We start from the raw sequence: 72,089 nt of genomic DNA, 5'->3' as shown, positions 1-72,089 counted from the left end.
GGACTTAGTTGACTTGGTCACTCTTGCAGAGCGAGAGATTAATTTGAGTATGGGCTCCCCTCCAGGACAAAAGAGGTGGAGTTTTACTGGCGAAGGAAGTAGTTCTGGTTTGCCTCAGAAGTTTGTTCAGCAGACAGGGACTCGACCACAAACAGCCTCAGGTGTACATATGGGAGGACGGCTGCCAGTTTGCAGAAGCTGTAATAGAGCCCATCTGGGTGAGTGCCCTTCGGGTGGGGCTCGATGCTATAATTGTGGCCAGCAGGAACACTTCACTCGTGAGTTTCCTAGGCCAATTCAAGGAAGCCGTGGAGGTCGACGTGGTGGAAGAGCAAATCAGAGGCAAACAGTGCAAGCTCGGGTATATGCTGTTACACCCGGAGAGGTTGATGATGAGGCACCAGCGACCCATTATGCTGGAGTGATTACAGATATGGATCTAATTTAATTTTGGATTTGTTTTTTGGTGTGATTTGGTTTCTTCTTTGTATTTGGATTTCATTGGTTAATGTTAGGGCTGTTCATACGGGCCGGATTTTATCCAGCCCGGCCCGGAACCCGGATAACCGGATTTTTGGATCCAGTTTTTTGCCCGGATTAAAACTGGGCCGGAACTCAGATTTAGAAAATCGGATGAATCCGGACCGGGTACCGGTTTTAAATCTGAAACCCGGATCTAAAACCCAGTACCCGGGTTTTATTAAATAAAAATTTCTCAGCAGGTCTAGGGTTTGTAACTAGTAAATCAGATTGAATAGCCGCTCCCCCCCTCTCCTGAGATTTCTCCCACAGAGTTCCTTCATCTCTCTCTCTCTCTCTCTCTCTCTCTCTCTCTCTCTCTCTCTCTCTCTCTCTCTCTCTCTCTCTCTCTCTCTCTCTCTCTCTCTCTCTCTCTCTCTCTCTCTCTGTGTGTCTCTGTTCTGCTTTGCTTTGGGAAGTTTTATTTTATAGACGACTGAAGACTGTCACTTGTCCTCTACCGATCGAAGAGTTGTCACTCGCGGCCATCGTCTTCTACTTTTTAGCTCCGTCGTCGACTTCTACAACCCAAGGTTAGATTTTTGCTCCGTTGTCTTCTACTTTTTTGCTCTGTCGTCAAAGATCTGGAGTGTGCTATGTCTGTAACTGCATGTTTTTGGGAATCCGAGTTTGCTATAGTGATGTTTGTATGCAAAAGAGAAACAAAAAATAAAACTTTATAAAATTATGAAACAAGTAAAAAAAAATTGCTCGATCTGCTCTATTTTTAAGTATGGGTTGTTTTTCTTTCTGGGTTCTGTAACATTTGTGCTATTTGTGAGGGAGAGAAACATAGAAATCAATCGTGGATCATGCTGAAGCGTGCTTTCATTTCTTTGTGTTTTATGCCTAGATCTAGGGTTCCCTCATTGCTATCAAGATGGAAGAAAGTATCATGAAATATTATTTGAATGCTACCATGTTCTATAATTTATTTTTTTGATAGGTAAGCAAGAACTTTTATTGATAGCAATAGGCATAGCCCATGTACAAGAGTGCCCTGTTCTATTTAGAAGTTCTTTATTCATCTGATTTCTATTTAGAAGTTTGTTCTATTGGTTAGGGCACGGGAAGGGCATGTGTGTATGTGTGAGGAAACACCACTTGAGTCCTGTGATCACAGCCCATACCTTTTTTAGTTCATTAATATTTATGGTTCGATCTGTTATTGTGTTGTCAAAAGAGTTCAAACCTTAATATTCATAATTTATTTGTTCATTGTAGCCACCATCATGCGATGAAGCTAAAGAGACTAATGAGGACTGTGCCATAGGTCTTGAGCTATCTGAAAGTGACCCTTATTTTGATAAAAAGAAGGTGATAAATGAAATTAAAATTAAAAATATCTTTTACTTTTGTTCTTGGTCAAATTTTTGTGGGTTTACTTCTTTGAACATTAATAGTGTTCAGTTGTCGATGAAGAAATCTAATGCTCCTAATTTAATCTTGAGTTGTTAAGTTTCTATCGTTTTTCTCATTTCTTTTAATACCTCTTTTGGCAGAAGTTACTTCAAAATAAGGGTTTCAATCCCAAGGAGTGGGTTTCTCTCAAGAGCTCTTCATGTCCTAGTTGGATAAGTGTTACATTGAAAATGATGCTTCAGATAGCAAAAATCATATACTTAGATGAGGTAGATTCTAATTATGCTCTTTAAACTACTTGGTTTTTCACCCTAAGGACTTGTTTGAAAGAAAGTCAGAACAATCTTATTCTCTGTTTGGCCTATAGGAAAGTAAAACATTCTATCACATGGGTTTGCTTCCCTTGTTAACTTCCCAAAACTTGTAGTTTCAGTGACTTTCTTGTTTGATCTATTGTTGCTCAAGAGAGAGCGTTTGTAGATATTACATCATTGTTATGCTATTTTGTGTTGGAAATGAAATTCTTATAAAACTTTCTGTTCTAGCGGTTTTGAGAATGGTTTTTCTTGCATCAAGTTCATCCCATTACTGAATGGGATCAAGTTTTCTTATTCTGCTGGATTTGTTCTTTATGTTCAAGAGTAAGTTTGCCATTTCCTTTCCTTTTTCCCTAGAGAAACTGATAGTTTTGAGCTTTCTAATTATTCAAAACTTTTGTTTTTTTGCAGGCTCTCTTTCAATCAAATCACTTGAAGTTGCTACTTGGTGTTGAGATTAAATCATTGATAGAAGACCATACTAATGATTTTGTAATTCAAATATTGTAATTTTGTATTTTGTAATGTAATGTGTAAATAACAAAATAATGTAATATGTAGTTGGTTTGCATTTTATTTTTTCATTTTCATTATTCTGGAAAATGTTAGTGCTTTTTAATGATTTAGAAAAACTTTTCACATAATAGAGGCATTTATTTTTAAAAAAATTACTTTCAATACATTTTTTTAGTTTTAAAAATAAATATAGGAGAATTATGCTTTATAACATTTTTGTATAAATATGGGTTTTTATTAATAGTAGACGAGATGTTTGGAGAAAAAAAAAATTGGATTTTATTTTTTTTTTAAATATGCTTCAAAAACAAACCATTTTTTTAATTAAAAAAATTCGGGTACAACCCGGTACCCGGATTTCTGGGTTTTTGAAACCCGGATTCATCCGGGTTCCAGCCCGTGTTTGAAACCAGGTATAAATGGGCCGAAACCCAGCCTGGATTTGAAATTCGGGTTCCGGGCAGGGTATACTTGGATTCCCGGCCCGGAACCCGAATGAACAGTCTTAGTTAATGTGATTGGTTCAAGGAGAGTCCGTTTATATGAATTTTATGCTTGCACTTTGTTTGATTCAGGTACATCTCAGTCGTTTGTATCTTCCACTTTCGCTCGGACATGCAATTTGGTTACGGGACCCTTGCCAAAATCATTAGAATGACTCTACCGAATGGTGAAGTGGTGTGGTGTTCCAAAGTTGCATTGGGTTGTCCTGTGAATTTTGGTGGAAGGTTTTTAAATGCAGATTTGGTTGTATTTAAGCTGATGGGATTTGATATTACCCTTGAGATGGATTGGCTATATCGATATTCTGCGAGTATTAATTGTAGAAGTCGAGTAATTAGCTTTCAACTCCTAGACGGTGATTACTTGGAATTTGCGGGAAGTAAACTAAAATAAAAGTAGGTAGTTATATTGGCAATTCAAGCGAGAAGAGAGATTCCTTGTGGAGTAGATGCCTTTTTAGTCTAAATGGTGTCTACGCCGTTTGAGAAGAAGTCATTGGTAGATATCCCAGTTGTGGAAGAATTTCCTGACGTGTTTGTGGATGACTTGCCTAGGCTACCCCATGTTCGTGAATTGGAGTTTGTTATTGACTTGGAACCTGGAGCGGCCCCTGTGCGTAAAGCCCCTTACCGTATGGCACCAGCTGAATTAAAAGAGTTGAAGGTTCAGTTGCAAGAATTGGTAGATAAGGGGTTTATTCAACCAAGTACTTCACCATGGGGTGCACCAGTGCTGTTTGTTAAAAAGAAGGATGGTACTCTCAGAATGTGCATTGATTATCGAGAACTAAATAAGGTGACCATCAAGAATAAGTATCCTCTTCCACGGATCAACGATTTGTTTGATCAGCTTCAAGGAGCAGCTCTGTTCTCGAAGATTGATTTGAGATCAGGATACTACCAGTTGCGGATAAGAGACAAGGATATACCCAAAACAGCTTTTAGATCGAGATATGGGCATTATGAATTTAAGGTGATGCCTTTTGGGTTAGCCAATGCCCCTGCAGCTTTTATGGATTTAATGAATCGGGTATTTCGACCTTATTTGCATTCATTTGTGTTAGTTTTCATTGATGATATTTTAATTTATTCCCAAGATTTTGAAGAGCATTTTTATCATCTTCGTCTAGTTCTTGGGAAATTAAGAGAACACCAGTTGTATACAAAGCTCAGCAAATGTGAATTTTGGTTGGAGGAAGTTAAATTTCTTGGGCATGTGATTTCCCAAGACGGGGTGGCTGTTGATCTTAGCAAGGTGGAAGCTATTTTGTCATGGCAGTGTCCTACGACCGTGAGTGAAATTTGGAGTTTCTTGGGACTTGCCAGATATTATCGAAGATTTGTGGAGGGATTTTCTCGCTTATCTGAACCTCTCACTGCTTTGACTAGAAAGAATGCAAAATTTATTTGGTCAAACAAGTGCGAGAGAAGTTTCTAAGAATTGAAGAATAGATTGACAACTGCACCAGTATTGGCACTTCCAGAACCGCACAAGCCATTTGTAGTTTTCATTGATGCGTCTAAATTTGGATTGGGATGTGTTCTTATGCAGGAGGGATGGGTTGTTGCTTATGCATCTCGTCAGCTGAAAGATCATGAGAAGAATTATCCGACGCATGATTTAGAATTGGCTACGATTGTGTTTGCTCTTAAGATCTGGCGGCACAATTTGTATGGGAAAGTTTGCGAAGTATACACAGATCATAAGAGTTTGAAGCACTTGTTTTCTCAGAAGAATCTGAACATGAGGCAGAGGTGATGGCAAGAGTTAATCGGTGATTACCAGTGCGAGATCAAGTATCATCCAGGGAAGGCAAATATAATTGCAGATGCTTTGAGTCGAAAGTCACACTTGGAAGATGAAGCCGAATCGTCAGGATTGGATTCTTTACTTTGCGAGATGAGAGGACTTCTTATTGAAAGTTCACAGCAAGAGGAAGTGTTATCTTCAATTCTTGATATTCGAGTAGTTGATTTTGAGGAATTGAAGACTCTTCAAAGGAAGGACCCGAAGCTATTAAATATCAGAAAAAGAGTCAGAAAATCTAGAGGGCCATTGCATTATAGTATGGATAAGGATGGAATTTTTTGGTTTCGAGATCGTAGAGTACTCCCCAAAGATTCAGAATTCAAGGAGTGAATTATGGCAGAAGCTCATGCGGCCCCTTATTCAGTTCATTCTGGCAGTACGAAGATGTATCGAGACTTGAAGAAAAATTATTGGTGGGAAGGGATGAAGAAAGATATTGCCTTGTATATTGAGAGATGCCACACATGCCGTCAAGTCAAGGCCGAGCATCAAATACTCGCTGGTATGCTCCAACCCCTCCCTATTCCTGAGTGGAAGTGGGACAACATTACGATGGATTTTGTAGTGGGCTTACCGAGAACACCTAGTGGAAAGAACTCGGTCTGGGTGATTGTTGACCGGTTAACTAAGAGTGCTCATTTCTTGCCTGTTAATAACACTGATTCCTTGAGTAAGTTGACTCGCTTGTATGTAAAAGAGATAGTGCGGTTGTATGGCATACCGAAGAGTATTGTATCAAATCGGGACCCAAGGTTCACATCCCAATTTTGGAAAAGTTTGCAGGCAGCATTGGGTACTAAGTTGAAGTTCAATATTGCATATCACCCTCGGACGGACAGCCAATCAGAGCGCACTATTCAGACCCTTGAAGATATGTTGCGAGCATGTGTTATGGAATTTCAAGGAAGTTGGAAAAATCACTTGCCGCTCATAGAATTTGCTTATAATAATAGCTTCCATGCATCCATCCAGATGGCTCCTTATGAAGCTCTTTAGGGGAGGAAGTGTAGATTGCCTTTGTGTTGGGATGAAGTCGGAGAGAATAAAATAATTGGGCCCGAAATAATTCAGGAAATGCAAAATCAAGTTCAGATTATAAGGGATAAAATGGCAGCAGCTCAGAGTCATCAGAAAAGCTACGCAGATACAAGGAGGATAGAGTTATCTTTTGAGGAAGGTGATTGGGTTTATCTCAAAGTCTCTCCCATGAAAGGAGTTAAGCGTTTTGGTAAAAGTAGGAAACTGGATCCGAGATATGTTGGCCCTTTTCAGATTTTGGAGAAGGTAGGATCCGTCGCTTATAGAATTGCAGTGCCAGAACATTTTGGGGAAATTCATGCTGTTTTTCATGTATCATCCTTGAAGAAGAGTTTTGGACAACAAGAGCCGCGCTTTGTCGACCCAGAGTGTATTCAGTTGCAACCTGACCCTACTTATGAGGTTGTTCCTTCACATATTATGGATTGAAAGGAGCAACAGTTGAGATCCGAGAAGATACCTCTGGTAAAGGTGGCATGGGGAGATCCGTTAGCTCAAGATTTCTTTTGGGAGAGAGAAGTAGACTTTAGAGAGCAATATCCCTATTTGTTTGAGTAAATGATGGTACGTTTCTTAAACTTGATCTCAGTGGAATCATGTGGCTTGCTTCAAGTTAGTGTTTGATCTTGCAAATTTTGAGGACAAAATTTGTTTTAAGGAAGGGAGGATGTGATACCCCGTTTTTACGTGTATTTTCACTGAATGAGTATTTTAACTTAATTAAAATATTAGTTCTTTTATTAGGGTTGTACACCGATGGGTTCGGCGTCGGTTTAGGCGCCGAACCAAGACACCACCGACACCTTCAAAGGCTCTTGTAAACCGGCCGAAACCGAGGGTTTGGGGAGAGAAAACAGATCGTATCGGTCTCAATTTGAGTCGGCGCGGTGGTCGGTTTACCGTCAGCTTATTCTGTGAAGGAGGAGCAATTGAGGAAGAAGGTCCAGACGCGTGCCGTCGTCTGCCATCGATGAAGAAAGTACTTGTAGAGGGAGAACGGGCGCGGGGAAGAAGAAGAGGGGTGTTGGGGGGGTATTAATTCATTCTGAAAATGGTGTCGTTTGGCTTTTAAGCTAAACGACGCCGTTCTATTATATTTTTTAAAAACATTCGTGCCCTAAATGACGCTGTTTCACTTTAGTTAAGTAAAACGGCGCCGTTTTATATACGTATATTTGAAAAAAAAAATAGACCGGATCAGTCGGTTCAGCGGTTTCCCAGGGGTCCAAACCGGCGCCGAACCGCCGATGTCGGTTTTGCTTCATTTACTCTCGCCCGCCGACCGGTTCTTTGCCGGTTCCGGCCGTCGGTCTGATCGGTTCACGGCCGGTTTGGTCGGTTCCTGTACACCCCTATCTTTTATTTTAATTTATTATATTTTAGTTTGATGTGGTGTTTAAATTATTTTCTTCGTTTTATAGTTTTTAAAATTGTTTTCGTCGGATCAGTTTTTGGACTCCAGGGGTGAGGAGTGGACCTCATTTCTTTTTCCCATCTTTTCCTTTTCTTTTCTCTTTTTCTTTTTCTCTTTTCCTTTTCTTTTTCCTTTCCTTCTTTTCTTTTTCCTTTCCTTCTTTTCTTTTTTTTCTTCTTTTTCTTTCTTCTTCCCCGTCCGTGCACTGCACGTTCTCTCTCTCTCCTCTATCGCCGTTTGCCTTCTCAGCCCAGACCACCACCGTTCGGCCACCATGGCCTACACCACCCACCCAGTTCTCTTCCCCTCCGGCCGGTGAACCACTCCACCAAGTTTCACCTCCATCCGAGCCGCCATTTGCCGCCAAGAGCCCCTCCAAGCCGCATAGTTTTTGTGCATTTCTGCTGCCGTTGTTCCACTTCCAGCCACCATCTCTTCACCACTTCATCACCTACCTCTTGCCATCCTAAACCACCCATTTCTGGCCTCGATCCGTTGCCAGAGCAGCTCCCACGAGCTCTACTCCATTTTGCCATTTTTTCACTTCCACCGACACCCACGGCCAAATCTCACTTCCATTAGCTTCATAAACATCTCTAGGCCATTCCCTATCAATCCCAAGTCTTGGTTTGTCCCCGTTCGAAAGTTGATATTTTACAACCCACAGCCACAGTGTATTTTATACTGTTACGTTGCTTTTTCTCCACCGTTTGTAGCTCCTTGATCTTTCAAAAATTATCATATTGTGCTGTAAATATTTTTCAAACTCTATTTTAGATTTAAATATATTATTGCTTTTACAATAAATTCATTGTCTAGTTGGTTATTCCGGACTGATTCCGAGGAGTTGGGGGTCGGATGGATTTGAGGACGGAGTTGTTTGGTTGTTGTTGATGTTGTGATTTGTTGATAAATTGTGTCTTGAGGTGTGCATTGCATGGTGCATTCATATTCATTTATTAAATTGAGAAAAACTAGTTTTATTTGGGTAAATAGATTTTCGGATGCGTGTGTATCACGACCCCAAGCCGCGATGGGGTATTATCACGGTGGAGCTCCTCTGGTCACTCGGGAGTGGATAATACTGAGTGACATCCCCTGGGTTGTCGCTGGGCGATGACCGGATCGCACGATACAGTAACGCTGTCATGTCAACTCCATGGTTCCTAGGCTGGCGGGGACTAGAGGATGGCCTGGTCCAGGTACGCGCTGGGCGCGAGACTGGGCATCGCTCGTTTAGGTGTCACAAGCGTTGTCGTTATCTGCGGTGTGGCACAGGAGCCAGAGTGTGCGGATGATCCCTATGGGAGATCATGGTGCATGCGATAATTAGAACGGGTTTTGGATATTAGATACGGGCCATTTTCTGGGAAAATGGCGCGGTTATGTTTGAGGTTTTGTGATCCATTTTTTGGAAAAATTGTGGTTTTCTTGATTTGGGTCATTATCTGGGATATTGGCAAGGATTTGTTTAAGGGATATGTTTTGGGCCAAAATGGGATTTTGGCGTGCGTGGAAAAATGTGGATTTATGGGTTATGTGCATTTAGCATTCTTTCATGCATATTGTTGAGTTCAATATGTTGTTATCTTGTGGCGTTTGGATCTTTACTTACCTGCGGCACCATTTTGGTACCGTAGATTTTGATGCAGATGTCGAGGAGGAGGAGGAGGCTGAGCCTGAGGAGGCCGCTCCGCCAGAGTTTTGATTTAGAGTTTTAAGCCTTGTAGTTTGGTTTTGAAACGATATTTGAGACTTGTAATATTTTATGTATGTTTTAAACGGGTTTGTATCAAACAAAAAATCTGGTACTTAGTTGTAAGACTTTTATTATCCGCTGCGTGTTTTTATTGCACACTTGTTGCATGTACACACACTTGGCACTTGGCGATAGGGTGGTGACCCGTGTTGTCATCATCCCGACGTCTCAATTTCCACATGTCCATACATGGGATTTGGGGGCGTCACAAAGATCCTAATTAGGCCATAGAATACCTCAATGAGCTTGCTGAAAAGCCTCACACTTGGACTGGACCTAGTGCTACTGAGAGCACAAATAGGTCACGACCTGCTAGAAACCTAAATAGTGGTGGAATTTACCATCTTAGCGGGGAAGAGAATAACCTAAAGGCTAAGGTTGAGATGCTCACTAGGGAGCTAGAGGTGTTGAAGAATAAAGACTTAAAGCCAACACACATGGCTAATCATGTAGAGTCTTTTGGACCATGTTTTCTGTGTGGCGAGGTAGATCACCTTGCTCAAGAGTGTCTCACATTTGCTGAGATGAGAGGGATGTATGAGGAACAATGTAATGCCTTAGGTATGTACAAGAAGCCTTTTACACCTTTCTCTGATACCTATAATCTGGGGTGGCGTAATCACTCCAACTTTAGCTAGAAGTCTGAAAACCAGCCACCTACAAAACCCCCTAAATCATATCCTACACCAAATCATGCACCTTCATCTTCTAGGAGTCCTTTAGAAGACACTTTGCATGCTTTTATTAAGGCACAGGGTAAGACTAACCAAAAGTTTGAATCTTTGATTACGCAAGTTGTTGAAGAAAATAAGGAGATAAAGAGCCAAGTGTCCAAATTGATGAGCTCCTTGAGTGTGAATGAGCGAGGTAAGTTCCCTTCTCAAGCTCAATCCGTAGCCCATGGTCAACACATGGCACAAGAGAATTTGAAGGATGTGAATGCCATTGTGACACGAAGTGGTAAGTCATTACACATCCCAACAACAAACAAATAAGAGGATGTGGAAGAGGATCAAAGCAATAGTGGTGCCGAGCTGCCCAAAGAAGCCAAGGTAATAAAGAGCCCAGTTAAGGTACCATTTCCTAAAGCTTTAAAACTAAATAAGCAAACTTTGGGTCCTGACAATGAAATCTTGGAGAATCTCAAGCAAGTAAAAATTAACCTCCCTCTTTTGCATGTTATTAAACAAGTTCCTACTTATGCAAAAGTTATTAAAGATTTGTGTACAGTTAAGAGGAAACACCATGTGAAGAAGACAGTGATAGAGCAAGTTAGTGCTCTAATTAAGCAGCGTATTCCTCCCAAGTACAAGGATCCTGGTTGCCCAACCATTGCATGCAGCATTGGAAATCATGAGTTTGGGTAGGCTTTGCTAGATTTAGGAGCTAGCATGAATCTAATGCCATATTCTATTTATTTGTAGCTAAGGTTGGGGGAAATCAAACCAACCACTGTGGTATTGCAATTGGCTGACCGTTTAGTCAAAGTACCCCAGGGTGTGATAGAGGATGTTCTAATTCAAATTGATAAATTTTATTATCCTGTTGATTTCCTAATCCTTGACACTAGCTCTATTGTTGATACTACTTCTAAAATTCCTGTGATTTTAGGTAGGACTTTCCTTGTCACTGTTAATGCTCTTATTAATTGCAGGAATGGGCTCATGAAGCTTTCTTTTGGAAACATGACTCTCGAGGTGAATATCTTCGATATTGCAAAACAACTAGAAGATGATGACGAGAGCCACCAGACATACATGATTGACTCACTCATAGAAAGGGGAGTTTCTATAGCTCATGATTTTGACCCCCTTGAGTAATTTCTTGTTAATTCTAAGTTAGATTCTATCAATAATCCATCTGATGTAGTTGATATTTGTGCTATCTTTGATAGAACTCAAGATTATGGCACTCAGGCCTGGCAACCAAAGTTTGAGGAGTTGCTTGAGAAAGAGGAAAAACAAATTCCTTCAAGTGTGGAAGCACCCAAAGTTGAACTGAAACATCTGCCTAAGGGTTTAAAGCATGCTTTCCTTGGTCCAGGTGATACTTCTCCTGTTATTATCTCATCTGAATTGTCTGAGTCTCAAGGTGTGATGACCCGCTTTTGCGTGTATTTTCACTAAAGGGTTGTTTTTAATTTAATTAATATCTTGGTTTATTTATTTTAAATTATTACATTTTAAAATTGGTTTTTATTTGTTGGATGTTGTGTTTTATTTAATTAGTCGTTTTACGGTTTTTAATCTCGTTTTCAGCAGATTTGTTTTGCTTTCCGGAGTGAGGATTGGACCTCATTTATTTCCTACATCTTTTCTTTTCCCTTTTTCCTTTTTCTCTTTTTTTTCTCTTTTCTTTCTTTTTTCTTTTTCCTTTTCTTTTTTCTTCTTCTTTTTCCTTTTCTCTCTCCCGTGCGTCGACCCTCTCTCTCTCTCTCCTCTCCCACACCGGATTCAGCCCCAACCCCGACCCACCGCCGTCCAACCACCGTGGTCGACACCACCCCCACTGATCAAACACCCTCCTGTCGGCGCACCACCCCACCGAACCCCAGCCCCATCCGGCCAGCCGTTTGGCCTGAAAACACCCAAGAAGCCCCACGGTTTTTGCCCCGATCTGCCGTCGTCGCTCCACCTCCGGCCACCACCTCTTCACCACTTCATCACCGGTTCCTTGTCGTCCTAACCCACCCATTTCCGGCCTCTAATAGCCACCGGAACAGCTCCCATGAGCTAGCTTTCCATTTTGGGAAATCTGGCCATCAACCACCATTTTCGCCGCCACCCACGGCCAAACTTCACTTCGACTAGCTTCATAATCATCCTTAGACCATTCCCTATCAATCTCAAGCCTTGGTTTGTCCCCGTTCAAAAGTGGGTACTTTACAACCCACGGCCACAGTGAATTTTCACTGTTACGTTGCTTTTTCTCCGCCGTTTGTAACACCGCAAGCTTTCTAAAAATACCATATAGCGCTGTAAGTATTTTTCAAATCCTACTTTCAGATTTAAATATATTTTGCTCTCTCAATAATTAATTGTTGTTGGTTGGCTGATTCCGGACTGAGTCCGAGGAGTTCAGGGGTCGGATGGATTGAGGACGGAGTGTTTGGTTTTGCTTGTTTGGGTTGCTTGATTATTTGTGCTATGTGGCGTGAGTTGCATATTGGGTTTATGTGCATATTGTTTTTAATCGGAAAAATCCCGTTTTATTGGCGTAAGTGGTTTTTGGGGGCGTGTGTCTGACGAGCCCAAGCCGGGATGGGTTATTATCTCGGTGGAGCTCCTCTGGTCACTCGGGAGTGGATAAAACTGAGTGACATCCCCTGGGTTGTCGCAGGGCGACGACCGGATCGCACGATACGGTAACGCTGTCGTGTCGACTCCGTGGTCCCTAGAGTGGCGGGGACTAGAGGATGGCCTGGCCAGGTACGCGCGGGGCGCGAGTCTGGGCATCACTCGTTTAGGTGTCACATGCGTGGTCGTTACCTGCGGTGTGGCATAGAGCCAGGGCGTGCGGATGATCCCTAGGGGAGATCATGGTGCATGCATAACCGGATTGTTTTTATGGTTTTCGAATGTGGGCCATTTTCTGGGAAAATGGCGATGCTTGGTTTCCAAGGTTTTTGATCCATTTTTTGGGAAAATGGTGGTTTGGGCCATTATCTGGGATAATGGCGAGGCTTGGTTTTAAGGATATGTTTTTGTGGGCCAAATGGGTTTTTGGCGTGCGTGTAAAAAATCTTGTTTTATGGCGCATGTGCATTGGTTTTTAGTTCATGCATATTGGTTGAGTTTTATATGTTTTCATCTAGTGGTGTTTGGAGTTTACTTACCTGCGCCACCATTTTTGGTACCGTAGATTTTGGTGCAGAGATCGAGGATGAGGAGGAGGAGGCTGAGCCCGAGGATGCGACTCCGCCACCGCCAGGGTGCTGATGTCATGTTTTGTATTTAGTTTAAAATTATATTTGTGTCTTGTAATATTTATTTATGTATGTTTTGAATAGTTTTGTATTAAACAAGAAAAATTCTGGTACTTAGTTATTGACTTGCTTTTCGCTGCGTATTTCTCGTGCACATTCGTCGCTTTTTCACACACTTGGCACACGTCGATAGGATGATGACCCGTGATGTCATCATCCAGACGTCTCGATTTCCCCGTGTTCGTGCGTGGGGATTTGGGGGCGTCACAGGTGGTATCAAAGCAGTTTGGCTCTGGGTAAAACCACATGTCCCGTAGGTAGTACCAGAATGCTTTTAAAGTTGTGTTTTAAAATTATGTTAAGTAAAGTTATTTAAATTGTTTTATTTGTTTTATTTGTTTGAACTTGTTTTTTGGTTTTTATTTATTTAGTTATGTTTTTGCAAGTTGGTTTCTTTTGTTTTGTGTGATGTGGTGTTGGTCTTTGGTTCTGTTTTTGTTTGTTGTTGGTTTTATTTGTTTTTGTTTTCTGAAAGGGGGTCAAAGGTTGTGGTGACAGGAAAATGGGGAGACCAAAGAAATCTACTCAGGAGCCATGGGACAATACGTCAAGAGATGACTCCATAGCCCAAGCCATACGGCAGATGACAGAGTTTATGCAGCAAAATTTTAGGCCACAACAGACAGGGCCATGGCCACAACCAGGGGGGCCTTGGCCACAACCAGGGGGACCTTGGCCACAACAAGGGGGTCCCTGGCCGCCACAAGGAGGGCCTTGTCCGCAACAAGAAGGACTTTGGCCGCAACCAAGAGGTCCTTGGCCATATCAGGGAGGGCCTTGGCTTTACCTGGGAGGATCTAGCAGCATGGTGCAAGCCGGATGCACCTATGAGCGCTTTCTGGCACATAGGACCCCACACTTCACTGGAGAAGAGGATCCGCTTCAAGCTGGAAAGTGGATCAAAGACCTGGAAAGAACTTTTGAGGTGTGTGGTTGCACTGAGGCGCAACAGGTACTCTACGCCAGCTATCTGTTACAAGGCACCGCTTTTGATTGGTGGGATACCAAGAGGGTGATGTTAGAAGCAGAGTTGGGATCATTCGCCGCTGTAACCTAGCAGCGCTTCAAGAAAGAATTTAACAACCACTTCTTTCCCGCATCGGTAAGGAAGTAAAAGGCAAGAGAGTTCTCAAATTTGGTCCAAGGAGGCATGACAGTGGAATAGTACGCCCGAAGGTTTATAGAACTTGGGCGATTTGCTCCCCACCTTATCGCCACAGAGGAGATGCGAGCTGATCGTTTTCAGGAGGGACTACGCCCTGATATACGCCGTATGGTGGTCAGCCATCGGATATCGACTTTTCAGGAATTAGTGGATGTGGCCACCCTTGTGGAGCGAGAAAATAATCTGAGTATGGGCTCCCCTCCGGGTCATAAGAGGCGGAGTTTTTCTGGTGAAGGAAGCAGCTCGGGTTCGCCTCAGAAATTTGTTCAGCGGACCGGAACTCGACCGCAAGCATCCTCAGGGGTTCGCCTCACGTGTGCCTGTTTGCGGAGTTTGTAATAGAGCCCATGTGGGTGAGTGCCCTTCTGGTGGGGCTCGATGTTATAATTGTGGCCAGCAGGGTCACTTTGCCCAAGAATGTCCAAGAGCAGCTCAAGGAAGCCGTGGAGGTAGACGCGGTGGAAGAACAAATCCAAGGCAAGCAGTGCAAGCCTGGGTTTATGCTGTCACACCCGGAGATGTGGATGATGAGGCGCCAGCGACCCATGATGCTGCAGTAATTACAGGTATGAATTAATTTGATTCTATGTTGGATTTAATTTTGGTGTATTTGGTTTCTTCTTTGTTTTTTTTGGATTTCATGGGTTGTGTGTTTGGTTCAGGGAGAGTCCGTTTGTATGAGTTTTATGCTTGCACTTTGTTTGATTCCGGTGCTTCACAGTCATTTGTATCTTCCACGTTTGCTCGGATGTGTAATTTGGTCACGGAACCTTTGCCAAAGTCATTGGTGGTGGCTTTACCCGATGGTGAAATGGTATGGTGCTCCAAGGTTGCATTGGGATGCCCGTTAAATTTTGATGGAAGGTTCTTGGATGTTGATTTGGTTGTGTTTAAGCTGTTGGGTTTTGATATCATCCTCGGGATGGATTGGCTATACCGATATTCTGCGAGTATTAATTGCAGAAGTTGGGTAATTACCTTTCAGCTTCCAGATGGTGATTGTCTGGAATTTGCAGGGAGTAAGTTAAAAGAAAAACCGGTAATTATATCGGCAATTCAAGCAAGAAGAGAGATTGCATGGGGAGCGGATGCATTCTTAGTTCAGATGGTGTCCACGCCGTCCGAGGAGAAGTCTTTGGTAGACATTCCAGTTGTAGAAGAATTTCCCAATGTGTTTGTGGATGACTTGCCCAGACTACCCACTGTTCGGGAAATGGAGTTTGTTATAGACTTGGAACCTGGAGCGGCTCCTGTACATAAAGCTCCTTATCGCATGGCACCGGCTGAATTAAAAGAGTTGAAGACTCAGTTGCAAGAGCTGGTAGATAAGGGATTTATTCAGCCTAGTACTTCGCCATGGGGTGCGCCAGTGTTGTTCGTTAAAAAGAAAGATGGAACCCTCTGTATGTGCATAGATTATCGGGAATTAAACAAGGTGACCATCAAAAATAAATATCCTCTCCCGCGTGTGATATTTGGCTGAATAGAAATGGAGACATTGACATGGGATGTGAACGTATGAGTGAAAGAATTTTCTATCGGTGGAGAGGTCCCATTAATCGATCGGTTTCATTGATTTTATGGGCTCAGTAACTTCTCGTTTTAAAGGGGTTCAAGACAGAGAACAAGGGTCTTGGGGGCTGGTTTGGAATTTAATTTTACTGCTTTACATTGTTCGTCTACGTTACGGACGCTGGGGAGTTATTTTTCAATTGGATTTTAGATTTTGTTGTTTCTAAATTGTTGCTTAGTATTTCTTATGTTTTATTTTAGTTTCCTAATAAATAATATTTATGTAATTTCTATAGTACTTGTAATAAATATGTTTGGCTAAATTTTCATACTAAGGTGAGAGGTGAAGTTTAATGATTTAAATATTGTTTCCGGATCCACATAAAATCTATTTTGCGAGCTTGATCGATTGAAAGATTTTATTATTGGATATTTTGATTATCTATATACTCGTCTTGATTCATTGTGATTTCCGAATACAGTGAATGCTTGAGGAATCCTTGTGGTATTCAAATAGATTTGTAAATGTTTTAATCATCAATCGTTCACGCTCAATTATAAGCAACTATTTTTCTTGATCTTAAATGCTAAATCTTCTAATTAAACGGAATCATTATTCTAGTTTAATTGAAGTAAATCAATCGGAAACAATATCATAAATTATTAGACGGATCCTCGAAACCTTAGTCTTTCTCCATATCAATTCATTTTATCATTTTAGTTTGATTCAGATATTTTATCAATCTTCATTTGATTGCACGTTTCTTTTAGTAATTTCATTTCATTGTCTGAATTTGTTTCTTTTATCACAAAAGTCAATCCTTGTGGATTCAATCCTGTAAGATACTACAACACCTGTATACTTGCAGGTAAAACTGCACTAAATTTTTGGTTCATTAATTTGAGTCAGAGTTTAGGCGCAACAAGCAGCCATGTTCTCGAAGATTGATTTGAGGTCGGGATACTACCAGCTGAGGATCAGAGACAAGGATGTGCCTAAAACTGCTTTCAGGTCGAGGTACGGGCATTATGAATTTAAGGTGATGCCGTTTGGGTTAGCTAATGCTCCTGCCGCTTTCATGGATTTGATGAATCGAGTATTTCGACCTTATCTGGATTCCTTTGTGGTAGTGTTTATTGACGATATTCTGATTTATTCCCGAGATGTTGAAAAACATGTGTATCATCTTCATCTGGTACTTGGGAAATTGAGAGAACACCAGCTATATGCCAAGCTTAGCAAGTGTGAATTCTGGCTGGAGGAAGTCAGATTTCTTGGGCATGTTATTTCCCGAGACAGAGTGGCTGTTGATCCTAGTAAGGTGGAAGCCATTTTGTCATGGCCGCGTCCGATTACAGTGCGCGAGATCCGGAGTTTCTTGGGGCTTGCTGGTTATTACCGAAGATTTGTGGAGGGATTTGCTTGCCTATCCGGACCTCTCACAGCTCTGACTCGGAAGAATATAGAATTTGTTTCGTCAGATAAGTGTGAGAGAAGCTTCCAAGAATTAAAGAACAGGTTGACGACGACACCAGTATTAGCGCTTCCAGAACCGCATAAGCCATTCGTAGTCTTCAGTGATGCGTCTAAGTTTGGTTTGGGTTGTCTCCTTATGCAGCAATGACGGGTTGTTGCCTATGCATCTCGTCAGCTAAAGGACCATGAGAAGAATTATCCGACACACGATTTAGAGTTGGCTGCGATTGTTTTTGCACTCAAGATCTGGGGGCACTTCTTATATGGGGAAGCTTGCGAGGTATACACTGATCACAAGAGCTTGAAGCATTTGTTTTCCTAGAAAAATCTGAACATGAGGCAGAGGCGATGGCTAGAGCTAATCAGTGACTACCAGTGTGAGATCAAATACCATCCGGGGAAGGCTAATATAGTTGCTGATGCTTTGAGCCAAAAATCGCACTTGGAAGATGAAGCCGAGCCGTCAGAATTGAATTCGTTGCTTTGTGGGATGAGAAGGCTCCTTATGGAAAGTTCGCAGCAAGAAGAGATTTTATCTTCAGTTCTTGATATTCGGGTAACTGATTTTGAGGAATTGAAGACTCTTCAAAGGAAGGATCCAAAGCTGCTGAATATCAGAAAAAGGGTCAGAAAATCTCGAGGGCCGTTGCATTATAGCATGGATAAAGATGGGATACTTCGGTTCCGAGATCGCAGAGTGGTCCCCAAGGATTCAAAATTCAAGGAGCGGATCATGGTAGAAGCTCATGTGGCCCCTTATTCAATTCATCCCGGTAGTACAAAGATGTATCAGGACTTGAAGAAAAATTACTGGTGGGATGGAATGAAGAGGGATATTGCCTTATATGTTGAGAAATGCCACACATGCTGTCAAGTGAAGGCTGAGCATCAAAGACCTGCAGGTATGCTCCAACCCCTCCCTATTCCTGAGTAGAAATGGGATGACATCACGATGGACTTTGTAGTGGGTTTGCCAAGAACGCCTAGTGGGAAAAATTATGTGGTATACCAAAGAGTATAGTGTCGGATCGAGACCCAAGGTTTACAGGCGCAATTCTGGAAAAGTTTGCAGGCAGCTTTGGGTACTAAGTTGAAGTTCAGTACTGCATATCACCCGCAGACAGACAGCCAATCAGAGCACACCATTCAGACCCTTGAAGACATGTTGCGAGCATGTGTCATGGAATTTCAAGGGAGTTGGGAAAACCATTTGCCGCTCATCGAGTTTGCATATAATAACAGCTTCCATGCGACCATTCAGATGGCTCCCTATGAAGCTCTTTACGGGAGGAAGTGTAGATCGCCCTTGTGTTGGGATGAAGTCGGGGAAAGTAAGATTATTGGACCCGAAATAATTCAAGAGATGCAAAGCCAAGTCCGGATCATCAGAGATAAAATGGCGGCAGCTCAGAGTCGCCAGAAAAGCTACGCTGATACCAGGAGGAGAGAGTTGTCTTTTGAAGTTGGTGATTGGGTTTATCTCAAAGTCTCTCCCATGAGAGGTGTTAAGCGTTTTGGTGAGAAGAGGAAACTGGATCCGAGGTATGTCAATCCTTTTTAGATGCTGGAGAAGGTAGGGTCCGTCGCCTATAGAGTTGCTTTGCCAGAGTATTTTGGGGATATTCATGATATCTTCCACGTATCATCCCTGAAGAAGAGCTTTGGACAGCAAGAGCCACGCTTCGTCGACCCAGAGGGTATTCAGTTGCAACCAGATCTCACTTATGAGGTTGTTCCGTCGCAGATCATAGATTGGAAGGAGCAACAGTTGAGGTCCAAGATGATACCTTTGGTTAAGGTGGCGTGGGGAGATCTGTTAGCTCAAGACTTCTCTTGGGAGCGAGTAGCGGACATGAGGGAGCAGTACCCACACTTGTTTGAGTAATGAAGGTACGTATCTTAATCTTGGTCACAGTTGGTTTATGTGATTTTATGTGGCTTGCTTTAAGTTGGTAGTTGATCTTGCAAATTTCGTGGACGAAATTTGTTTTTAAGGGGGGAGGATGTGATGACCCGCTTTTGCGTGTATTTTCACTGAATGTTTGTTTTTAATTTAATTAATATCTTGGTTTATTTATTTTAAATTATTGCGTTTTAAAATTGGTTTTTATTTGTTGGATGTTGTGTTTTATTTAATTAGTCGTTTTAATCTTTTTTAATCTCGTTTTCGGCGGATTTGTTTTGCTTTCCGGAGTAAGGATTGGACCTCATTTATTTCCTACATCTTTTCTTTTCCCTTTTTCCTTTTTCTCTTTTTCTTCTCTTTTCTTTCCTTTTTCTTTTTCCTTTTCTTTTTTCTTCTTCTTTTTCCTTTTCTCTCTCCCGTGCGTCGACCCTCTCTCTCTCTCTCCTCTCCCACGCTGGATTCAGCCCCAGCCCCGACCCACCGCCGTCCGGCCACCGTGGTCGACACCACCCCCGCCAGTCGAACCCCCTCCTGCCGGCGCACCACCCCACCGAACCCCAGCCCCATCCAGCCAGTCGTTTGGCCGGAAAACGCCCAAGAAGCCCCACGGTTTTTGCCCCGATCCGCCGCCGTCGCTCCACCTCCGGCCACCACCTCTTCACCACTTCATCACCGGTTCCTTGTCATCCTAACCCACCCATTTCCGGCCTCTAATAGCCACCGAAACAGCTCCTACGAGCTAGCTTTCCATTTTGGGAAATCCGGCCATCAACCACCATTTTCGCCGCCACCCACGGCCAAACTTCACTTCCACTATCTTCATAATCATCCTTAGACCATTCCCTATCAATTCCAAGCCTTGGTTTGTCCCCGTTCAAAAGTGGGTATTTTACAACCCACGGCCACAGTGAATTTTCACTATTACGTTGCTTTTTCTACGCCATTTGCAACACCGCAAGCTTTCTAAAAATACCATATAGCGCTGTAAGTATTTTCCAAACCCTACTTTTAGATTTAAATATATTTTGCTCTCTTAATAATTAATTGTTGTTGGTTGGCTGATTCCGGACTGAGTCCGAGGAGTTCGGGGGTCGGATGGATTGAGGACGGAGTGTTTGGTTTTGCTTGTTTGGGTTGCTTGATTATTTGTGCTATGTGGCGTGAGTTGCATATTGGGTTTATGTGCATATTGTTTTTAATCGGAAAAATCCCTTTTTATTGGCGTAAGTGGTTTTTGGGGGCGTGTGTCTGACGAGCCCAAGCCGGGATGGGTTATTATCTCGGTGGAGCTCCTCTAGTCACTCGGGAGTGGATAAAACTGAGTGACATCCCCTGGGTTGTCGCAGGGCGACGACCGGATCGCACGCTACGGTAACGCTGTCGTGTCGACTCTGTGGTCCTTAGAGTGGCGGGGACTAGAGGATGGCCTGGCCAGGTACGCGCGGGGCGCGAGTCTGGGCATCACTCGTTTAGGTGTCACATGCGTGGTCGTTACCTGCAGTGTGGCACAGAGCCAGGGCGTGCGGATGATCCCTAGGGGAGATCATGGTGCATGCATAACCGGATTGTTTTTATGGTTTTCGGATGTGGGCCATTTTCTGGGAAAATGGCGATGCTTGGTTTCCGAGGTTTTTGATCCATTTTCTGGGAAAATGGTGGTTTGGGCCATTATCTGGGATAATGGCGAGGCTTGGTTTTAAGGATATGTTTTTGTGGGCCAAATGGGTTTTTGGCGTGCGTGTAAAAAATCTTGTTTTATGGCGCATGTGCATTGATTTTTAGTTCATGCATATTGGTTGAGTTTTATATGTTTTCATCTAGTGGTGTTTGGAGTTTACTTACCTGCGCCACCATTTTTGGTACCGTAGATTTTGGTGCAGAGATCGAGGATGAGGAGGAGGAGGCTGAGCCCGAGGATGCGTCTCCGCCAGGGTGCTGATGTCATATTTTGTATTTAGTTTAAAATTATATTTGTGTCTTGTAATATTATTTATGTATGTTTTGAATAGTTTTGTATTAAACAAGAAAAATTCTGGTACTTAGTTATTGACTTGCTTTTCGCTGCGTATTTCTTGTGCACATTCGTCGCTTTTTCACACACTTGGCACACGTCGATAGGATGATGACCCGTGATGTCATCATCCGGACGTCTCGATTTCTCCGTGTTCGTGCGTGGGGATTTGGGGGCATCACACAAGGTGAGAAATTAATTTGGATCCTAAGTGAGCGTAAGTCAGCCTTAGGTTAGAGCATTGCTTATATAAAAGGTGTTCGTCCCCGGGTCTGTTCTCATAAAATTAATTTGGAGGAAGGAACTAGCCCTCGTAGAGACCCCCAACGTAGGCTTAATCCTACTATGAAAGACATGGTGAAGAATGAAGTGTTGAAACTATTAGATGCAGGAATCATATATCCTATTGCTGATAGTAAATGGATGAGTCCCACACAGGTTGTTCCTAAAAAGTCAGGTGTTACTGTGGTGAGGAATGACATGGGAGAACTAGTCCCTACAAAACTTGTGACTGGGTGGCGGATGTGCATTAATTATAGAAAATTGAATGCTGCCACCTGGAAAGACCATTTTCCTCTCCCTTGTACTGATCAAATTCTTGAGCGTGTGGCTGGTCATCCTTTCTATTGTTTCTTGGATGGTTATTCTAATTATTATCAAATTGAAATTGCATTAGAAGACCAGGATAAAACCATTTTCACTTGTCCTTTCGGTACTTATGCTTTTCGTAGAATGCCATTTGGATTGTGTAATGTAGGGGTGGCAATATGTTACACGACCCGTTAACCCAACACAAATACGACACGATAATAGAGGGTTAGGGTTTAGTATTAACGGGTTCGAGTCAAAACGAGTTGACCCTTTAAGACACGATTACGTAACGGGTTGATAATGGGTCAACCCGTTATAACACGTTAAGAAAATTAAAGTTACAATTATACCCTTATACCTAAAAGTAAAATTGTTAGAATTTTAATTTCAATAGTTTTATTATTTGGATTGTAATTTTAGACTTGTAGTTAGTTTTATTTTTATAGATATTGTGATTTTAATATTTATATAAAATTCTGCTAAACTTAATCAAGTCAAACGAGTTAATTTCGGGCTTATTCAACTCATTTATATAAACAGTTTGAAATGGATCGTATTGTGTTGTATTAACCTATTTCATAATATTTACTAATGGGTCAAAACGGGTTGACACGACCCGTTATATTAATGGGTCGTGTTTGAGTTTGAGATTTTGACACGATCAGCTTAACGTGTCGGGTTAGAGTTGACCTATATAGTAATTACATGCTTTGACACGACCCGTTAACACGATTTAACACCCCTAGTGTAATGCACCTGCTACTTTTCAACGTTGCATGATGAGCATTTTTAGTGACATGGTTGAAAATTGCATGGAAGTTTTTATGGATGACTTGACTGTTTTTTGATCTACTTTGATGCATGCTTATTGAATTTAGAGAAGGTGTTGACTCGTTGTGAGGAGAAGGAATTGGTTTTGAATTGGGAAAAATGCCACTTTATGTTACCTTCAGTTATTGTGTTAGGGCATATCATTTCTTCTAGGGGGATAGAAGTAGATCAATCTAAGATTGAATTAATCTCTAAGTTGCCTACACCTAGGACAGTAAAGGACGTGAGATCCTTTCTTGGTCATGCGGGCTTTTATAGGAGGTTCATACGGAATTTTTTCACCATATCTAGACCACTATGTGACCTCCTAGCTAAAGATGCCCCATTTGAGTGGACACAAGATTGTCAAGAGGCTTTTAAAACGCTAATTGGCAAGCTTACCTCAGCACCCATAATGCAGCCACCTTATTGGACTTTGTCTTTTAAGATTATGTGTGATGCAAGTGATTTTGTTGTAGATGTTGTACTTGGACAGCGAAGAGAGGGAAAGCCTTTTGTCATTTACTATGCTAGTAAAACTCTAAATAGTGCTCAGATGAATTACTTCACCACTGAAAAAGAGTTGCTAGTTGTAGTGTTTGCTTTGGATAAGTTTTGTGCTTACTTGATTGGTTCTCCTATTATTATTTTTACAGATCATGAAACCCTTAAGTACCTTCTCACAAAGAAGGATGCTAAGACACGATTGATACGATGGATTTTACTTTTGCAGGAATTTGACATCACCATCTGACCGGTGAAAAACTGCAAGTGCACAGTATCGTAGTTTTATAATAAAGTGGTAAGAAGAGTATCGTCCTCAGGGATTGGTACCTTACTCTTGCCAAATACCAAAATTATACTAATCTCAATTTTATCTAGAGGAATCGCTAAGGTTTTTGTAGTTGCAAATAAAACTAGATCAACTCAAAGAGAAATAAGCAAAGAAAATAAAACTGACTTTCAAAGATCAAATTCAATAGGGAAGAAAACTTCTAGGAAATCGATTTCACCATAATTCTTCACTATGCTTTTCTCATCCAGCTAATTTAACTTAAACCTCTTTTGTCTATTAGCAAAACTCTAATTCATCCAAAAGCCTCTTTCGATAGTCAATTGGAAGTGATTCTAGTTTATCAATTCACACAAGAGTATGCAAATTAAATAATCAAGAACGCAATAAGACCAATGATTTAATTACTACATAGGTTCATACAAGTCTTTCGATCTCTATACTTACCTATGCTGAAATATCCAAGATCTACCCTATGATTCCCTCTTTCGATAGCAAATCACAAGATTAATAATCATCTAATCAATGGACAGTTAATTAGAAGCATTAAACTCAGAATAAATCAGATAAACAAAGAGAAAATTGCATTAAATTAGCATGGACAAACAAGCATAGTTCGGAAATAGGTTACATCGTTTTCCTAGAATAAAGAAAATTTAGCTCATGCTAGAAATGGAATTCAACATAAACGAATTCACCATAATTGTTCTGAGAAGATGGTAAGAAGAAAATAAACACTGAAAAATCCTCCTTGCAGCCTCAACTCGTCGTCAAAAGCTCAAGGGAACGATTCAACGCTTTTCTCTCGTCCGTGCCCGTGTATGAATCCAACGTACGTGCAATAAATTGGAATTCCGTCTCCAAAACAAATGATTTGAATCCCTCTAGCTATGTTTTTCTCTCCCAAAGAGTGTTCTCCAGTCAAAACTCACGGCTCTAGAGTGAAAAATGGCTTTTATATGGTCCCACGGCGGAAAACCTAAAATCTGTCAAAATACGATGTTCGCTCGAGCGGGGTGTCGAGCGCACGTCGAGCGTTCGACTCTGCCTGATTTCGCTCGAGCGGCCAATGTCTCTGCTCAAGCGATCTTCGTTTTTCAGCAACCCGCTCGAGCTCCCTGTCGAGCGGCAGTCGAGCGTTTGAATCTGCCTGAATTCGCTCGAGCAGCCAAAAGCCTCCGCTCGAGCGAACTTGTAAAATCTGCAATATGAAATTTTGCAAGCCATCACCATCAAAGACAAGGAGTGGAGAACGTAGTGGCTTACCATCTCTCGAGGCTCACATTTGAGGACACCTCTGACCACCTACCAATCAGGGATGATTTTCCTAACGAGCATTTACTATCTATTACTTCTCTATCATGGTTTGCTCATATTGTGAATTATTTGGCTGTAGGTGAGATACCGGTGGATTGGAGCACTCAGGACAAGAGGAAGTTCATAACTGAAGTACGTAATTTCTATTGGGATGATCTTTTTATTTTCAAATACTGCCCTGACCAAATTTTAAGGCATTGCATCCCTAGTGAAGAGATTGCTAGCGTCTTGAAATTTTGTCACTCCAAGCTTGTAGGGGCCACTTTTCAATGAAGAAAACCGCTGCAAAAATTTTGCAGTGTGGATTTTATTGGCCCACCATATTTAAGGATGCAAACATCTATTGTCGCTCATATGAAAAATGTCAAAAGTTAGGAGTTATATTCCGTTGTAATATGATGCCCTTAAACCCAATTTTAGTGATTGAAATTTTTTATTGTTGGGGCATTGATTTTATGGGACCATTTCCTCCTTCTTTTTGGATATCAATATATTATTGTGGCAATAGATTATGTGTCAAAATGAGTAGAGGCAACAGTTTGTAAGAGCAATGATAATAGGACAGTAATTAAATTTCTCAAAGAGAATGTGTTATCTCGATTTGGTACACCACATGCTATCATTAGTGGTACACATTTTTACAACCGTTCTTTTGAGGCTTTGATGAAAAAATATGGGGTGGTACATAAGATCTCTACTGCCTACCAGCCCCAGACAAGTGGAGAGATAGAACTTGCAAACAGGAAAATTAAGCAAATTTTAGAAAGAACAGTCAACCCACATCGCAAAGATTGGTCTTTAAGACTAGTTGATGCACTTTGGGCCTACCGTAGAACTTTCAAAACTCCTTTAGGCATGTCACTTTATAGGCTTGTTTTGGGGAAGTCTTGCCACTTACCTATGGAGCTCGAGCATCAAGCTTATTGGGCCATCAAGCATTTCAATTTTGACATGGGAGAAGCAGGTAAGTTTAGAAAATTTCAGTTGACCAAGTTAGAGGAGTTGAGAAATGATGCTTATGAGAACTCTAGAATCTATAAGGCTAAAATGAAAGCGTTTCATGATAAAAAATATTTTGAGAAAAACGTTTAAGCCTACTAATCGAGTGTTCTTATATGATTCTAGACTCCAAAAGCACCCAGAAAAATTTCGGTCTAGGTGGACTAGCCCTTTTGTAGTAAAGAATGTTTTCGTAAATGGGGCAGTAGAAATAGAAAATCTTAAGTATGGTCGGATCGTTAAAGTAAATGGTCAACACCTTAAAGTATTAATTGATAGGCAAGTTTCAGAAGTGGAAGACATTCCACTTGTGGATCCAGTCTATCAACCTTGACCACATCATCCAGGTATGTTTTTCTTTATTTATTTTGTTTTGCTTTGTTTTTTTTTTTCCTCTTGTTTTCTTTCTTTTCCTTTTTGTTTGCTGTTGTTTTCTTTGTTTTTGTTTGTAGGTTAGTTTTATTCTATCAGTTCAAGTTATCATCTTTGGTGCGTAGCGAGTTACCCACGTCACTCATAAGGTGTATTCTACTATTTTCAGTTACTCCCCATTCAGTTTTGATTCTTAAACATTGAGGATAATGTTTCATTTAAATTGGGCGGTGGTGGTGCAAATTCAGTATTTAAAATGCTTGTTGGAACTCTGTGGCATATTTTAATGTGTCAATTTTTTTTAATTTGCATCACACATGCATCATTTTCACATGTGAATTAACCAAACCCACCATAATCATTTTTGCTAAAGCATTCACAGAACCCTTAATGCATTCATCCAAGCTTTGTGGTAAGATGTTGGTTTGACACATGTAGTTAGAGAACTCTTTTGCTTAAGTATTCATGTGAGTTTTAGAGATGATTGAGAGTCTACAAATGCAGTAAATTGTGATAAGCGTTCATTGATCTGTTGAATTGAGCACTTCTTTTGAGAATATCATTACATGGTTAGTGGTACAATGGTGGATAGACTTGGGATATGACAACTGTCTACTTAGGATTAATATTTGAGCCTTTCAAGCTATCTCTTTCCATCATAGACCCCTAGTAGCCAACTTTGAGCCGATAAATAGATGTAGCTTTTTCTTTTCATATGCCCATATCATCCATGCCTCTCCATATTGGAGTACAACCTATACACTGATTTTCTTACCTTTTTACTTCCAAGTGTATACTAGGTGTGGAATTTGTATTTTTTTCTTCTATTTTATCATTGTCAATTAAAAAAAAAAAGAGAGAGAGAAGAGTAGAAGTTGCAAAGTTTTCAATTGAGTGAGCTTCAAAAAAATCAAGGTTTGGTAGAAATGGAAAGAATACCAAAGTGGCATGTGTTTGTCCATCAAATTGTTGAAAAAAAAAAGAGAAGAGGAAGAAGAATGAAAAGCATTATTATTTGATGATCTGAAAAGTTGGAGAGTACATTAAGTGAGAAGTGTGGTCTATTGAGATATTTAATAAAATTCCCTTTGTATGTACTTGAAAGTTTTTGAATCCCTTTTCATCCTTTCTTTTTTCATATAGCCCCGAACCCAAGTCACGTTACAACCTTTTATATTGACCGTTCTGATCCTAAGTAAGCTGTTGGAAAGACTAGTGGAAGTCTCATTTGTTAGTGTTCCTATCATAAGATTAATGTTTGTTTGTTGCTTATAGATAATTGCCTAATTTTTCATGAGAATGTGTATACACCCATTGTCAACTCTATAGAGAGAGCCCTTACACGAAACACTATTATACCCATGAGTTATAGAGTTGAACCTTTTACTTGAGACGTTCTTGATGTTGCATGTGTCAAGGTTAGTGGTAAGATGATTATGGCTTGGAGAACACACACACACTCTATGAATTGCTATAGGTGGATTGATCTTAATGGGTTATTGGATTCCTTAAATTGTTTTGATATGTGAATATGGAAAGTGTGACTTGGTGGCTTTTGTGTGTGATTTTCTTTGGTCTCTTTTATTGTTTTGACATAAAAATTGCTAAGAACTAGGAATGAGTAAATTGGGGGGTGTGATGAGTGTGTGAAAGTGCACTCTAGATACCCTTTTATTGGATTAAAATACTAAAATGTGAATAGAAATCATATGAATTAATGTGTATTCTTGAATTGAGTTTCTATTTACGTTGCGATACTCCTAAGCTATTTTTTAATGTTTAATTTCAGAGTTTATAAAAGAGCAAGTCAAGCCCAGTCCAATTTAAAGGAGAACTTTCATAGGGTTTGGGAGCAATTTGGAAGAAAAGAAAAAAAAATCACAAAAGGAAACCACAAGAAGTCCAAGTCTGAAATTCGCTAGGAGACGGTCTGGATATACTTTAGTCTTTTGACTGTAACTTTTTACTCACATATGGGATTGATTCAATTCTTAATGCATTAGAAATATATCTTAAAGGGCTATAACTTTGTTTCTAATAAGGATTTTCAAATTCAAACTCCTAAAATGTGTACGTGGCTGCCAAGATAAGTCTTAAACTTTAGGCGATTTTTTTATACAGAAATTAAGAGGACATTATGGTTTCTTTCCTACCCTATATAAGCATATCATTAGCACGAAATAAAGGGAGAGAGGCACAAGAGGTAAATTTGAAGAAAGGAAAAAATCACTACTATAGCCACCGTTCACTTCAGTTTTCTGTGGAGATTTTTTTGTCTACTATATTTATGGGTAACTAAATTCTCAAGTAGGGCTAGGGATGAACTTGCACATTAGATGGTATTTCTAATTTATTTTTAATTTATGTATTTGATTTTCAATTACTAAAACTCTTTTATTTTATCATTCTCAATTCATTGTTGATGGTTTCTTCTCCGAATAATCATATAATTTATTCTATTTATGGATTCAGTCATGCTTTTTCTATTGAATGGATTAGTTCTTTGATTATGTTTGGATCAATTATTTATCTATATGATTTTTTTTTGTTGCAATATCGCTTCCTGAGTATATTGTCGTCGTTGGATTCTCTCAATAGGGATAGTAATTTACGTATTTTAAAAGTAATGAATGATTTTTCAAAGGGTTACATTTGATTTAATTTTAGTTTATAAATCTATACCTTCCGATTAAGAATTTCAGAAATTTAGTTCCTAATGGAATTATCCAATGAATTAAGAATAATTAAAATACCGGATTTGTGCAAGGGATTCCTAACGCTCTACTGTTCGTCAAATTTGAATACTTTTTCCGTTAATCATTTTGCTTCATTTTAATTTACATTTAAAATTAATCTTTGTTCTTCATTACTTATTTAATATTTTTCTTTAGCTTCTTTGTCCCTTTTGCTATTCTTTTAATTTGTCTCATTGAGAAATCGACACCCTAAAATTGTACTACAACTATGCGTTATTATTTGGACATAATCAGAACCTTATTATTTTCTCCATTACATTTTCTTCATTACATGGTAGTAAGGTGAATAGTTCCTCCAAATATCCAATTTTCTACCGCTTTGGGTCCCTCGTCCCTTTCAAAAGTTGGGGGGAGTAAGCGGCTAAATTTTAATTGACTAAATTTTAATACAATACTTTTGTGGTTGTACAGAGACCATGTTTAACTCATGTGATAGGGTTGTGCATCTGCGGATAGTCAAGCAGAACTCAAATCACTCTGTCACTAAAATGGTGTGCACTCAAACAGAAGCCACTACTATAATTTGTAGCAGCACCATAGACCACTATTGTATCCCGTAGAAGAGCCAAAGGCCACTATTATGTCTTTGCCATGGCCAAAGGCAACTATTATATCTCGTGGCAAGACTATAAATCAGAGCAAAACAGAATCAGAATCATCGAATCATACCCAGTAATAGAATCTAATACAAAATCAGAAAATCATGCTAAAGGTTTTTCATATATCACATCAAATCAAAACAAAGTATTGAACAACTCATATTAAAAATAGATTCAAAGCATCTTCAATTAATCATGCAAAGATTTTCAAATTTTATATTTGCTCTTTTTTTTCAAGTTCAGAAACAGAATGCTAAAAATAGCTCATGTATACACCATTATTTATGACAGATAATATTTTTCTCTTTTTATATGGATTTCATGAGTAATGCAGATAAATAACCGAGATTATTTTCAAGTTTTCTTTACATAACAAAACATGCATATTTTTCTTAAAATCTACCTCAGTCCATTCGTTTTGTGCAAATATAGCATCAGAACCCCACTTATCTTGACTTTTTAATTTCTCTTAATTTCCTCAAAATAGTGCCAAGGGAATATCAATAATCACCTATAAAATAGTCACATAACTTGCATAAATTTTCAATTGAATACAAACTTCATAATTAAAACCTGATATATAAAAATCTATATTTCCTTACTCTCTAAAAATCTTCGAAACCTTAAAATATCGACACTCTAAAATATTTTGATTTTCATATAATTTTTCCAAATAATATCATGATTAATTCCTAAAATCATATTAACTCCATAATATTAACATTAAAGTCATAAATCTAATATTCACGTGTCTAACTTTAAGATCTCGAAGTCCTGTCAATTTTCCTAAAATAGTCAAGGAATATTCTTCTTGAAAGCAAGTTTGCGCACCAAATTACGCGTCAAGACTAATCTATAAGACATCCATTTAATGAAATAGTGTGAATTGAAAATGGAAATAATTTTTATGAAATAGATGACATTTTCTTCTCTTAGTTTTATTTTTTTAAAATTCTTTTTCAATAAAAAAAATCAATGATATGCGATTTGATGCGTCAAATTGTTTATAATTAACAAGACTCAATAGTCAAACCTTTCATAAATCAATACTCCTGGTTAAACCCATAAACATAAGTGTAAGCCCATTAACAACACCAACTGAACTTAGAAATAAATCCAACTATGTGCAATCAAAACCGCCGAACTAGAGGAAAAAGCCCAACTTAATTTTGAACGTTCTATACGGTGTGTAACACTAAAGAGAAAAAGAGTGTGATGTTGTATACTAACCGAGATATATATATATATATATAGAGAGAGAGAGAGAGAGAGAGAGAGAGAGAGAGAGAGAGAGAGAGAGGGGGTCGTGCGGCATGGGTTCTCAGCTTGCTATAAGGGACATCTAAGGCTTATAGTGGATTTAAAAAAGCTACCAATTCTTACAAATAAATATACCATCCCAAAATGTTGCATCTTCTGGTGATGCATCCGACAAAACTTACCGATTCTAATTTTTTTTTTTATACTTAATTGTTAAAGAAGTATTTTTAAATGAATTTTTTCTTTTTTTAAAAAAAAAATTTAAATGGATTTAAAAATGTTTAAAAAAATATAAAGTAAATAAGTAGATTGCACTTCTCGATAGGAATTTTCGGGAGTCACCCCCGGTGGCTCTAGTAAACAAGTGCATTGTGCTCCTCTATTTTACATCCATCTATAGCAAACCCGCTACATGTAGAGATACTGTTTATCCTGTAAATATTTTTTTATTATCATATTTCTTTTTACTTTGATTTTCACAACTAAGCAAATTCTTTTTAGTTTTTCATCATTTAAAACACTTCTATTTCATTTTTTTTCCAAACAAATCTTGGAAATATTTTTGATCCAATGTTTTCATATTTGATTTTATTTTTAATTTTTATTTGGATTATATATATTTTTATTGTGTATAGGATTAAATTATATTAGTATATAAAAATATATTGCAAATATAAAAAAAATATATGGATATTGCAAATTTATTGGTAGTTAAAGAAACTGTTTAAAAAGAATAAAAAAAAGATTATTTAAATAATACAATGAAAAAATGAAAAAATAGATAAACTGATATATGATATAATTAAAAAATCGTTATATAAAATTAAAAAAATAAATTTGATGATATATTGTAAATAATAGGATAAAAGAACTTAGTGAACGTTCTAAAGTATTTTTTTCTTTTTCTTTTTTTTTTTTGGGTTTTATTCAAGGCGAGAAGATACCCGAACAAGAAATTTAACTTGACCCACCCAACTTTCTCGGAGAAGCACTCTTGTAATTGGAAAAATATAATTCCAAATACAATTATGCACTAATCTGTACACTAATGTAATGTGATTAATCAAAAAGTAAATTTTATTAAAAATAGTATTAATTTAAATTTTAAGTATAAATAAATCAATATTGATACACAGATTAGTGCACGATTGTACTTGTATGTAACAAAACTCCTTGCAATTACACCAGACTTTGTTCACCCTCCCCTCGTATCTTCACAACTAATATTTGCTACGAAAACGGAAAGTTGTGTTTGGCTAGTTTCCCTTTTTAAGGATTACTGACAGTATAAATGTCCTGGAACGCCAATTATGAAGTAGATGGTGACTAAAGGATTGGACCTATTACTCTAAATGGTAGTGACAATTTAATTTAACTAAGGCTTCCTGGTGCAAGAACTGAATATGCACTCTCAGACGCACAGAGGGAGAAAGCACAGATTAAACTTATTAAAAGCTACAAAGTCTAATCTAATCTGTTACAAGTCTCACAATAACCAATAAGCAAAATCAGCAAACTCAGTGTACATGGTATGTCGGAAACCACCACATCTGAGAAGCAGAGGGGAAATGAAATGAAATTGGAAGACAACCACAAATCAGCAGGTTAAAACCAGACCACCCACCAAATAGAATTCAAGTCTCACATCAAATCAGTCCACTGGTTCATCAACCTCAGCATAAGCAGTCTCTAGCTGAGCTTTCTCGGCTTCCTGAACCTCCTTTTCCGTCTTCCTCCCCTTCTTGGACTTGTAGTACACACTCATAAAGGTCCCCACAGCTCCATACTTCACCCTGCAGTGCTCATAGAGCCCAGCATCAAACATCCTCCAGAAGTTTTTCTCAGTCAGCTCAGATACTGCATACTGTGGCTGGAAACCATGATTTTCGATCAGCCAATTCTCCATTTGACGGACAGCCCCCGCACCATCAAAAACCTCGCCCCTCAAGACAGGGCCTGGTGAATAGTAGACCCCAACATCAGTGTACATCTGAGCATACTGTGTGTCTCCCTGTCTACGATGTAGCTCAAAGCCTGGTTCAGGATAAACCATAGTTTTGATAGGGAGCTTGTACATTCTGTGTGGGCAGAGCCAAATGGGGTATACCTGAGAATTTGATGAACAATAAATCAACTTAGCAAAATGAAAAACAAAAGAAAGTCATTGCATGCATCAACCCTACAATTATCCACAAGCCGATAACATTGCAGACTAGATTAGATTCAGCAATGGGAATGTATTTCCAAATGTCAGAACTGCACCACACAGCTAAAGATGTTCCTACCCTGATTCTTGGGAGTCAACTTCTCAATGCAGTCTCAACTATTTAAACAAGGGAAATAGTTGAGACTGCATAAACAAGGGCCTAGGTTGGGCCATTGCTTTAGATTTAAATGGTCTCAGCTTCCATGATTTCCTTGCAACAGTTTCTAGCTCTTAAATCGGTGTATTCGCATGTATACTTCCAGTGTACCTTAGCTATGCCTATCTTTATATCAATAAAATTTCTTCTTACTTATAAAAAAAAATAAAAATTAAAATAAAAAATAAATAAATAAATAAATAATTTAAACAATAATTTTTGTTTTTTTTGATAGGTAACCATTTAAGCAATAAAATAAGAATTGGGATCTTTGGGAGTCGAAAGATTATGCAAAAAGAATCACAAAAGATTTTGGGGTGTTGTTAGAATACGTTATATGGAATTCTCACCATATGCATACTGGGTTTTTGGAATGTTTTAAATGCCTAGAGTCATGTGAGTCTATTTAATGGGAAATTCTATATGGCAAGCCATCCCCAGTTTTATTTTGACATCAAAATGTCTATTCTTTCTCCCTAATATGTTTACTTCATTTAGTTCTTCTTTATTTCAAACCTTGCATTGAGTTACATCACTTCTTCATCCAAACCTTACAAATTAATGATGTCTATGTTTAATAAAGATGTCTCTCTCAGCTTCCCTCAAAACAAAAACCCCATTTTAACTTATCTTAAAATGAATGCTCTATGCTCCATCTTCACTTATATTAATATCACTTTAGAGGCTGAATATACAACCTTACACAAGTCGTACAGTTGATTTTGTTCTGAAGTTCTCATATTCAAAACTTTCTTCTAACACACTCAACCTAAAACAAAAGGGGTCAAAAAGCAACAGCCTGATATGTCAGCTTATTGCAGTTTGCTATTAGAGCCACATAATACACCAGTTACTTAATCTCCTATTATTGGTGGTGATGGCACCAAAGAAAACCAGCATGATCATCTTAAAGGATAGATATATAAGAATATTTTCTCTTAATCCCTTCCTTTATTTCCTTAAGTCATCCTCATATAGCTACGTCCCATCTTAATCCCTTCCTTTCTCTCCTTAAGTCATCCTAGCTATGATGATACGTGGATATAACTGAGTTCTAACATAAATTTGGCCAGAATTCAACATAATTGAAATATTGGAAATAAATTAAACTATATAGTGGGAAAAAGAACTACCTCCATCTCTTGGTGTACCCACTCTAGAGCATCCCCGACCTTGTAAAGGGGAACAAGCATGTCCTGAATTACATGCATCTCATGGTAATAGTTCCTGATTGCTTCACCTTGAGTAGCTTTGAGCAAAGAAACCTTCGGAGGCATTAACCAGCCAAAGAGAAACCTAAACCAAAATTGATCTGCAAATGGAAGGATAAGCTTTCCCTCCCAGTACAGACATCTAGTGTGCCTATGGTAATAATCCCTGGTTGGAATGTACTCCACAAACTCCCCTCTCTTTAGAGCCATCTGTGCATGCTGGTAAAACCATGGTTTGAACCACCACCCAACACGGTTGATCACATTTCCCTTCTTCTTGGCCTCTTCATTTGATGCATACCTACCAGTCATGCATACAGCTTCAGTCGGAGAATAAATCATGGTCTCAACAAAATCTGGAACCTTCTCGGGATTATCCTGGTCTCCATCTCTGGGAGCAAAGGAATCTATATATGCCTGTGCAACTTCCTTTAGATTACCCACAACAGGCTTGTATGTAAGCCTCATGTATTCCTTAATAGGTATAAGCTTGATCTCAGCAGAGACAAGAAGCCCCAGTGTTCCCTGAGACCATGGAATGGCATAGAAAAGATCGGAGTACTCGTTGTCCTTCGTAGCTCTGACAACACGGCCATCAGCCAGAACAATCTCATAGGCCACAACAGTATCAGAAAACAGGCCATAGATGTGAGAGCTTCCTTCAATACCATAGCCGTTAATGAGGCCACCAACAGTAAGGTCATCAAGTTCGGCAATCACTGCAAGGGCCAGGTTCATTGGGACTGCAACCCTGGAGATTTGCCCCATGTTGACTAGGGGCTCAACTCTAGCAATCATTCTATCTTTGTCAATTTCAAGGATATTGCGAAAGGCAGATAAATCAACCTCAAAATGCCTAGCGCGCTTATAGTCAACATTGCGCATTCCAACAGCAATCCATGGTTTCCTTGCTGTGCAGACAAGACCATCCGTTGAGGCATTCCTCTGTTTGAGTCGTTTTACAACCTTCTTGACATTTTCATCATGCTCCTTCTGACGCTGCTTGAAAGACTTCATCTCAGATTTAACATCCCCAAGATATGTGAGGAAGTAAAGGGTGAAGGAGATGGGGAGAACAACGAAAATAACAATAATCCATCGGAATTGAACAAAATAGTCCACCCAGATCTTCTTCCTCTTTGGACGCAGGGGGGCCTTGAGATCAGACATTGAAGGAGTGAAAGCAACTTTTTCTGTATAATGGAATAAAATGAAATGATTGAGTAATGAATTGAATAAAATACAGATTTGATTTTAAGACCTTCAAAGATACATCCCATCAAAGATACATAAATGATATTTTATACAAAGAACAGATTTGCTTTGAAATATAAAATGAGACAAAAAGGATTTTAAGCAATTTCATAAAAAGACTTCATTTAAAAGCTGAAGAGTGTAAATACACTTAAATTCCAAGTTCCTAGAAGTGTTTTTTTTTTATTAAAAAAAAAAAGAATCTAGAGTAAAAAATAACTGAATACGTAGCCACAGCTCTCAAGTTGTAGCTAACCACAACAACAAAAAGTGATTAGATAATCAACGCTCAGGTAGCTGAACCACAAGATTTCATCTTAAGTGCCACTTATTTCACACTATGAAGATCCTGATGTGCGCCCCACATCCAGTAAAGGTCTGCGAAAGACGTGACCATTCTCTGATTCTTGGACGATTTTGACAAAACGTAAAGCAATAGCAAGATGCAAGCTAATGTCGTGGGGAGTCATTGATATCTTTTTAATTTTTAAAGTAAATAAACTAGAAAGAAGGCAAGATTTTATACAGCTAAAATAAGCTTTTACGCTTTAAGAATGAAATTACATGATACATATAAGATTACCCGATCATTTAATTCTAAAAGATAGGGTAAAGGAATTAGCTTTCTCACATGTATCAATTATAATACTCGCAAACTCACCCATCGAGTAATCTAAAACATGCATTGATCAATCTACACAATTCAAGATGCAAAAGGCTATCAGTGACAATTTTCCATTTGCTTGTATATGTTTTATACTGGCCAAATAAGCAATTAGACAAGGCTGAGTTTTTATAAATTGTGCAGATCTGATCTGACATTCATCTGTTGAAAGACATACCCATACTTAATATAACAAGGTTCTGATGATTTGCAGCAAGACCAAATCTGAAGATAAAAGAAGCATTGACTCTGATAGAGGCCATAATATCACACAATCATAGGCCTTAAAAGTGTAAAAAACCATTTGCAATTGCACCATGGATTCCCCAACTAAATAAAGATGACCATTTTTTCCATCTTCAGCAGCAGAGAATATAGCCATATGGGCCATAAATTCCATGTAAGAATTAAACATCAAATAATTGATAACAAAGACTGTTTTACAAAGAAAAATATAAGATGCTCTGACACATAGCATAATGTAGAGAATTTTTCTTTTTTTTTTTTATAAGTACAATGAAAAATTTAAAAATTGTTCAACAAAGCAGCCATAATAAACAAAGACTAAAATTTTTCTAGTACAACCGATCACAATCAACCTCTATCACGTCCCAATCAAACAATTCGCTCAAGAACTAGTCACAATCAACCACAAAAATACTTCAGCTACAAGTGAAAATGCAACCTGAAAAAGAATTACCATCTAATGACAGTTAAAATTTGCAGTTAGTCAAACACAGGAATCCTGGCTTTTTACCCTTTAATTTTCGCCGAGTGGTAACAAATCAGACCCTCGACAAAACTACAACCCATGACCTACCTGACCCACCACCACGTTCTTATGAAAGTTGAAAATGTGATTTGGCCCAAAGCCCAATGGACAGAGATAATGCGTGGGCCATCACTTCAGCTTTAGCATCAGAAAGCTTGTCTTCTAACTCAGTAAAAGGTGGAAATCCAATTCATGTTTTCACGTTATCAACATCTCAAAAACAAAGGGGACGGCATTATGCCAATTAGATCTGGTCAATAAGAATGGTCACAACTGCATGCATCCGTAGCCGCGATTTAAAAAATTAAAAAAAAATTAAAAATTAAAAAATTAAAAAATTAAAAAAAAAAAAAAAAAAAAAAAAGAGAGAGAAAAAAGACAAGAACTACGAGGAAAAGAAAAGCAATGTGAATGTTAAAGGCAGAATCTGCAGATTCAAAAAAATCTGCATAAAAATAAAAGACAATCACTTTAACCAGAGGAAGGATAACATTCTATACATAAGCATGAATAATTTAAACTCAAAAACAGTGAGACCGAAGTAGCATCCATGCATAATCCATTGTTGGGATACATGGTACAAACCTATAAAATGGGACTGCAAATGCCACTTCTAGCAGAGATCTATTACTACCTAAAGTTAAAAACAACGACATGCTATTTGGGCAAATTATAAAATAAAAACAAAACAAAAGCGCATAAACATGACTTTTTACAGCAAGGTTTTTCCCATACAGACAAAGCAGTAATTAACAACAGGACCCAAAAAAAAAAAAAAAAAAAAGCACATTTGAAAAAGCATATTTGAAAAAAAAAAACCCAAAAATTTTCAGAAACTAGATCTTAGAACTACTGCTTCAAGATGTAAACTACGGTCGGGCTGGATTCCGAGAAAAGGTAGTACTGCAGTAAAAGGAAAGGATATTTTTGTAAGCAGAATGAAACTAGAGGTATGAAACAGCGGCCTATATTGTGTTTGAGAAATTGGAAAGGAAAAGAAAAGACAAGCAGCGGCTTCCTCAACTTGAGACTCTTTCGACTGACTCTGAAACTGAATCAGTTAAAACCATAATACTCGGAACTTCATTTTCCTACTCCCCTTTCCCTCGGGTTTAGCAATGGAAGAAAGCCAACAAAATCACAAAGTAGCACACAGAGAGAGAGAGAACCTGAAAAAAGTAAGCAAAAGGGCCAGTTCAGGATCTGTAGTATGGGAACCGTGAAGGAATGAACATATAAGAAGCGAGAGCGAGCGATAGCACGAGGGGAAACGGAGTGAACTATTTTCGGCCGAACCAACAGTTGTCCTCTTTTTTAACCCTAATTTAAGTTATTTTATTTTATTTTATTAAAATAAAAGGTTGCGAGACCCATCCGGCATCCTCCCACGTGAAAGAAAGAACATTTTGTTTCTTTATTAAAGACGGAGAAATCGAAGACGAGAGGGTTCCGGCTTTTGGATTCACAAATCATGTTATCTTATTTTATTATAATTATTTTAATTTTTTTATAAAATAAAATAAAAAATTTAATTTTTTTAAATTTTAAAATAATAATAATATTTTATTCGACTTTTATATAAAATCATATCATCTTATCTCATTATTCGAATAGACGCTTAGAACATTAGCATTGATTTTTCTATATATAAATATAAATTCATATGTTTTGAAAATAGTCGTTATTATTTAAGAAAAATTTTCACATTAAATTATTTATTTTTGAGTTAAAATAATAATAAAATATTATTTTATTATTATTTTTATTCTTAAAATTAATTTATATATATTGCAATGAGCTGCCACTATATACATTTGACATTGATAATATAAATATAATAATAAAGAAATATAATTTTTTTTATATATTATATTAAAAATATAATATAATGATAAAAAATATATATAATATATATTATAATAATAAAATGAAGGCGAAGACGTTAGGTGAAGGTCAAGGTTTTGTTGTCCTCTTGAGAGAACGAGAAGAGTTGTGAGAAAGAGTAAGAGGAGAGAGAAAAAAATTAACAAAATAGTATTTGATGAGTGAATGGTATATTTTTAAAAATGTATTGATATTGTTTATAGCTATTAAAATATTTTTATATACATAATTCAATATAGTTAATTTAATTATTTAACTATATAAAGATGTGTTTGCATTTATATATAGATAAACAAATGCAATGCTTAACAAAAAAAAAAAAAAACCAATGCAATGTTGTTAGAGCATCTCATTAGCTTGATCAAATAAGGATATTGGCCAAAATTTGAATTATGTGTGTAAAAAAGACTCACATTAGATTGGATAAATTTAAAATATTTTACATTTTTGTTACAGTTATTTGCTAAAAATAGAAAACTACTTTCATTCACTAAAAATATTACTTTCTCACTCTTGTATTTTCATTTCTATAATTTTATTTTACTAATTAAAATTTTAAAATATTCTACACTTTCATTTCAAAGGATTAAATGGCCTTTGAGAGTATGTTTTTTAATATTAATTTAATTATAATATAATTATTAATAATATTAAATTGATAGAATTATAAAATGTGATAAAAATAAATTTTTTAAAAGAAATATTAATTTAATAATATTTTATTATTATATAGAGAATGAATAGTTAATTTAACGTGAAGATTGAATTTAAATAAAATAAGTAAATGTAAAAAAAAAATTGATATTAGTAAAGATAAATTTGACTAAACTAACGAGATATTCTTGGCAGACTTACCCCCGTAGGGCCGTAAGATTCGCTGGCGCTCACGTTGGACTCGCTCACCACCCCATCCCTCCAGGTACAGGCTGCAGCCTTCTCTGTTTTCTCGTGTTTTTGTTTTTTTTGCTTTTTTTTTTTTTTATTCTTTTTAATCAATATTAATTTTTACTTTAGATTTCTCGCTCATAATTTTTGTATATATTTTTTGTATCCAAGTCTGTTAATATTATAATTTTACAATTTATTGGTTCACAGCATTTAATATGATAAAGTATATTGTATTTAAACATTTAAATAGAATATTTAAGTTTCATGAAAAAATCTCTCACTTAAATGATATATTTAGGAGCAATGCTAGTGGTCGTGGCACAAGGTGCCCATATCATTTGGGATGGTTTACATAATTGGTGATATTATGTAAAATATCAAAATGTGAAATAATATTTGTCATTTTAGAGTGTGTAAATGCCGCGTACTCATTTTAAAAAAATTGAATAAATATAGGACCTACTTGAAAAAATTAAATTTTTAATGATGAATCTCACTATTTTCAAAATGAATGTGTGACACTTACACAACCCATAATTATATCTAACATTATTTTTTTGTGCTAATAGGTTACAACATACTACAAGAGAAGACTAAGGTTGTGTTTTATTAATTTTTTTTTTATAAATAAAACTTCCCATTAAAACAAATAAAGATTTATAGACAGCTATCAAACCAAATGGCTTGAGAGATAAAGTCTGAAAATTCATCCCACCACAATTGAATAGGATCAAATAAACAAGCATGTAACAGCCCGCTAGAAATTCAATTAAGGAATTTCTATTGACTTTAGGAACTTCGTGAAAACTCTGTAAGTTTACACGAATCGACTAATCGCATAAATTTTAGTCTGTCAACATAGTTAGTGTTATCACTCACTATGGTGCCAGAAATGCGATTTTAATTATTTGAGATAGTTAAAAGTGTCATAATACATTATAGTCTACACCACTAGGCTTAATTGAATATTTAGAATTTTTCAGTACTAAGTTTATTACGTTTATTTTTTGGAGTGAATAGTAACCTCGGTAAATGTACTGAGCGCAGTGTTTTCAAAATCATAGTGTGAAATGTCCAAATTAGGATAGCGATATTTTATTTGGACACTTGGCAAGATCTTAACCACACATAATGAATAGTATTAGATACTTGGCACAAAGAGAAACCATTAGATGGAATTATGAAGGAAATCAAGGTGTGAGATCATGACACCTAAGCAAAATACACATTTGAAAAATATCTTAAGAATAGAGATTTAAAATACACATAGAAAGATTTTAGCCACCTTACTCTTCCAAGTCTACTCCACATTTGGAAAATATATTGAGCTGATTTTTATAGATATTATTGGATAGAATATTTTGAGATAATATTTTATAAATATTTTGGGTAGGAGAAAACCACACTCAACTCTCAACTCCAGTCTTATCATCTCCCTTATCTCTTCCATAAGCATCTCCAGCCATCACCCATGAACTTATCTTCATTTACACGTTTCTTTAAAAGAATATCAAACATTCTCTCTCGGACAGCTTTTAGGAGTTCTTTTGCATGCCCATTTCGAAGCTGTTGTAAGTATTTTATCATAAAGTCTCCTTCATATAAGTTGTTCCTTTTTGAGTCTAGTTTACATGGATATCTTATTTGCCCCATTTGAAGATCATTTGGTCAGTCAAATATTGTGTAAACTATAGAAAGGTCATTCTGGGAGATAAACTGGAGAATATGTTATAGTTTGGAGTTTTTGACCAAGCTAATGGATAGATATTGGTCCGAAATTTTTATGGAGTATTGTTAACATGTATATATGACTATTGGTTGAGGATTTTTGCATGATTGAAGGTTTTGATGAAATATTTGCTTAGATTTAGAAACTTAGAAACTGGAAGAAGAAAAACAGTTTCTATTTTGAGAAAGTTTAACTCTTTGGTGGTCTAAACCTATTCTAATGACTTTGATAATTTTATTGGAGGATCCTAAGCATCTTATATACATGTTATATTATTATTTTGAAGATATTTGATGTTAGTTTCAAAGATATGAAATTTTATGCAAAGAGATATTCAGATAAGCCAAAGTGTGGATGTTCTTGGCTAAATTTATGTTTTGGTTAATTTTTAACCATGTGATCTTAAATTAGAAGCTTATATATGTTTTAGGACATCTTTTTAAACCATGTGATGGTTTGGTTTGAAGATCACATATTTATAAGTCATAGATCAAAAGGTTGATCAAAACAAGTTGGAAACAAAAATCAATAGAAATAGCATATGAGAATTTCGGCCCTATGGAGTTTTAATAGTTGTGATTAGTTTTAAATTTTTCTAAATTGATATTTGAGTTGAGGATAAAATTTACATGAGGCATGTAAATTTTGGTGACTTTTGGAGTTAGTATGCAAAATCATTAAGTTATAGGTAAAACGGTCATTTTCCTACATGTAGAAAGTAAAATGGAAATTTTACTCTTTAAGTTAGTATTTTTCCATATTTCAAATTATTAGTGATTTAGTACTAACTTTTAGAATCACTAATTACAGTTCCTCGTGATCGCGCTTGAGGTTTTATAAGAAACGCGGAGATCGAGGTAAGTTAGCTTTTAACTTACTAGCAGTCTATTGTGTATGTGTGCTAAGTAAAAGAATTACAATGTATGTATGTATGTTATCATATATGTCATGCCATGCCAAGTTATCATGTAATTGTCTATTATATAGAATTTATTCTGTCATCAATTTTTATCTGTTACACAATATATTCTGTCATGTATTACTATACATTACAAATATGTCATGTTAAATATGTTGTCTGTTATATGTTATGCCATGTTACAAAATGTTACTATCTCAAGTTGGTTATGTATTTCAAATTATGTTCAAGTCACGTTATGTTACGTCAGGGCTTCAGTCCTTTCATATTCCAGTCACGTTTCATCTTGAGTACATTCAGTTTATGTAGAATACATGGGGCCACAACAACTGTGGAGTATGTATTTACATATAGAATACATGGGGCCACAACAACTGTGGAGTATGTATTTTTCATGTTAAGTCAAGTTTATGTAGAATACATGGGGCCACAACAACTGTGGACTATGTATTTAACTGCATAGTGATGTGTAGAATACATGGGGCCACAACAACTGTGGAGTATGTATTTACACATAAAATACATGGGGCCACAACAACTGTGGAGTATGTATTTACACATAAAATACATGGGGCCACAACAACTGTGGAGTATGTATTTTTCATGTTAAGTCAAGTTTTTGTAGAATACATGGGGCCACAACAACTGTGGAGTATGTATTTTTAATGTTAAGTCAAGTTTGTGTAGAATACATGGGGCCACAACAATTGTGGAGTATGTATTTTTAAATGTTAAGTCAAGTTGTGTAGAATACATGGGGCCACAATAACTATGGAGTATGTATTTTTCATGTTAAGTCAAGTTTGTGTAGAATACATGGGGCCACAACAACTGTGGAGTATGTATTTTTAATGTTAAGTCAAGTTTGTGAAGAATACATGGGGCCACAACAACTGTGGAGTATGTATTTACACGTAGAATACATTGGGCCACAACAACTGTGGAGTATGTATTTTTCATGTTAAGTCAAGTTTCAGAGCAAGTTCATGCTAAGTCAAGTTTCAGAGCAAGTTCATGCCAAGTCAAGTTCACTTCATGATTCAATTTAAGTTATGTCAATTATGCTATGTTGTACACTAAGTTATGCTTTAATTACTTATGAATTTGATTATGCATTTATGCTTTTACTGTCATCCATGCATCATTAGTCTGTATGGAAGTTTTTTGTTAACTTGCTGAGATTTGTAATCAAATCTCACTGTGGTAGTCCCAACTACCATTCCCCCCGAATGGTAGATCTTGTTACAGGACCTGAAGGAGGATCAGGAGCTGACCAACTAGACACAGTCGACTGAACGACGGTGCGTCGTTAATGTTAATATAGTAGTTAAATTACTACTTGTACGATGGAGTTGCATCTCCAGTACTATTGGATCATAACTATTTTGGAATAGTGCTGTGATCTTAGTTATTCAATGGATCTTTATGTATGAAGTATGTTTTAAGTATTGGGATATTTTCAGTTTGGTGCATAGTATTGCTAAAGAAAAAAAAATTATCCGCTGCGAATATTGCATAATGTTAGATGCATGTTAGGATTATTGCATCTTATATGTCATGAATGGGGGCAGGTAACCTTGTGTTGCATGTCTCGACGCTTCAAATGTCCGTCCAATCCCAAACGGAATTTGGGGGCGTCACAAAGCATGTCTAGCTAGACCATGAGCTGTCTCATTTCCTAGTAACATGAACAAATTTGACATCCACAAACTTTGTCAACATGCCCGAATCTCTTGAATAGCTCCCTAAGGTGACTGGTCTGCAACATCTTCATTCCATTCTTGAACTACTAGTATAAAGTAGTGAATAGTAATAAAAAAATATTGAATAGTAGTAAATAGTAGTACAAAATATTAAAAATAGATAAAAAATAATGATAAAATAATAAATAGTAGTGTACCCAAACTAGCCCTCACTCTTTTTCGTTGACAGTTGTGAGAGATTGTCATGGATGGGGTTGTACAAGTGCTAGATCAATCATTATGGTTGAAGAAATCTCTATCTCCTACTTCACAGACTTCGATAAGATGGTACATCAATTTAGAATTTTAGGAAAACCAATAAGATATGTCTAAACAAAGGAGCGACTCAATCACAACTTCTCAAGGGTCTAGAAAGCATGAAGAATTATATTGATGCATTATATAGGGCCGAGAAAATTTGAAAATCCGACTCTGATAATAAGAGTCGGAGTCGGATTTTTTTCTCTCAAAAAAGTTGAACTCATAGGTGGCAAGGTGCCGACTTTGACTTCACTTTGACTCTGACTCTGATTTGATTGTACCCTATGACTCTGATTCCAATATTTTACATGTTTTTATTAAAATATATGTATTTTTTAATACATTAATCATATATATTTTATATAACTATAACTTATATAGTGAGTTAAATACTGGTAATATATAATAACATGTAGAACTAATATATAATAACTAATGTACAATAACATTTAATACTAATGTATAACATGTACTAGTAATTTATAATAACATATAACCCTAATGTATAAATATTAAATTATAATAACATTTAATAGTAATGTATAGTAATCAATCTATAATAACATGTAATACTAATAATGTATAACCACTAAGCCACTAATGCATAAGAACATATTAACATGTAATACTAATATATAATAATTAAATTAATGTATAATATTATAATAATAATAAGTTAAACATTACTATAAAATATGCTAAGTTAATATTTAATAACATGTAATAATAAAAATATAGCTTAGTTTTTATTCATAATTTTATAAATATAGAAAATGGCCCTCCCAAAAAATTTATAATCTCTATATATTCTATAAAATTTTAATATACTTAGAAATGTCTTTTCAAATTTTTTTCCTATAGTCTCAAAATTTTATATAATACATATATATTATTTATTTTCAAAAGTGTGGTCTCACCAAAATTAAATTAAAACTAAGTTTAGGAGAAATAATAAACTTACTAATATAGATCCCAAAGTTTTTTGTTATATAATATTAGACTTTTTAATTTGGAATCCAAAGAAAAGATACCAAAAAAAAAAAAACAAACTCATTTAAGATTGGTGATCTATGTGGAAAATGGTTGAGAGGTTTTATCCTCTAGATTTCATTAAGGAAGAAAAATCTTATTTAGGGTCTCTATTATAATATTATATGCTTAATGTGACATGAAAATATCTAGAGTTTACATAAAAGTCAATAAACTAGCTTACATATATACTAAAATGAAAGATGACATTCTAACAAATCACTTGATAGTTTATATGAGGTAAATAAATTCTAAATATTACATTATAAAAATAATCATAAATGAATATTATTTCATGAAACATTATCATAAAAAATTTTAAACATATATTAAGATATTTTATTTTTAGAATTTTATTTATATATATATATTGCAAGTATCAAGATCTAATTTTATATATATTTATATTTTTACGATTTTTAAATTTCAATGTGTCGCACATTAGAAAATTTGACTCATTCTCAGAAAAATTCTTGGTTCCACCACCGTATGGTCAAAATTTAAATAATCAATACAAAGAATTACATTTAGTAATAAAAAAAAATTTAAAAGATTAAAATTTGTTTAAAATTTAATTTAGGGTTTAGGAAAAGAAGAATAGGCTCAAAATGGTCAAAACGGCTTCATTTATTTTTTAATTTTTGAAAGCACGCTTTTATTTTTACTGGTAATTTTTGAAAGTATGTTAGTTAGTATTTGTTTTTAGTTAGTTGTAATTTTTGTTATAATCAAAAGTGAATTATTTAGTTTAGATTGTAATTTTTGAAAAAATTGAAATTTGAAAGCCTACATATTTTTTTTAAAAAAAGTGGTCCAAATATGAAGTTAAAAAAGGAAAAAAAAAAAAGAAAAAAAAAGCCCAAAATCAAACTCTGCTCTAACAAGTCGGAGTCGGAGTGGAGGATGTGTAAGTGGGAGTCGAAGTCAGAGGTCGAATCCGACCTCCAACAAAGTCGAAGTTGAAGTCGGAGTTGAAAGTTGGTCATACTAATTCCGACTTGGCCGATGCTTAGGCTTAGATGCATAGCTCCCACACCCGATTGTGAATGGGTGTGGATCATCAAATTTTGCGAGTATGATGCCCATAAATTTAATGGAGTAGCACGTGTGGTGCTAGGAACTCCGTCAAGTGAGCGATGTATGGACCTCACATGCCACTTGGGATATGAGCATTGGCAATGACCTAATTATTGTCAAGTCTAAAATTTAGCTAGAATCTCACATTTTGGCCATAATATCAATTTTTAGCTAAATAAATCCACATTAGACTAGTTATCTTAAATGTAAAATAATAATATAATATTATATATTTTAATAATATTTGATTAATTTTTTTTATTATACAAATACACTTAATATATTAATTAATAATTTTATTAAAAAATAAAATGTGGTAATTTATTTCAATGTAGTACTTATATAATTTATTTCAAAGTGGTAATTTATTTTAATGTGATAAAGAGAGGGGAAGAGGTTGGCGAAAAGAATAAAATAATTAGATAGAGGTTGAATAGTAACTGTTTAACAATGGAGAGCCCCCTTAATTTACTGTAGCTCAAGTGTTGAGTTTTAGACTTTCAACTAGTTCAATGTAGAAGCTTTTTTTCATATCTAGTTAAAGTTTAGACTTGTATTGACATTTGGCTAGGCCATTGTCAATGCTCTGAGACATACCAGCCCACCATTTTGTGGCTCCGCTCCTTATTATATATAGTTCTATAGTTCAATAGCATTTAGAAAGTGGCAAATTGGCAATTTTTGTCCCCAAATTGAAAAAAAAAAAAACCGGTATCAAAACTTTTTATTATGACTTCTAATCCATGAGAGAGAGAGGGAAGCTTCATCCCTAAGCTTCTTCTTATTTTATTTATTTATTTATTTATTTATTTATTTTTTGAGATTGAGACAAATAGATTTAAAAAGGGTTTAGAGAGAGTAAATTTTTTCATTATTTTATTAATTATGAGTTTTATTTTTTATAATAATTAAGAGTTATTTTTTTATCAAATCGGTATATAAATTACATAATTTATATTATTTACGTGATAATATTTAACGAGGACCTCTTCAGAACAGCCCAACTGAAGTTGTTTAAATAACAGCCCTCCTCTTATATTAAAACACGTAGAAAATCTGTAAATAAATATTACAGAAAACCACACCTGATTAAAACCTATCCGAATACCTTCTTCCCCTGCACCGAAACCCCTTCCCATCTAGATGACCAGCCCAGCTTTCATTTGTTCGCTTGTAATACTTGTCGACATTCTCGAATTTTTCCTCGCATTACTTAGAACTCCCTTTGTATCCCATACTCCCCAGCTTCCTGCCACCAACTCAGATTTTACTTGATTAAGTACCGCTGAAGGTTTTCATCCGTCTGTTCCACAAGAGCGAATGTTTTGGCTGAATCATGATATGATTTGTGGGTTTTAAGTTTGGAAAACATCTTGATTATAGTTTTAGTTCTATGTAATGTTTAACCTGAGTTCAATGATGGGAGTATGAATATTTTCGCTTCAAACAAACAAAAGAAAAAAAACATTGGAGCAGAGGAGCCAAGTTGCTTTGCTTGCAGCATGGTGGCTTTCAAAACTCACGCCTTCATAAAAAATGAAGATGATAATGATCTGGGCTGTTAATATGGAGCAAATGGGTTCCTAGTCAAGATGGAACATGGGTTGTTCCCCTCATTTTGAATCTCCAGATGGAACACACAGATGGGTTTTATCAGAGTCCATCAAAGAGGGAGAAAAATTGGAGAGCTTTTTATGATTTTTTATCAGCTGTTGGCAGGCACGTGATACGTAGATTAAACAACTTATGTGGAAGGCTGTCATTGAAGGGGTGTTTTTTAAGGTTGGATAGCCCGACTGGTTTGAAAGTATTTTCATAGTTAATTTGTAATATTTAAATTTTAATTTTTTTTAAATTAGATTATGTCATAAAAATCCTTTATTAAATATATTATCTATACGGACTAATAAATAAAATATTTTATTAGTTAATACCTGATTATCCATATCGAATCAATAGTTAATAATCCGTAATATGATATAAAGTATTAAACAGTTCTAAAAATATGAAAGGGTACAAAGAAGTAAAGAACCGGGTGGGCCTGGCGGTGGGGTCGGACTGTTTAGAAAAGGAAAAGGAGGGAAGTTTTTGAAAGAAAATTGATGGCGAAAAATATAGTTATAAGTATAATTGTATATTAATTTGTATATTAATATGATGTGATTAGTTAAAAAATAGATTTTATTAAAAATAGTGTTCATTTAAATCTTAAGTATGAATAAATCAATATTGATACATATATTAGTGCGCAACTGTATTTGTATATAACAAAACTCTTTGATGATTTTGAGATTTTGGCCAAACACCACAAATGGTACGGATGGGATGGAATGGGATGACAGCTGTCAGCTCTGGGTCTCTCACCTAGGGGTGAGCATCGGCCGGTCCGGACCGGCAAAACCGACCGGACTGGCACTGTTTGGACCGGACCGGACCGGACCGAATTGGGTCCGGTCCGGTCCGGTCCCATTTTTAAGGGATCGAAAATATTCGGTCCGGTCCCGGTCCGGGAGTTTTTCACCCCGGACCGGACCGAATAGAGATAAAAAAAAAATATTATTTATATAATAGTTGTATATAATTAATTATATAATTATATATGGTATAAAAAAATATTAATAGTCTAATATAGACTATAGTTATACTAATATAGTTATACTAAATCACTATAACTAATACTTCAACAATAGCTATAGTGACCTATACTAATAGTCTACTATTAATACTAATATACTATTATATAATTTATATAGTTATACTAATCACTATAATTAATACTATGTATAGTTATACTAACTAATTGATTCAACATAACTAATATTACTAATATAATATAGCCAAATTGAATTATTAATAGTCTAATACTAATACAATTATATAGTTATACTAATCATAAATTCATAATAACTAAATCATTATAAGTCTATAACTATATATATTTAGTATCAATGTGTTACTATATTCTTTAATGTATAACTATTAACTATAATATATAGTACTAGTATAACCGATCAAAAATATATATATATATATATATATAATACTAGTATATATATTAATGTATTAACATATTATAAAAGTTATAGAATAAATTATAATATATCATATATTTGTAAATTTATAATAGTATTAGTATAGTTAGCTTAATATATAATATGTTAGTATTAAATCACTATAACTACATAGAGTATTAGTAATAAGAGTATTGCTATTATTTAATATAGTATTACATATAGTATTACTATCATTACATATAGTTATTAGTTATAGTATTAGTACTAGTATAGTTATTAATACTAGTATAGTTATTAGTACTAATAGACTAATAGTATTAGTTATTAGTATTACATATAGTTACATATATAGTTATCACTATTACTATTATTACATATAGTTATTAGTTATAGTATAGTTATTATTACATATATTTATTAGTTATAGTATTATTACTAATAGACTAATAGTATTAGCATATTACTAATATATATATAATAGTATACTATATGTATATATATTAAATATATTACAATAAAATTACATAAATATTAAAAAAAATGTCATTAAATATTAGCATATTACATAAATATATAGTTATCACTATTACTATTATTACATATAGTTATTAGTTATAGTATAGTTAATATTACATATATTTATTAGTTATAGTATTATTACTAATAGACTAATAGTATTAGCATATTACTAATATATATATAATACTATATGTATATATATTAAATATATTACAATATAATTACATAAATATTAAAAAAAATGTCAATAGATAAAAAAAAAAAAAAAAAAAAAAAAATCAACCTTGGATCGAATGGACCGACCGGACCGGTCCTAATGGAGTTCGGTCCGGTCCAGGGTGGGAAAACCCTGGACCGAATAGGTCTGGTTCGGTCCACAAAACCTCCCCGGACCGGACCGGACAGGACCGGACCGAACTCACCCCTACTTTCACCATTTTTTTATCCAAGACATCTTTTGCCCTTACGGAAAAAATCACTTTTCATAATATTTTTTATAACACATGATTAAAATGAGAATACTTTTATGAAATAGTATTTTTTTTATATCGTATTTTATAATAATATTTTTTATTAAAAAATATTATTATAAAATGTTATGAAAATATCGTATATTTATCATATTTGTTCTTAAAATTTGAACCCTGCAGCCTAATGCCAAGGGAATAAAACGTGAATGAAACGTGTATGGTAAGATTCCTTTACAAAGATTTGCTTAATTATTAGAGTACGCTCAATGACATTTCTATCTTATTTTTTTAAATATATCATTAAAATTTATTTTTTTATTTTATATATTTATTTTTATAATTTATTATACATCAGTTTATCTATTTTTCCTTCATATCATTTAAATATTATACTTTTTATTCTTTTTTATTCATTTCAAATATTTTTAAAAAAGTTTACATATGAGGAAGAAATGAGAATTCACATTAGAAAGAAAGAGAAAGTAATTAAAAATGTTTACATTTGATGAATAAGATCCTCTACATGTAGAGGGATTACTGTAGCAAAATGTATAATTTTTTTAAAATACAAAATCTAATAGAGTAGCATTTTAAAAACATTTATTTATATTTGGAAGGAAAATGCATTTTACAAGAGCCATTGGGAGTGTTCTTAGGATGCGGCTACTATGTTGCAAGAATACTGCTGGCGTACAGCTTAGTTATTTTTTTTTCAATTTTTTTTTACATTTTTTAATCACTTTCTTAATTATTAAATAAAAAATACATTAATATATTTAAAATCACTAAGTAAAAAAAAAAAACGCAGCAGTATGCTGTAGCAGTACAACTGGGGTGTCACAGCAGCATTTTCCTAATTATTATTAGTTGATAAAAGTAAATGAATTCTATTATCGCAGATAAGATGAGATGAGATTAAGATAAAAAAGTTGAAAGTTAAATAAAATATTGATAAAATATATGTTTTTAATATTATTTTAGTTTTGAAATTTGAAAAAAATAAATTATTTATTTTATTTTGTGTAAGAATTTGAAAAAATTGTAATAATTTAAAAAGATAATATGAGTTGAGAATAGTTGTGAAAACGGACAAGAACGAGTCTCGTGTAACACCCTGGTCCCAGATGGATAAAAGAGTTACTCTCTATCACTTAAACTCACATTCCATCAATATATTTATAAACTCCAATTCTCAATGCCATATAAAAATTATTATTTCAAACCAATTACCTCAATATAATCAACCTCTCAAAATTCCAAATCATTAGAAAATGATAAAATTATTTAATAGAATTCACCAATACTCATATAAACCTTCTATACTTAATCTACTATGGTTAACTCATCACACCCATGTTCCATAATTTTGATCTTCAGTTGAAAAATTTAAATTATCTGAAAAATATTGTGGAAATAAGGGATTAGTTATCAACAACTCAGTAAGCAAACACCATATACTAGTATGTAATCATGAACATTTACACAGTTCATAATACAAAACAAAACATTTACTTTCAGAATGTAAAAATCAAAACATTTGCTTTCGTAATATAGAATCAAAACATGTTATCAAAATATTAGAGCGAAACTTTCAAAAAAATTTTTATTCAAAAATATTTTGGCATGTAAAATATGAGATATCATCTTTATATTATATCAAAGCATCACATTAGGACAGAGACCATGTTTAACCGCCGTGATAGGGTTATAAACTGCTATTATACCTGTGGCTAGGTCGTTTATCATGTTTAACCGCCATGGTAGAGTTATAAACTGTGACGCCCCCAAATTTTGTTTGGGATCGGACGGACATTTGAAGTGTCAGACATACAACATAAGGTTACCTGCCCCCGTTCATGACATATAAGATGCAATGTTCCTAATATGCATCTAACATTATGCAATATTCGCAGCGGATAATTTTTTTCTTTAGCAATACTATGCACCAAATTGAAAATATCCCAAATGCTTAAAACATACTTCATACATAAAGACCCATTGAATAGATCACAACACTAGTCCAAAATGATTATGATCCAAAAAGTACTAGATATGCAACTCCATTGTACAAGTAGTAATTTACGTTAACTACTATATTAACATTGACGTCGCACCATCGCTTAGTCAACTGTGTCTAGTTGATCAGCTCCTGATTCTCCTTCAGGTCTTGTAACAAGATCTACCATTCGGGGGGAATAGTAGTTGGGACTACCAAAGTGAGATTTGATTACAAATCTCAGTAAGTTAACAAAAAAACTTCCACACAAGCTAATGATGCATGGATGACAGTAAAAGTATAAATGCATAATCAAATTCATAAGTAATTAAAACATAACTTGGCGTACAACATAGCATAATTGACATAACTTAAATTGAAACATGAACTGAACTTGACTTGACATGAACTTGATCCGAAACTTGACTTAACATGAAAAATACATACTCCACAGTTGTTGTGGTCCCATATATTCTACGTGTAAATACATACTCCACAGTTGTTGTGGCCCCATGTATTCTACACAAACTTGACTTAACATGAAAAATACATACTCCATAGTTGTTGTGGCCCTATGTATTCTACGTGTAAATACATACACCACAGTTGTTGTAGCCCCATGTATTCTACGTGTAAATACATACTCCACAGTTGTTGTGGTCCCATGTATTCTACGGAAACTTATTCTTTAACTGTTTAAATACATACTCCACAGTTGTTGTAGCCCCATGTATTCTACGTGTCACAATTGCTGTGTCTCATGTAGTGTATACGTCACAATTGCTGTGACCCCATACATAAATAATCAAGATGAAACGTGACTGGAATACGAAATGACTGAAACCCTGACGTAACATAACGTGATTTGAACATAACTTAAAATACATGACCAACTTGAGATAGAAACATTTCGTAACATGGCATAACATATAATAAATAACATATTTAACATGACATACTTGCAACAGTAAATATTACATGACTTCACATACATGTAATAGATGATATACTTAGCATGACGTACTTGTAAGGTACAGTAATACATGACAGAATATATTATGTAACAGATAAAAATTGATGACAGAATAAATTCTGTATAATAGACAATTACGTGATAACTTGGCATGGTATGACATATATGATAACACACATACATACACTGTAGTTCCTTTACTTAGTACACATACACAGTAGACTGCTAGTAAGTTAAAAGCTAACTTACCTCGATCTCCGCGTTTCTTATAAAACTTTAAGCGCGATCACGAGGAACTGTAATTAGTGATTTTAAAAATTAGCACTAAATCACTAATAAATTGAAATATATAAAATACTAACTTAAAGAGTAAAATTTCCATTTTACTCTCTACATGTAGGAAAATGACCGTTTTACCCATAACTTAAGAATTTTGCATACTAACTCCAAAAGTCACCAAAATTTACATGCCTCATGTAAATTTTATCCTCAACTCAAATATCAATTTAGAAAAATTTAAAACTAATCACAACTATTAAAACTCCATAGGGCCGAAATTCCCATATGCTATTTCCATTGATTTTTGTTTCCAACTTGTTTTGATCAACCTTTTGATCTATGACTTATAAATATGTGATCTTCAAACCAAACCATCAGATGGTTTAAAAAGATGTCCTAAAACATATATAAGCTTCTAATTCAAGATCACATGATTAAAAATTAACCAAAACATAAATTTAGCCAAGAACATCCACGCTTTGGCTTATTTGAATATCTCTTTACATAAAATTTCATATCTTTGAAACTAACATCAAATATCTTCAAAATAATAATATAACATGTATATAAGATGCTTAGGATCCTCCAATAAAATTATCAAAGTCGTTGGAATAAGTTTAGACCACCAAAGAGTTAAACTTTCTCAAAACAGAAACTGTTTTTCCTCTTCTAGTTTCTAAGTTTCTAAATCTAAGAAAATATTTCATCAAAACCTTTAATCATGCAAAAATCCTCAACCAATAGTCATATATACATGTTAACAATACTCCATAAAAATTTCGGACCAATATCTATCCATTAGCTTGGTCAAAAACTCCAAACTATAACATATTCTCCAGTTTATCTTCCAGAATGACCTTTCTATAGTTTATATAATATTTGACTGACCAAATGATCTTCAAATGGGACAAATAAGATATCCACATAAACTAAACTAAAAAAGGAACAACTTATATGAAGGAGAATTTATGATAAAACACTTACAAAAGCTTTGAAATGTGCATGCAAAAGAACTCCTAAAAGCTATCTGAGAGAGAGTGTTTGATATTCTTTTAATAGAAAGTATAAATGAAAATAATTTCATGAGGAGAGGTGGCTGGAGATACTTATGGATGAGATATGGAAGAGATGAGGCTTGAGTGAGAGTTAAGTGTAGGATTCTCTTACCTGAAGTGAGAGTTAAGTGTAGGACTCTCTTACCTGAAGTGAGAGTGGAGTGTAGGACTCTCTTACCTGAAGTGAGAGTGGAGTGTAGGACTCTCTTACCCCGAGTGAGAGTGGAGTGTATGACTCTCTTACCTGAAATGAGAGTGGAGTGTAGGACTCTCTTACCCGAAATGAGAGTGGAGTGTAGGACTCTCTTACCTAATAATATCTACAAAAATCAATTCAAGATATTTTTACCCAATAATATCCACGAAATTAGCTTAAAATATTTTTATCTAATAATATCCATAAAATTAGCTTAAGATATTTTTATCCAATAATATCTACAGTTTTGAACAGACGTTTTATCCGAAAATATGAAAAAATGTTATTGCGCCATAAGACTTTAAATAACCCTCCGAGTCTAATGGCACAAACCATAATACATTTTGACACTTCTAACTATCTCCAATAATCAAAAACACACTTCTGATACCATAGTAAATAATAACACTAACTATGTAGTTAGACAAAAACCTATACGATTAATGGATTCGTGAAAATTTATGGGGTTTTCACGAGGTTCGTAAAGTTAATAGAAATTTCACAATTGAATTTCTAGCGGGCTGTTACATAAACTGCTATTATACCTGTGGCTAGGTCATTTACCATGTTTAACCTTCGTGATAGGGTTATAAACTACCATTATATCCTTGGTGAGGTTGTATGCCATTGTTATATCTGTGGTTGGGCTATGTATTATGTTTAACCCCTGTGATAGGGTTATAAACTACTATTATACTCGTGGCAAGATCGAATTATATCCATGATGGGATTGTAGACCACTATTATACATGTGAAAGGGTCTTAACAGAAATAACATCGAAATTAGATTATATTTAGATATAGAATCAGAAATTCATGTCAAAGTTTTTAGATGACACATCGTATGAAAAACAAAGTATTGAATAGTTTTAGATCATTTCACATATTCCAATTATAGAATCAAATCATCTTCAGGTTGTGATTTATCTTTGATAAGTTCAAACATTTAATGAAGAACAATAGGAGATAAACTCAATTCATAATGAATAAAATTTATCAATTTTCATAAACTTTCACATCTTTTCAAAATGAGGCAATAAAAAGTATTTAAATTAAAACCTCACAAAACCCTAAGTAAAATAAAGCCCCATTTTTCAAAAATATCCCTAAGTGAATAGTGTCGCGACTAAAGTACTACGCTACAGTAACTCAGCTATAATAACCCTTTTGAAACCCTAATTCAATAAAATAATAACTTTCTCAACATGCTGTTAAGTTCTTTTCATAATAAACTCAATTATTCTAAACTAATAAAATAAGTTCTTTAAATAAATAAAAAAAGTTGAAAGCCTTCAAGTGCCTAAAACCTTTAAGTCATGTTGTTGCCTTCTTCCATAACTTGTTTCAAATTAATCAAAACTAAATCTTTATCCTTCAAGTCCATCTTGATTGTTGGGCTCTTGCTAGACACGTCTCAAGTGGATTGCATCAATTCTTACATTGCTTTCTTACTCTTTTTAGCTTTCGATTTTGTGATTGCCCCATTTGGAACTTGCAAAGAATTTTTAAGACTCGGTTCACCTTAGAACCCATTACTAACTTACTCATACATAAATATGTACTTGAAATAAATCATATCATGAGCTAATATGACGTTTATAATAGGCATAATAACATGAACGATGGATTATTATCACCATACACACACAAGTATCTTGAAAGTAAGTTAGGGGCTAACTTACTCATACATAAACTTGTACTTGAAATAAATTGTAGCATGACATAATATGACATTTGGAAGATGGTTCTTACCACCATACATACACAAGTATCTTGAGAGTAAGTTAGATGCTATAGTGATTGAAGGATGATGAAATTAAGTGTGAATAAAAGGAGCTATAAGGAGACATTTTGAAAGGTTAGAAAATCCTTACTAGTGAACTTAGAAAAATAAATTATTGACTTAGAGTAAAATTACCATCTTACCTCCTACTTGTAGGAAAATGATTATTTTATCTCTAACTTAAGGATTTCACATCCTAACTCCAAAACTCACCAAAATTTACATTCCTTATGTAAATCTTATCCTAAATTCAAGTATCTAATTAGAAAAATTTAAATCAAAACAACTACAAGAACCAAGCATGGGATGAAACAAAATAAGACTATCCTTATTTTTATTGCAATTCTTTCAAACAATTTTTATGCTAAAACCAAATCATGCAACATAAAAAATCACATCCTATCCTATGCTTAAATAACATGCTAGAACATTGGGAACATTATACCTTGAATTTTTAAAGCTATTAATAGCCTCCTAGCAACCTTTGCAAGGAAGTTGCATTCAAACGGCAACCAACACTGACAGTTTTTCCTTATGACATTATGATAAACGTAGCAAAGAGTACTTCCAGACTTCCAGTATCTCCCAATTAAAAGACACGTGATAAGAGCACATGTAAAGATATAACTCTCTACAATCAAATCTCTAGTGCTTTGCTCCATTCAAAGACTAACAAGACTGTACAATTTTATCGTTCTTTGGCCTTGTGCTTCTGTTTAAGTTTTGTTTGTTTTGATAGAAAATATTTTGGGGTGACAGAATGTCCCTAGGATATAAACTAAAAGTTATTGGCTGTCGTAATTATCTTTTATGGGTTTCAATTCTAAAAGACACTGTCCCAAATGGGTATTGCGATTCTTCAAATGCAAAGTTTATCATGTTATGTTGCCCTGGGGTTTGCAGAATTATAGACTTAAGAGATTTTTTGTTAATACTTGAATTAAGATCGATTTATTTTTTATTTTTTGAATTAAGACCACTTGAGTGGTGGCTTTTGCTATTCATGTCCCAATTAATGAAAAAAGTTAATAATATCACTTGTAGCGCCACCAACGTAATATCGACCTAACATCATAGGTGCGAAATGCGAAATTGTGATTTTTCTTTTAGAAATTTAATTTAGGTTGAGTACATAATTAATCTATAAATTTTAGATCTTTATGTTTTTGCTACTTCAAATTTTAATTTTATCTTTTTAATCAAACAATTATGTTTATAATCTTTTCAATTAATCCCTTCGTCAAATTTCTGTTAGAAAAATGTGTCATACTGCATGGTTAATTAAAAAACTAAAATATTTCAAAATTATATAAAATATAAAATCATTTAAAAAGAATAAACAAACAAAATAAGGGTATTGGAGGGGCCTACAGCACCGAGTAAGAGGCCCACATAGTGGGTTCAACGAGTTAGAAACCTACATGCGCACCACACACTCGCCAGATATCTTACTGTCCCAAAAAGGATTAACATGGTAATTATCACCAATCCACGATATTTACCCCTAGGGAAACAACGAGATACACAAGATATTTATCCTCAGTATGCTAATCCTTTCATTTTAAAATCATATCTCAAGAATTTGGCGATCAAGATATCGAGATTTGGGGAAAGGTTAGACTATCCTTATCATCAACAATTCACCCCTATATAAAGGATTAACGCAAGCTGCTCAAGGTAAGATTTTTCAAACCCCTTATTGTCAGGTAATACACATATATCTTTAACTTAGGTATCGGAAGTGCTCTAGGCACGCTAGGCCACCCTCTTTCTTTGTTGTAGGTTAGTAGTTGTGATTAGTTGGTGGTGAAATACATCCTAAACGTTGGCACCGTCTGTGGGATCGACACAGATAATTTGAAGTTGTTTTAATATGGTTTTCACATGCCTACTACAATGTGCTCCCATACAACCTGTGATCAGGAAACCACATCCACAAAAATATGGGGGGCGACTTACGGAGATAAAAGAATAATTAAAAAAGATAAGTGAAATGATGGAGGCTCTCCTACGAGAGGATGAAAGCCTGGAATGGAAAAACCAGGATTATAGTGAGGGCACCACGCTAGACTAAAATGAACAATCAAAAGGAGAGGCACATTGTGCAAGTGGAACAAACACTGAGGAAGTGGAAAACATGAAGCTACATGAAAAACTGCGTAGCCTTGTTGATAAATATAAGGAGATGGTTAGGAAAATGGGAGGATCATCCTGAGTCAATCAGTTGCTTAACCACATGAATTTACCCTACAGCTCGGAGGTGATGGTTGTGCTGCTCCCACCAAAGTTTAAGGTCCTGCAAATATATACTTGTATGATGGGTCGTAAGATCTGGTAGACCATATAAAAAACTTTAAAGCACATATGACCCTTTATGGGCTCCACGGGGTGGTGGCATGTCAAACTTTTCCTTTGACATCAAAAGGCATGGCAAGAGGCTAGTTCAGGGAGCTACGGTCTGGTTCGATCGATAGCTTTAAGAATTGGCTAAATAATTCCTAACATAATTCATGGCCAGCAAGAGGCGAAGGTGACCCACAGCATACCTCTTGACCATCAAGTAGAAAGAAGGAGAAAGTCTTAAGGCATACCTCACCAGGTTCAATAAAGAGTGATTAACTACCGATGAATGAGAAGATTACACTTTTTTTTTGGGGGGGACCGCGGGGGGGGGGGGGGGGGGGGGGGGGGGGGGGGGGGGTGGGGTTATATGGCCCTAAGTCCATTCATGGCAAAGCTAGCAAGGAGGACTCTATTCATCGCTGAAGACATGCTTGAGAGCCCTAATTGCACCATGGAAAGTAGAGATGAAAGAAGAAGATAGGGAATTGTAAAGGTCGAGCAAAAGAAGAGCCTCGAAAAAAATTGGTTGAAGCCATCATGACAAAAGGCGAGAAAGACGAGACCCCTATGGGAACGTGGCCTGAGATTAGTTCACAAAAACCTAAATGTACAATCAGAGGGTAGGTGGTGATGGACACCAAAGTAGATCAAGTCTTAAAGATCATTTTCAAGTTCCAGATGGGCCAATTATAAGGTCAAGAGCTAAGAAGATCAAGGAAGAAATGCAAAGATTGTTACAATCTACTTGGGAAGAGTCTAGGAAGAGCTTAACATTCAAGATGAGTTTGAAAGAAGGGGATCCAGTTTTGATCCATGTGATACAAGCTATAGAAGAGGGCAATATCACTTAAAGGCTTTGGAGTTGTTTAATTCATTAAAAGGGCTTATTTTATTAGTTAAAAGAATTAGTCTAAAATAATTGATCTTGAGGATATTTGGCCCACATATGTCTTGTGTTTTATGAATTAGGGTTTCAAGAGAACTAATATTGTATGTAATGCTAGAGGGCACTGGTGATATGAACTCGTGGATTGGAATCCCTTGAACCCACAATAAATTTGAAAACTCACACAAGAAAGGCAAAATCAAGTCAATTGGATTGAAGAATATAGACCTATTGAGGAACTCGTTTCAAGAATCTAGATTATATTAAAATCTAGACCTGTTGAAAACCCTGTCTCAAGAACCCAGATTATAAAATAGAAACGTCACAAAGGTTGTGATTTATCTTTGATAAGTTCAAATGTTCAATGAAGAATAAAAGGAGATAAACTCAACTAACAATAAATAAAATTTATCAATTTCATAAACTTTCATATACTGTTTAGAATGAGGCAACAAGAGTATTTAAACTAAAACCTTACAAAACCCTAAGTGAAATAAAGCCCCATATTCTAAAAATACCCTTGAGTGAATAGTGCCGCGGCTACAGTACCGCGCTACAGTAACTCAACTATAGTAACTTTTTTGAAACTCTAATTCAACAAAATAATAACTTTTCCAACATGCCCTTAAGTTCAATAAAATCTATATCTGTTGAAAAACCTGTTTCAAGAACCCAGATTATAAAATAGGAACGCTACAAAAGTTGTGATTTATCTTTGATAAGTTCAAATGTTCAATGAAGAATAAAAGGAGATAAACTCAACTAATAATAAATAAAATTTATCAATTTTATAAACTTTCATATACTGTTTAGAATGAGGCAACAAGAGTATTTAAACTAAAACCTTACAAAACCCTAAGTGAAATAAAGCCCCATATTCCAAAAATACCCTTGAGTGAATAGTGTCGCGGCTACAGTACCGCGCTACAGTAACTCAACTATAGTAACCTTTTTGAAACTCTAGTTCAACAAAATAATAAATTTTCCAACATGCCCTTAAGTTTTTTTTCATAATGAACCCAATTATTCTAAACTAATAATATAAGTCTTTTAAATGAATTAAAAAAGTTGAAAGCCTTCAAGTGCCCAAAGCCTTTAAGTCATGTTGTTGCCTTTTTCCATATATTGTATCAAATGAATCAAACTTGATTTTCATTTTTCAAGACCATCTTAAATGTTGGGCTCTTGCTAGACACGTTCCGGATTGCACCAATTCTTACATTGCTTCTTTACTCTTCTTAGCTCTCGATCTTATGATTACCCAATTTGGAACTTGCAAAGGATCTTTAAGACTCGGTCCAGCTTGGAGCCCATCATTCCCCATTTCCTAAAAAAAATTCGACCTCGAATCTCCACTTGCATCAAAGGAAAAAAGATCAGTAACATTAAAAATAGTATATACATGATACTTACCTGGAAGATCTACTAGATATGAAGTATCATTAATTTTCTCAAGAATTTGAAAAGGTCTATTCAAGCTACTCCTGTCATCAACAAGCAAAAGCATCAAAGTTAAAGAAAAAAGTGGATTAAAACCATAAATAACTTTAAAATGAGAATATGAAGTAGTAGTATGCATTGTCCTATTATATACAAACTCTATAAATGACAAACAAAACTCCCATAAATGTTCATGAAATACATCTAAAGTCTTCATTACACAAAAATGACCATTTCAATTATATGCAACATCATAAATGACAAACCATACTTCCAAAAGTGTTCATGCAATACGCCTAAAATCTTCTTTATACTAAAGTGACAACTCCAATTATATGCAAATCAATGAATGGGAAACAATACTCCCATTAATGGTCATGCAACATGTCTAAAGATAAGGTCATACTTTCTTGCTAATGCATTAATCACAAAATTTTCTTTACCATGTGTGTATTTAATTATATGAGGAAAAGTCTCAATACAATCATTCCACTTAATATGCATTCTAGTCGACAACTTACCTTATCCCTTCAAGTGCATAAAGGACTTATGTTTGATATGTAGGACAAATTCTTTTGGACAAAGGTAATGTTGCCAATTATTCAATGCTGTCATAAAATCAATTTGATACTTTATTCCTCTAATAAGTGACAATCCACAGAGAACATCGCTAGGCAACACGACCTCATATCTCTACAATAAAGAGATAATAACACTAGGCAAATATTTGTGAAATTCGTTAATATTAAAATTCGCCATAACATAAAAACCCACTCCTCTTTTTGTTTTTCTATCACTTTTTTCACTCTCGTTTTTCTTTTCATTTTCCTTTTTCTTTTCACTCTATTTTTTTTTATTTCACTCTCTTTTTCAACATTTTTTTTGAACTTTCGGCCTCATAATTGTTTCTCCACTCATACTCTCTTTTTTCTTGAGGTTTCAACCTCACCCTTATCTTTTTTCTCTCTCATTTCTCTCTCTCTCTGGTCTCACTATTTCTTTCTTCCTCAATCTTACTCACACTCTTTCTTTTTCGCTCAACCTCACTTTTACTTTCTTTTTTTATTTTGATTAATCTCACTTTTTTATTTTGATAAACCTCACTTTCAATCTTTTTTTTTAGCTCACTTTCACTTTTCATTAAGTGAGAAGTTGAAGATACAATGAAAAATACAAAGTTTCTCACTCCTCACAATCTCTCCCTCTCTCTCTCTAGGCGCCTTTCTCTATTTTCCTTCAAAACGTCCGTCTATTTCAAGTTGAGTTTATATTCATTATTTAAGCAACATATATATATATATATATATATATAATATATATATATATATATATATATGCAGCATTGTGAAACACCCTAAGGTGGTAAACTTTTCACTTATTTGCTTCCATAAGGTGCCTAGCACAACTCGAGCGAACTTTCTATCTGGTGGTCACTCAAGCAAGCTCTCTATCTGGGTTTCGTTAGAGCCAATTGTCAAGCATCTATTAAGCAAACTCTCTACTTGGGCTTCTCTTAAGCCAATTGTTAAACGTGACTCAAACAAACTCTTTGTCTAAGTTTCACTCGAGTGATCTATTGAACGAATGTCAAGTGAACTCTAGATTTGCCTCCGTTCGATTATAGAACCAAGCTCCACACTCTACACTAAAGTAGGCTGGATTTCTTGTGTCTATTTGGCTGAATGAATTGGAGTGGGTAAGATAGATACTTATCTTGATTTAGTCAACATCCGAACATGTGGTGAGGAGTAAAATAAGGGAAAGCTCAAAGAGGTAAAAACAATAAAATCAAGAGGAAATAAATTGTCGGGAAGAATGAGAGGTATCCAACAGCAACATTTTTGACAAATTTTTTTTCCAACTCTCTGATACGAATTCCATTTTTTAACTCTGCAAGGGAAATATTGAAATTTTGTAAAATTTCAAAAACAAAGTAAAATGATTTAATAGATTAATGAAATTGATAGTTAACTGAAAGCTCTAGGCTTCAAAATGGCTTGAGACTATAGTTAAAAATAACGGATTTTGTTTAATAAAAATTTTCTGAGGAGTTTTAAAAAAGTTACAAGGAGATGACCTAAAACTGCGCGCCGAAGGCATATTTTGATATAGGAGACTATTTTATCATTTTTATGTACTAAAAATTTAAAAGTTGTTATTACGATGATATTGATTTTTTTTTTTTATTTGAAATCATTACGATGATATTGACGAATGATGAGATACGTTATTTTGTTTGGTATCTTTTTTTTTTTTTGGGAAAACATTGGCCAGGAGGTAGGTAGCACTGCAACACGTATACATGGCACATGGGATAGACCCTATGTGCGGGGGCCCCTGGTGATGGAGATTGGTTTATCATCTGTCATCCCTCAGAGTGTGGAATAATAATATGTAATGACCGGATCTAGACTCCAACCAGGATGCACAACCAGACAACCTCAACTCTGGTTGCCAAGAAAAATAATGTAATACTAACAGGCCATTTTCATGTCTCATGTGATGTAACCTTTTGGATTTTTGTTCAGGATTGGACTCAAGCGCTATTGGTATTACTGTGGTTGGGATTAATATGCTAATGATCCATTTTGAGTGATTTTTTTAATTAATTTTTTTATTTAAGAAAGGATTTGATTTTTTGATAAATGATAATTACATCAAATAGGAATTATTTTTACCTTACCTCAAAAAAGATTCATTTCATTCGTATTGTTGATATATTTTCTTGTTAATGATGGATGCGAAGAGTATGATTGAATGACTATGATGGTTGGATGGTTATATAATGATTGGAAAAGCTCATTTATGGCATAAATATTTAAAAGTGCAGAAAATATAAATAAAAATGAGAACGCAAATATTTACATAGTTTGATACTAAAACTTACATCCATGAGTTTGGAGGAGAAAATATTTACTATGAACCATCTTTTTATTCCAAACTGTCACCTCTCAGTCTCTCGGAAGAAAAGGGGAAGATGACGATGTTACTATTGCCCGAGTCGCTTCTGTTGTATCTGAGAGTTCCCCCTCAAACATGTCGTATCTCTCCTTTTCTTTCCATGCCTCTGCTTCCATTTGTCCTCTTTTAAGTCTTTTGTCATGGCTAGTGCTACTATGCAAATTTTACTTCTTTTTTTTTTTTTTTTAAACATCTTTAAACATTTAAAAAAATTAAAAAGAAAATAAAATACATGAGCAGTTAAATTGAGAGAACAAACTTAAGGGCATAATATCATTTTCCATTAAAATAAATAAATAAAACCGGCTAATCCAAAATTCATCTAAGAAACAACACAAGCAGTACTGACATTTTACGTTCGCAATCTTCGCGTTAGGCTTCTTTTATTTTTACTTTTTTATTTTTTTATTTAGAAAAAGAGAGAGAACTCGAGAAGTTAATCAACCAAGATATTTGGTTAGACTTGCACAACTTTGATGGAGAAGGACTCTCTCTATCCTTGGAATGAAACAATTACCCTCTCATCTTCACGGCTTATAACATATGCTACGAGCACTCAAAAGTGCGTTCTGCTTAATTAGCATTTCTGGAAAGCCAATTATCAAGTAGATGACTGAAGGACTGGACCTTTTACTCCAAATGGAAGTGATAACTGAATGTGTTACTTGAACTTCGGCGATAGAGAAAGCACAGGTTCACTTATTACTAGTCTAATCTAATTCGTTACAAAGCACACAATACCCAACAAGTTAGCAAACTCAGGGTACCTGGTCATGGTGTATCGAAACCACCGTATCCGAGAAGCAGAGGGGAAGTGAAATGAAATTCGAAGACAGCCACAAATCAGCAGGTAAAAACCAGAACACCCACCAAATAGAATTCAAGTCTACATCAAAATCAGTCCATTGGCTGATCAACCTCAGCATAAGCAGTCTCTAGCTGTGCTGGCTCGGCTTCCTGAACCTCCTTCTCCGTTTTCCTCCCCTTCTTGGACTTGTAGTACACACTCATGAAGGTCCCCACAGCTCCGTACTTCCTCCTGCAGTGTTCATAGAGCCCAGCATCAAACATCCTCCAGAAGTTTTTCTCAGTCAACTCTGTTACTGCATACTGTGGCTGGAACCCATGATTTTCGATCAATCAATTCTCCATTTGACGGACAGCGCCCGCACCATCAAAAACCTCACCCCTCGAGACAGGGCCTGGTGCATAGTAGACCCCAACATCAGTGTACATCTGAGAGTAATGTGTGTCTCCCTGCCTTCGATGTAGCTCAAAGCCTGGTTCAGGATAAACCATAGTTTTGACGGGGAGCTTGTACAGTCTGTGTGGGCAGAGCCAAATGGGGTATACCTGAGGATTTAATGAACAGTAAAAAACTTAGCAAAATGATAAACAAAAGACAAAGATTCATTGCATGCATCAACCCAACAATTATCCACAAATCAATAACATTGCTGACTATATTAAATCTAAACTTAGGGCTCGGCAGTGGGAATGTTTTTTCAAATGTGAGAACTGCGGCCCACAGCTAAAAAGAGGTCCTATATTGGAGAGAATGTCAATCTGAGAATTAAAGCGGTCTACTATTGGAGTCCATATGAAGCACTAGTTACCTGATGTTCTATTACTGGTGGCGATTTACCAAAGAAAATCAGGATGTTCATCTTAAAGGATATTAAGCGCCTCTTCTCCTCCAGTCTCAATTCCTTCAACATTGATTTCGTGCTTGGGTTGGAGGGCCCTCCATCCAAGAATTAGCAATTGACGCGAGAAGGAATTACACTTACTAATAATGCCGAAACAAGCACCTTCTTTCTCGAAGTAGAGTTTCGCTTCTTGCTTTAGAAACATTGCAAGGGCACGTTAATGCTTTGCTAATATAATCTGTTAGAAATACTAAATTAGAGTAGACACTGGAAGCGATATTACCTCGTTTGCAAATCTTAGATCTATTGTTGTTGTTTCATGGATTTTCGTCGCCGTCATGATTTATCTGAAATCATCTCATCGATGGTGGAGTGTGCTACGTGGTAATACTAGATCAACATCCACGTATTCCACAGCCTAGATGTCGGGACCAAAGAGAATTCCTTGAGAGAGAGATTTGCACTTAATTGTTAAGAGTTACACATCCAAACGAGGGAAGGGCTATTAAGTGTAACATCCCGGCTGGCCATTAAGGGTTAGCCATCAAGGCTCATGAAGTGGTAGCCATTTCATAACTGCCAAGAGAAGGGAAAGGGTGCCTACTATGAGTACCCATTTATTACAATATCACCCCCTCGCACGTAGTAGGCAAGACCCCAGGTCTTCATCTTTCAATTTGTTCTCAATCTTGTTCACATAGGCAAATAGGTTGTGCAAACCATCGAGCATACCTATAAAAGAAAAATGGGAGTACTACATCAAATCTCTCTAAGAGAAGACCAGCATAGCAACATCCTGAAAAAGTGTCTCTTTATGTTTTGACTCATTTGGTCACACCAGACTAAGCATCTCTAATCCCTTTTGAGTTCGAATGACTAGAGCAATGTTCAATCTCTATAAAACATGATATACTCACAACTATGTCGCAACTCCCAAGAAATAACACAACTTGCCGGCAGTGAGTAAACACAAAATATGGATGTATTACCAAATAATATTCCCTTCACTCTCATGACTTTTAGTTTCATTCCATTCGCTTTTCCAGCAGTGCCTCTTTAAACTGCATCATTTATAGTCATAGACAAAATGTCAAAGTAGCAAACACTAAAACATCAACTTCCTGACATAGTCAAAGGTCTCTTAAGGGCATAATAAATTAAGATAATCAATTATGACCTATAGGACTAACACGATGAGGAAACAGAGATCCATTTACTCACTTCTACTATTGGTCGTAAAAGTACATGTAGTATGAAATGCATGTTATAGTGGATTTCTTTTTCCAAAAAGAGCGTATTTCAAATCTCAATACACTGTACAGATTTTAATCTGGTCACTATCTCAGTGCCAAACTTAAGTTCCTCCATTTACTCGTTATCCAAAATGCCAAAGAAGATCTTGTATCTGGCTAAACCACAAGCTACATGGATTTTGGATAACCATGCATGATCCTTTTAAATATGATGAACCTCATCTTAATTCCCACTAATATGACATATCTAGTGTTTTACAATTTATCCCTCTAAAGACAAGTACCGAGTGACACATTATTTCATCTTTTCTAACTATCTCTTTGTAATACATAATGCGATCACTCATATAAGTTAGCTGATCTATGTCTGTCGACATATCTTTTTCACCATAGCTCCCATGATCATGTAGCCCTAGGTTGGATCATATAAGTGAAGTGACTCTAAGATTTTATGTCATTATTCCAACTATGTGAATTCGATATCTTTAGCGGAGCCATATTACAAGTATTCTGTTCTAGTCTCTAAGTGGCGAGAGAATACTGATATATAGCAACCATGCTATTTATGAGGATTTTTATATTCTATAATTTTTAGAAGTCTCTATCACTAGCGGTATTGACCGGTACAAAACTGCAAGTGCACAGTATCTTAGTTTTATAATAAAGTGATAAGAAGAGTATCGTCCTCAGGGATTGGTACCTTACTTTTGCTAAATATCAAAATTTTACTAATCTCGATTTTATCTAGAGGAATCACTAAGATTTTTATAGCTACAAATTAAACTAAGATCAATTCAAAGAAAAATACGCAAAGGAAATAAAACTGACGTTCGAAGATCAAATTAATGGGAAAGAAAACTTATAGGAAATCGATTTCACCTAATGCTTCACTATGCTTTACTCATCCAACTAATTTAATTTAATTCTTTTTGTCTATTAGCAAATCTCTAATTCATCCAAAAGCCTCTTTCGATAGTCAATTGAAAATTATTCTTATTTATCAATTCGCACAAGAATATACAAATTAAATAATCAAGAAAGTAATAAGACCAATGATTTAATTACTACATAGGTTCATACAAGTCTTTCGATCTTTATACTTACCTATGCTAAAATATTCAAGATCTACCCTATGATTCCCTTTCGATAGCAAATCACAAGATTAAACATCATCTAATCAATGGCCAGTTAATTAGAAGCAATAAATTCAGAATAAATCAGATAAACAAAGAGAGAATTGCCTTAAATTAGCATAGACAATCAAGCATAGTTTGGAACTAGGTTACATTGTTTTTCTAGAATAAATAAAATTTAGCTTATGCTAGAAAAGGAATTCAACATAAACGAATTCACCATAATTGTTCTGAGAATATTGGAAGAAAATAAACGCTGAAAAATACTCATTGCATCCGCAACTCGTCTTCAAAAATTCAAGGAAATGATTCAATGCTTTTCTCCCGTTTGTGCTCATGTATGATTCCAACGTACATGCAATATATGGAATTCCTTCTCCAAAACAGATGAATTGAATCCTTCTAGCTGTGTTTTTCTGTCCCAAAAAGTGTTCTCCAGTCAAAAAGTACGGTCATATGGTGAAAAATCTCTTTTATATGCTCTGACGGCGGAAAGCCCCAGATCTGTCAAAATACGATGTTCACTCGAGCAGGGTGTCGAGCACACATCGAGCGTTCGACTTTGCCTGACTTTGCTCGAGCGTCCTATCGAGCCCACATCGAGTGTTCGACTCTGCCTGATTTCGTTCGAGCGTCCAATGTCTTTACTTGAGCGATCTTTGTTTTCCCGCAACCCGCTCGAGCTCATTGTCGAGTGGCAGTCGAGTATTTGAATCTGCCTGAATTCGCTCAAGCGGCCAAACGCCTCTGCTTGAGTGATCTTGTAAAATCTGCAATACGAAATTTTGCAAGTCATCAAATACCCCCAAACTTACAACTTTGTTTATCCTCAAACAAAAAGAAAAGCAAATGATAGTTTAGGCAATATCAACTCGACCCCAGAGAGAAGTATCTTCACTCACCAAGCTTTTATGAATTTAGATTTCATCACTAGTATCTTACTCTTTTAACATCAAAGATAGCAAGAAAAACAATAAAAAATTTTGCAATTTGTCAAGCAAGAGTTAGGCGTTTACTTCAACCTAAAGCTAAGACCTTGAGTGTGTGTGTGATATAGTCAATTTAACCTCAAACCACCTGCAAACTCAGATAAAAGTAGAACAACCAAAATCAGAAGAATTCTCTTAAAACTTAACCCCATAAGTCCAGTTTTCAAAAATCCTCTCTACTAATGTAGTCAACACCAAAAATCAGAGATCAAAAGGTCTTTGATAAGGTTGTAATGATAGGCCACAGGGTGAGGGTTAAGAAAGAACTGGATATGGAAAATCAAAGCAAACTGGAAAAATACTTAGTGAAAAGAACACTAAAAGAGATACTCACATGATTCAACTCATAGCTCTTTCTTGGCAATATGCTCATATTTGTGGCATTATTGTTGCTGTAATCACTGAAGCAATGCCAACAATTCCTTTAACAAAATCTGAGGTGATACATACTCCGCTTAGTGACTTCTTTTTCTTTTGTTTTTTTTTTCACTTTTTTTTTTTCACTATCTTTCTTCTTCTTTCTTCATCTTCTTCTTTGATCAAACAGAGCAAACATAATACTCATGAAACAAATTTTCTCTTTTAAATGTAACTCTCCACCAAAGTATTTTCTCAAACCATCAAAGGTAGATTCATTGTTTTTCAAGCTTAGAGCGGGCATGGTTTATGTAGTTCAAAGAATAAATAAAAGCTTATTAAGGCTTAAGGGGGTTGACTATGGAAACACACCATGTAATGATGGCATGATATTTAGGACGACTGGGAAAGTTTTTTGGTTATGCCAAAGAAATGCCTAGATCATTTATCTAATATTTGGTCTCAACTAGGATTTCGCCTCAAGGACCCATCAACGGATTCTAGAGCAAAGTAAAATCGAACTTCCATCTTTCAATTAATTCAACTTCTTCTCTTCATAAGCAAAATGGAATAAGAGAAAAACGACTATGTGCTCAATTATGTTCAAGGTCAAAGATTTAAACCAAAATACCCACAAAACTCCACTTGACATAAAAGAAATTTTTGAAAATTTTTCTCAAAAACTATTTTCAATCACAAATTTCAGAGTCATAGAGAATTAAATCTTACTCCAATGCATGCTTGGTAAGAGAATCAGACAACCCATCAACAACCCAAAACTTAGAAAACAAGAGGATCAAATGACTATAGGAGTTTACACCCCCAAACTTAAATTAAACAATGTCCTCATTGTAATGCAAAAGTAAAAATGATTGAAGAAATAAAAGGAACTTCCCTGGTTTCATGATGAATCTTCCGTAGTTTAAAATGTTTCAGCTCTTTATTCATGCTAAATAAACCTGCATCAAAAACTAAATTATTAAAACTAAATAAATAAAGATAATAAAATAAATGAAAGAATGAAAGATAGATATATGGGTTGCCTCCCATAAGCGCTTGTTTTAAAGTCTACAGCCAGACTTTTCAATTTTCATCAATTAGGATCTCCAAGAGGACTAAATGCATAGTTCCTCTGCACTTGTTCTCCATAGTAGTGCTTCAATCTCTGACCATTGACTCTTTAAATATTCACTGTCTTGTCCTTCAAATCTACTACTCCAAAAGAGAAAACTTCATGAATTGTATAAGGACCTGTCCATCTTGATTTTAACTTTCCTGGGAAGAGTTTGAGTCATGAATTGAAGAGTAAAACTTGTTGTCCTGGTGCAAAATCTCGCCTAAGAATCTGTTTGTCATGCCACTTCTTCGTCATTTCTTTATAGATCTTTGCATTTTCATATGCATCATTCCGGAACTCTTCCATCTCATTCAATTGAAGAAATCGCTTTTCACCTGTTGCCTTCAAATCAAAGTTAAACTTAAGCTCTATGCTCCAACTCCACAGGAAGATGACATGCCTTTCCAAACACTAATCGGTATGGAGACATCCCGATAGGTGTTTTAAAGGCTGTACGGTATGCCCACAAAGCATCATCAAGCTTCTTCACCCAATCCTTTCTATTGGTTTTGACCGTCTTTTCAAGGATATTCTTGATTTCTCTATTTGAAATTTCAGCTTGGCCACTAGTTTGAGGATGGTAAGCAAGTGCTATCTTGTACTTTACACCATATTTAGAAAGAAGATTATCAAACAACTTGTTGCAAAAGTGAGTTCCTTCATCACTAATAATAGCTCGTAGAGTGCTAAATCTTGTGAATATATTCTTGTGTAGAAATTTGAGCACTACCTTTGCATCATTTGTTGTTGTAGCAATTGCTTCCACCCATTTTGACACATAGTCAACTGCTAATAAGATATAAGCAAAACCAAAAGAAGGAGGAAAAGGCCCCATAAAATCTATTCCCCAAACATCAAACAACTCAACTTCTAAAATACCTTTCAGTGGTGACTCATGACGCCTTGAAATATTCCCCATACGTTGGCACCAGTCACAAGTTTTCACCAAAGTGTAACTATCACGAAAAATAGAAGGCCAAAAGAACCCACTTTGAAGTACCTTAGTTGCTGTACGGGTGGCTCCAAAGTGTCCTCCATATGATGAGGAATGGCAATGATGGAGGATGTCTTGCATCTCTTCTTCCAGCACAC

General features: G+C 35.6%; 2 protein-coding genes and 1 long non-coding RNA gene across 3 annotated transcripts; 1 reads left to right on the top strand and 2 right to left on the bottom strand.

The window, feature by feature from the left end:
• Positions 1-1,710: 1,710 nt before the first annotated feature.
• LOC122313316 lies at positions 1,711-2,127 on the top strand. Its single transcript, XR_006243354.1, has 2 exons — positions 1,711-1,836; positions 2,022-2,127. It is a non-coding gene; the product is annotated as an uncharacterized LOC122313316 (long non-coding RNA).
• A 30,086-nt stretch (positions 2,128-32,213) lies between these two features.
• On the bottom strand, positions 32,214-38,384 carry LOC122314496 (delta(24)-sterol reductase). Its single transcript, XM_043130122.1, has 3 exons — positions 38,225-38,384; positions 34,288-35,558; positions 32,214-32,898 (listed from the first exon to the last, which is right to left on the bottom strand). Exons 2-3 carry the CDS (start codon positions 35,533-35,535, stop codon positions 32,443-32,445), a joined length of 1,704 nt encoding a protein of 567 aa, XP_042986056.1. The 5' UTR covers positions 35,536-35,558; positions 38,225-38,384; the 3' UTR covers positions 32,214-32,442.
• Positions 38,385-65,141: 26,757 nt separating this feature from the next.
• On the bottom strand, positions 65,142-66,273 carry LOC122314498 (delta(24)-sterol reductase-like). The gene is made up of 2 exons (XM_043130123.1): positions 66,116-66,273; positions 65,142-65,852 (listed from the first exon to the last, which is right to left on the bottom strand). The coding sequence occupies exons 1-2, from the start codon at positions 66,215-66,217 to the stop codon at positions 65,640-65,642; spliced, it is 315 nt and encodes a 104-aa protein (XP_042986057.1). The 5' UTR covers positions 66,218-66,273; the 3' UTR covers positions 65,142-65,639.
• Between the last annotated feature and the right edge of the window lie 5,816 nt (positions 66,274-72,089).

The sequence above is a fragment of the Carya illinoinensis genome, chromosome 6, assembly GCF_018687715.1.
Source record: "Carya illinoinensis cultivar Pawnee chromosome 6, C.illinoinensisPawnee_v1, whole genome shotgun sequence".
NCBI classification, from domain to species: domain Eukaryota; kingdom Viridiplantae; phylum Streptophyta; class Magnoliopsida; order Fagales; family Juglandaceae; genus Carya; species Carya illinoinensis.
Note: the sequence above shows the minus strand (reverse complement) of the source record. Positions and strands in the feature narration are given on the sequence as shown.

Bases quoted from the DNA above. Each gene is read 5' to 3' on its own strand.
- LOC122314496 (XM_043130122.1), bottom strand. From the start codon at position 35,535: ATGTCTGATCTCAAGGCCCCCCTGCGTCCAAAGAGGAAGAAGATCTGG. The intron at 32,899-34,287 runs GTAGTTCTTTTT...TCAAATTCTCAG, and splicing joins GGGTACACCAAGAGATGGAG to GTATACCCCATTTGGCTCTG.
- LOC122314498 (XM_043130123.1), bottom strand. From the start codon at position 66,217: ATGTTGAAGGAATTGAGACTGGAGGAGAAGAGGCGCTTAATATCCTTT. The intron at 65,853-66,115 runs GTAACTAGTGCT...TTAAATCCTCAG, and splicing joins CACCAGTAATAGAACATCAG to GTATACCCCATTTGGCTCTG.